General features: G+C 42.3%; 6 protein-coding genes, 1 long non-coding RNA gene and 1 pseudogene across 9 annotated transcripts in view; 4 read left to right on the top strand and 4 right to left on the bottom strand.

The window, feature by feature from the left end:
* Positions 1 to 2,519, bottom strand: part of LOC136356798 (uncharacterized) — a 4,287-nt gene extending 1,768 nt beyond the window's left edge. The window contains exons 1-2 of the mRNA XM_066311237.1: positions 2,040 to 2,519; positions 1 to 1,629 (exon numbers count right to left, since the gene is read on the bottom strand). The exon at positions 1 to 1,629 is cut by the window's left edge and continues 1,768 nt beyond it. Coding sequence (XP_066167334.1) covers positions 1 to 1,629 — 1,629 coding nt within the window. The 5' untranslated portion in view covers positions 2,040 to 2,519. The remainder of the gene's footprint in view (positions 1,630 to 2,039) is intronic.
* Positions 2,520 to 12,777: 10,258 nt separating this feature from the next.
* Positions 12,778 to 17,042, top strand: LOC4340723 (uncharacterized). Of its 2 annotated transcripts, none has more exons than XM_066311802.1 (7): positions 12,778 to 13,158; positions 13,256 to 13,339; positions 13,448 to 13,630; positions 14,178 to 14,348; positions 15,186 to 15,221; positions 15,577 to 15,665; positions 16,058 to 17,042. In XM_066311802.1, exons 1-7 carry the CDS (start codon positions 13,047 to 13,049, stop codon positions 16,760 to 16,762), a joined length of 1,380 nt encoding a protein of 459 aa, XP_066167899.1. In that variant the 5' UTR covers positions 12,778 to 13,046; the 3' UTR covers positions 16,763 to 17,042. The 2 variants fall into 2 exon arrangements, with proteins under 2 accessions (XP_066167899.1, XP_015644426.1); XM_015788940.3 differs by having other exon boundaries at positions 15,186 to 15,395.
* A 990-nt stretch (positions 17,043 to 18,032) lies between these two features.
* On the bottom strand, positions 18,033 to 20,979 carry LOC4340722 (uncharacterized). The gene is made up of 7 exons (XM_015788942.3): positions 20,436 to 20,979; positions 19,809 to 20,050; positions 19,603 to 19,725; positions 19,326 to 19,442; positions 19,056 to 19,238; positions 18,826 to 18,967; positions 18,033 to 18,638 (listed from the first exon to the last, which is right to left on the bottom strand). Exons 1-7 carry the CDS (start codon positions 20,860 to 20,862, stop codon positions 18,577 to 18,579), a joined length of 1,296 nt encoding a protein of 431 aa, XP_015644428.1. The 5' UTR covers positions 20,863 to 20,979; the 3' UTR covers positions 18,033 to 18,576.
* Positions 20,980 to 23,620: 2,641 nt separating this feature from the next.
* On the top strand, positions 23,621 to 24,313 carry LOC112939249 (EID1-like F-box protein 3). Its single transcript, XM_026026016.2, has 3 exons — positions 23,621 to 23,820; positions 23,858 to 23,915; positions 23,990 to 24,313. Exons 1-3 carry the CDS (start codon positions 23,621 to 23,623, stop codon positions 24,311 to 24,313), a joined length of 582 nt encoding a protein of 193 aa, XP_025881801.2.
* A 2,690-nt stretch (positions 24,314 to 27,003) lies between these two features.
* Positions 27,004 to 34,381, top strand: LOC4340720 (aluminum-activated malate transporter 9). 2 transcript variants are annotated; one of them, XM_015787922.3, is made up of 6 exons: positions 27,004 to 27,552; positions 32,357 to 32,494; positions 32,613 to 32,882; positions 33,107 to 33,243; positions 33,323 to 33,469; positions 33,558 to 34,381. In XM_015787922.3, exons 1-6 carry the CDS (start codon positions 27,147 to 27,149, stop codon positions 34,227 to 34,229), a joined length of 1,770 nt encoding a protein of 589 aa, XP_015643408.1. In that variant the 5' UTR covers positions 27,004 to 27,146; the 3' UTR covers positions 34,230 to 34,381. The 2 variants fall into 2 exon arrangements, with proteins under 2 accessions (XP_015643408.1, XP_015643407.1); XM_015787921.3 differs by lacking the exon at positions 27,004 to 27,552 and adding an exon at positions 29,752 to 30,260.
* A 372-nt stretch (positions 34,382 to 34,753) lies between these two features.
* Positions 34,754 to 38,720, bottom strand: LOC4340719 (aspartyl protease APCB1). The gene is made up of 9 exons (XM_015787923.3): positions 38,172 to 38,720; positions 37,371 to 37,488; positions 36,972 to 37,195; positions 36,637 to 36,873; positions 35,950 to 36,103; positions 35,787 to 35,869; positions 35,538 to 35,652; positions 35,316 to 35,388; positions 34,754 to 35,220 (listed from the first exon to the last, which is right to left on the bottom strand). Exons 1-9 carry the CDS (start codon positions 38,639 to 38,641, stop codon positions 35,078 to 35,080), a joined length of 1,617 nt encoding a protein of 538 aa, XP_015643409.1. The 5' UTR covers positions 38,642 to 38,720; the 3' UTR covers positions 34,754 to 35,077.
* Positions 38,721 to 52,410: 13,690 nt separating this feature from the next.
* On the bottom strand, positions 52,411 to 54,905 carry LOC112939385 (uncharacterized). The gene is made up of 3 exons (XR_003243063.2): positions 54,868 to 54,905; positions 53,952 to 54,044; positions 52,411 to 52,609 (listed from the first exon to the last, which is right to left on the bottom strand). It is a non-coding gene; the product is annotated as an uncharacterized lncRNA (long non-coding RNA).
* Positions 54,906 to 55,268: 363 nt separating this feature from the next.
* LOC107278428 (disease resistance protein RGA2-like) lies at positions 55,269 to 59,737 on the top strand (annotated as a pseudogene).
* The last annotated feature ends 10,203 nt before the right edge of the window (positions 59,738 to 69,940 follow it).

Here is a 69,940-nt window from a genome sequence, read left to right as displayed (position 1 = left end):
CTTTTTCCACATCGCCGCGTGACCATCTTCGCTCTCTATATGCTGGCTTCCAGGGCCCTTTCCGAACACTACTTTAAGATCTTTAACCATAGCAAACACTGTTTTCCCGCTGCGATGTTTAGGCTTCGTACGGTGGTCGGCCTTATGTTCGAAGTGCTTGCCTTTCTTCCGTACCGGGTGGTTTGCTGCAAGGAATCGACGATGACCCATGTATACAACCTTCCTACAGTGCTTAAGATACGTACTTTCTGTTTCATCCATACAGTGAGTGCAAGCCTTGTACCCCTTGTTGGACTGTCCGGATAGGTTGCTAAGTGCAGGCCAATCGTTGATGGTTACGAACAGCAGCGCTCGTAGGTTAAACTCCTCCTGTTTGTCCTCGTCCCACACGGGGACACCTTCCTTCTTCCACAACTGTTTAAGATCCTCGACCAGTGGTCTTAGGTACACGTCGATGTCGTTACCAGGTTGCTTGGGGCCTTGAATAATAATCGGCATCATTATGTACTTCCTCTTCATGCATAGCCAGGGGGGGAGGTTGTAGATACACATCGTAACGGGCCAAGTGCTATGGCCGCTGCTCATCTCTCCAAAAGGATTCATGCCATCCGTACTCAAACCAAACCGTATGTTTCGTGCGTCCTTTCCAAATTCTTTAAATTTTCTATCGATGTTTCGCCACTGCGAACCATCGGCGGGGTGTCTCAGCATCCCGTCCTGTTGACGCTCTTCAGCGTGCCATCGCAACATTCTAGCATTCCCCTTGTTCCTGAACAAACGCCTTAGCCGTGGTATTATAGGGAAATACCACATCACCTTAGCAGGAATTCTCTTCTTTGTTAGCTGCCCGTCAACTTCTCCTGGATCGTCCCGTCTAATCTTGTATCGTAGTGCTTTGCAAACAGGGCATGCTTCTAGGTTCTCGTACTCCTCACCGCGATATAGGATACAATCGTTCGGACATGCGTGAATCTTATGAACTTCCAGTCCTAACGGGCAGACTATCTTCTTAGCCTCGTACGTTGTCTCGGGCAATTTGTTTCCCCCCGGAAGAATGTTCTTGACGAGTTTCAATAAATCGCCAAATGCCTTGTCACTAACCCCATTTTTTGCCTTCCATTGCAACAACTCCAGAGTGGTATCCAACTTTTTGTGCCCCTGCTCGCAACCTGGGTACAACGAAGTTCTGTGGTCCTCCAACATCTTGTCTAATTTATGGGCCTCCTTTTCACTTTCGCAGTCCTCCCTGGCGTCCTGCAACATTTGACCAAGATCATCCGCAACGTCGTTACCATCAGCAGCTATTTCCTCCTCGCCCGTTTGATTTCCTTCAAATCCAACAAATTGAGCAAAGTCCGGAATATTGTCGTCTTCCACTTCATCTTCTTCCATTTCAACACCTTGCTCTCCGTGGGATGTCCAACAATTATAGCTTGGCATGAACCCCGACTCAAACAAGTGGAAATGAATAGTCCTGGATGCAGAATACTCCTTCTGATTCTTACACTTATTGCATGGACAACAAATAAAACCCCTTTTCCTGTTAGCTTCGGCCACTCTCAAAAAATAGTGCACGCCGTCAATAAACTCTTTGGACCGCCGGTCAGCGTACATCCATTGCCGATCCATCTACATGAGTCAAAAAAACCGTACACAAATAATTATTCTTACAATAATGACAGTCATACAATAATTATAAGATATCTTTATTCATACAAAAATCATAAAATATTACACCAAATAATTCTTAAAAACTATTTGTTAAGTAATAAACTAATTTTAATGTGTTTTACTTCTTTTAATTTTCATTTTAGTTTGTTTTCTATTATTTAAGATTAACTTTCACTAGAGTTTTCCTTCTCAACTATTTTATAAAACCTTATTTAGCAAATGAACTAAATTTCTATATATTCTTTCTTCCCCACACACATTTTCTCTCTCATCAACTTACAACTACATTTTGGAGACAAAAAAAGTGTGCAAAACATAGGTGCAAATGTAGTATGACAAAAAAAACATTGGAGGATGAAGTTGCAAACCTTTTAGGCACCTCCGATTTGTATGTAATCACCAAAATAAATTCAATAGAAATTTTGGCATGACCTCCCCTCTTTTTTGAAGAAATTTTGAAGCTTGCTCGGGCAGCTGGAGGAGGAAGAAGACATATATATAGGGGTGGGACTTTAGTCCCGGTTGGTAGCACCAACCGGGGCTAAAGATCACCGGGATCTTTAGTCCCGGTTGGTATTACCAACCGGGACTAAAGTTAACATCTTTAGTCCCGGTTGGTGTTATCAACCGGGACTAAAGATACCGGGAGGGCCTGACAGACCCTGACAGCATTCGAACCGGGACTAAAGATCATCTTTAGTCCCGGTTGGTAACACAACCCGGGACTAAAGATCAAATATGCCCGTTACCCTTTTGAACCGGGACTAAAGAACATCTTTAGCCCCGGTTTTTATTGCATCCGGGACTACTGTGGAAATCGGCCGACCGACGAAAGATGGTTTCTCCACCAGTGATATAATGCAAATCACATATATAATAAAAACCTGAAAAACTATCGCGGGATCAAAAAATGAACACCTGAGATTCGTCCACGTTACAATAAATTCATGAGTAAATCTACGAGTAAAGTTTTTACTCGTGATGGCGTGAACGAATTTTAGACGTCCATTTATTGATCCAACGATAGTTTTCAGGTTTCCACGGCATATATAGTTTCCATCATATATATATATATATATATATATATATATATATATATATATATATATATATATATATATATATATATATATATATATATATATATATATATATATATATATATATAACCATATAAAAAATGGATAGTTAGATATCTTACTAGTAATTTTATTATGGAGGTGGATAGTAGAGAAGGTAGTAACTTCATCTAACAACAGCATTATTACATTATAAGAAAGCACTAAAAAATTGAACTCTCCCCTCTCTCATCCCCGGCCTCTCTCTTTTTTTTTGCGAGGCCTCTCTATTTTCTACTCAACCATTGCTCTAGATGTGGACCTTATATATGGGTTTGGATTTTTATTTTATATAATTTTTGAACACACTTCATGAATATTTTTTTTAAAAAAATACTCAAATTGTTTCATCGGTTTTTATATATTTTATTCTATTTTTTGGAGTTTGTTTTTAAAAAATACTTTTATTTATTTTCCATTTCTTTTTTTCAATTTTAATTCTTTTTATATCAAAGTAGATGAGTGGGAAAGGCGCCTACACTTATAATGGATTATAGATGTGATGTGATTGAAAGCCATCTTGCAAAATCGACAAATAATAGTTATCTATCAAACCAATTGCTCATCACAAAATATTAATCAAACACACTTTAATTTTACAACTATCATAGTCATCTTTTGTTAACCCAAAAAGACAAATGCAGAGAATGAGCACGATGGAGCAATAAGTGTTTCTCGTGATCGATGAACCATCAGGTTATTTTAAAAGGTTAATCGCATTTGACATCTCTAAGGTAAGCAGCATTATTATTACAATTTTCACCACCACCTTCAAGCTCATTTTGGGTTAATCGATCGTCACTTCATCAGCCGCATGCACCATGAGTTGAGCAGCTCCACAATACATGATGGTCATTATAGATTCGTATTAACATCATATCATGAAGGTAACGAATAATATAGAACCAATAAACTTGCCGTTACACATTAATTGGTCATTGACAAATCATACACACTCATAGTCTGCAATAGATCTGCTCTAACTACAACCAGTGGGTGAGCCCGAGCAGTTGCCTAGCTAGGATGCCAAGCCTTAAGGCTGTTGATGGCTCTGCCTTTTCTTCTCTAATCATGCTCACTTTTTAACTACATATTGGTCCACATTGTAAGGGAGGATGACATGGAGTGAAACTCTCACTCACTTCTTCCGTACTAGCCAAAAGCCCATGCGTTGCTACGGAAAAACTAAATGAGTTTCTAGTTAAATCAAATTCAGCACATATTTAGTTTAAGTAGGACTTTTATGATTTTCCTTATTGAACAAGTAGGTGATTTCAAAATTTAGGGAGTACCAGCAGTGAAACGGGAGAGGACTCGTTAAAGGGGTTTAAGTAGTATAGATATAGCCTAAACATTTATTGTTTCATGTTATACAAATGGGGCATTTGCAAATTTGCCACCGTTTTTTTTAATATTGCAAGGATGCCACTCGAATGACAGTTCTAATGATATTTTTACAATTTTCTAGTGACAGTTTACAATTTTTTAGTGACAGTTTTGTAATAATGATTCAAAATAGTGGTAAATTTACAATTGCCCTTATACAAATATATCGATCAAGATTCTTCTCCGTCAGGGAGAAGCACCAGTGGAGTAATGGGAGTGTGTTTTCAATAAAATTTTAGTGAAGCACCTAGAGAATTGTCACTTAGCCTTTATTTCTTTAAGTCTGTTACGAAGTAGATTCGTGAGGTGTAAGTGTAGTATGCATGTATAGTGGTATGTGTATGTATGTGTCTTTAATATAATTATAAAAACATATTGGTGCACGTTACACATATATATTTTGTTCAAGATTGCTATATGTCCTACATACATATCGTTCAAGTAGGGCTCTCTTATATTTAGGTTGTGTTCGAACGAGTGGATTGGTGTCGCACGTAAAAGAGAGGTTATTAGTGAGTGATTAAGAGTGTGTTTTGTTCGTGCTCAAAGTTAAATAGGATATGGTTATTAGAATATAATGGTCCTATTATTTTTTTTTGGTGGATATAACCATGCAGTTTCTTGTCAATTGGATGAATAGGAATGGATAAATTGAAAATAAAATCATATTAAGTAATAATAAAATATGTTAATTGTTATAAATGTAGCCATAACCTATACTGATTAACAAGAAAACATATTAATTACTGATAATCAATTACTAATGATCAAGAATAGTAAAGTTGGGTAGTATATTCGTGGAATATTCTCTCTCCGGACCATCTTATCCACCATTGTTTATCAACCAAACACACTCAAAAGTTGAATCACCATCTCCCATTCAGGGATATCCCTTCAACCAAACACACCCTAAGTATTAATTATTATAACTTAAAAATGACTTTGCTTGACTTTTCAAGGAAACTTTTTTATATTTTTTTTTTCACAAAACACATCGTTTAGCTATTTAGAAAATGTGCCAAAAAAGAGAAAATAGGCTAGCCGAGAAGCTGATTCTATTCTTTTCTGATTCGATTTTAGACTTCCATTTACACGTTTCTGAAGCTTCTAAACAATGCATTTCGTGTAATTTTATTTTATTAAAATACTTTTAATAAGCAATTTTTTTAGCCTTGTAGTAGTTAATTCATCGTTTATACCTCAAATAGAAAAAAAAAGATAATCTATCAATCTTTCAATTTCAGCTATCTCAAATGGGGCCTTACTAGCTAGCATCATTTCAGGGAAAAGCCATGCAATATTTTCCACATCATCATCCCATCAAAACATGATCTGTTATTTTCCATTTCTCTGCCTGTTCGATCTAACATACATGTGAATACATGTTGTTCGTCCATTGTTTCAAAGAAACCAGATAAAATCGGTTATAGTTATTTTTTCTTCTAGCATCCCCAACCAATCATTTCACTAATAGTTTGCTAAGCTCACTCCATACTCCATAGGAAAGGTATATGGACACTCCTAAGTGAACACTCCATTTTTTAAAATACATATACTCCCTCCGTTTTTTTAATATATGACGCCATTAAATTTTTAAGATATGTTTAACCATTCGTCTTATTAAAAAAATTATGTAACTATTATTTATTTTACTGTGACTTGATTTACCATCAAATGTTCTTTAAGCATGATTTAAATATTTTTATATTTATAAAAATTTTGAATAAGATGAATGGTCAAACATTGATAAAAAATTAACGGCATCATATAATAAAAAAACAGAGGTGGTATTAAATATAGTGTATCAGTTCTGACTTCTGAGCTTTCTTTGATGTTAAACTATAACAACCATCTCTCCACTTGGGACTCAGCTTCGGTGACATCGTGTAACCATGTCACAGTGTAACATTCGGTGGATCTCAGCCATCCAAATTGAATCCAACGCCTGTTTTGGTTGGGCCCGCTTGCAGGTAAAAAAAAATTCCCCAATCCATCCATCCCGACGGGGGACGGCGCCCCAATCCATCCATCCCGCGTGCGGCTCTCCTCTCGTTCGCCCGCCGACGCGAGCTGGGAGGCGCGCCACTGCCGTGACTCGCCGGCCTCGCCGCGAGTGGGGAGGGCTACGAGCGTCCGCCGTCGTGCCTCGCTGGGCTCGCCGCGAGCGCCACGCGAGGTGTCCGCGCTCGCATCGTCCTCGTCAGGCCGTCGCGGAGACCGAGGACCGCCTCGTCCGTCCGCGTCCGACCGTCCGGATTTGCTAACTCGCGCACACACGTTGCCGGCGAGCATGCCCGGCCAACAAGGCCCACGCGCGCGCGAGATTTTTTTTTTCTCTAACCAATCTCTAACGCCGGTTTTTCCGTTTTTTCTTCCGCGTTTTTTCTTTTGGCGTTTCTTTTCGCTTTTTTTTGCGTTTTTTTTAATCTTTTAGCACACGTGTTTTTTCAAATGTTTTGAGTTGAAAGTTTTTAAATATTGACTTGAAAATTTTTTAATTTGGCCTTGAAATTTTCAAATCTCAAGTGAAATTTTTCGAATCTGAGTTGAAAGTTTTCAAATTTTTCATATCTGGACTTGAAAGTTTTCGAATGTTGAGTTGAAAGTTTTCAAATCTCGACTTGAAAATTTTTAAATCTCAAGTTGAAAGTTTTCAAAATTTTCAAATCCGGATTTGAAAGTTTTCGAATCTTGAGTTGAAAGTTTTCAAATCTCGAGTTGAAAATTTTCAAATCTCAAGTTAAAAGTTTTCAAATTTTTTAAATCTGGACTTGAAAGTTTTCGAATCTCGATTCTCGAGTTGAAAGTTTTCAAATCTCGAATTGAAAGTTTTCGAATCTGAGTTGAAAGTTTTCCAAATTTGACTTTAAAATTTGAAACTTAAATCAAAAGTTTTCAAATCTAACTTAAATTTTTCTCAATTTGCTAGTAAAAATATCTCTCAAAAAATCTTCAGAATCTTTTCTAATTACTACTAGTATCATTAGTATTAAGTGTTAACTAATAGATTAATAGATAATAGATGTAGTTAAACTACTTTAAGGGAGGTGCTCGCAGCTAGGAGGCCCCCCCCCCCCCCCCCCCGGGGCGTCCAGCCGAGGCCCTGCCGTCCCGCCGCGGACAGGGAGGGGTCAGGGGCAGCTCGGCGGCGGCGGCGTCGTGCCACGGCAACGGGACAGCGCCCACGCGGGGCCACCCGGCGAGAGCCACAGGAGGAGCGCGGCGAGGACGACCACGAAGATGAGCGTCGTCTTGGGCGACTTCGTCGACGTTCTCCGCGACCTCCAGGGAGAGGAGAAGATGTCAAACTCCGACATGATCGCTGTTCTTTGGGTAAGTCTCGTCTTCGTCGTAAAGCTCGAGAAGGAAACGTCCATGGCGTTTTCATGGATTGGTTTCTTGTTTTTTCTTTCTTTAGGAGATGATCTTTAGAGGGACGGACACGGTGGCTTGAGCAATGGCAGCCGGCGGCTTCCACGCGCCTCCCTGGCCGCGGCGGGACGGCAGGGTGCCACGCTGCCGCCTCCGCCCGCAGCCGCGCGACACGCTCCTCCAGCTCGGCGCCGCGCCTCGCCGCATTCGAGGCCTCCGCCTCCTTCTCCCTCCGGCAGTCCGGCGCAGCCTCCCCGTCTGCAACAAGCAAGCAAAAGCGACGCCACCACCATAGAAAACGCATAGTCGAACACCACCAGCAGCAAGCAACGAATCAACACGATCGACGACGTCGACGATCCTCACATGATCCTGGAACATACGCGCCATCTCGTTCTTGTACCGGTCGAACTGCGTGGCGAGCTCGTCAGAGAGGAGAGACAACGCGGAGGAGGTGGTCGTCGTCGACACGTGCTCCGACCCGCCGTCGTCGAAGTCGAGGCGGAGCCCCGTCGCCGCCGGCGGCCGCTTGTTGTGCCGCTGCGCCAGGCTCACCACCTTGTGCCCCTGCGCCTGGCGAGGAAGAGGGGAGGAGGCAGATGCTGCTGGTGCTGGAGGTGGGCCGGTGCTGCTTCCCGTTGGATTAGTTTTCAACGCCCCAGATCGCTCCAATGTCACACCGTGACATGCCATAGTAAAGTCACCGAATCCGAATCCCCCATAGAACATAAACGAGTACCTTTACGATACTCTCCACTAGTATTATTCTACTTTCAGTATTATCTCTGTTGAAGTGATCTTAACTATAAATTAATTTATGAGTCCTACCGCTAGTAGAAAAAAATACCAGTAGTTAATGTGATAGTGTAAATAGATATTATTTATTGAATTAGAAAAAATAAATGGCTTACATCTTAAGATAAACATACCTCCATTCAACAAGACTAACAGTTTATGAAAAATGAAAATCAATCCTAATTTTTTTAAAAATATATTATTGAAAAATCTAATCTAGCAATATCTATGCTCACATGCCTAATCCATCTTACTATAAAATCATAACCCACTAATCTTAAAACTCAATATGCAAACATGCCATCTGATCATCCACTAGCAATAATTATATACAAAACTTATACAAGCATGCAACATCAGACTGAGTTTGTATGTTGTAGTTGGGAACTAATCTCGTGCGCACGTAAAACAGAGCGACTCATAGCACACAATTAATTAAGTATTAGCTATTTTTTTAAAAAAAATTGATTAATATGATTTTTTTAAAGCAACTTTCTTATAGAATTTTTTTGCAAAAAAAGTACTATTTAGTAGCGTGCACACGAAAAAACGAGAGGGTGAGATGGGAACACAAACAAACGAACACAGCCCTATAATTTATTGAATTCTACAAATCAACATCCAATCATCTTCTTCAAATTATTTTTCACAATATTTTTAACATATATACATCCATTATTTTTATAATACTTAATATATATCCATCCATATAATCAAAGTGCGGGATATCATATTTCATTTACAATCTTATACAGAGTCTAATAAATTTATTTCTCTCTGAACATAGTTTGACAAACCAGTTTTATTTGTTGTTAATAACTAATATAATTTTTACTTTTAGCTTGATTATTAAAAAATATTAAAAGTAGTAATTTTCGTAGCGAAGCGCGTAAATCACCTAGTATTATAAAATCCTAAGTCTGATTTTTTCTCATTCTCCACAACTAGAGGCGAGGTTTGGCTCCTAATTACAACGTGCAGCTCGTTCGTGCGCTAGGAGGAGGTGGAGTCTCACGCTAGAGTAGGAGTGAAGAGGATTGATTCTATTTGATGTGTTTTTATGTGGTCTACTTTTTTGTTCTGAGAAGTCAAATTAATCTGTAAAAGCATATCTAAGAGTCTCTCCATTTGCTTCTCTAAACCAAAATTTAATCAACTTTAGAAAAAAAAAGTAGCCCTCCAACATTGCCATGAGGCAGGCCATGAGGCATTTGGCCAGCCAACCAGCAATTCTCGTGGTCCACTTCCACTTATGTTGCCCCATCCACCGTCGATGAGAGGGCGGCGAGCCAGACCAAGCACCAACGGCAACGATGACACGGAGGAAGCCCACGATGAGCCCCAGGTCGACGCGGCGGAGAAGGCTGCGGAGCACTTCTTGTAGGGGCACCGGACCTTGCCTATAATAGCCCGCGCTCCAGAACTACGCAACCCAGCCCATCCGACAAGCAAACCCATTTACACATAGCACCTCACTTACACTTTTATATACTCGCTTCGTGTATATTGATTACCGTGAGCGGTATATAGTTGGAGGGAAAAATAACTTATATGGTTTCACTCTTGCTCAACTCGTAAGGTGATACTAATAAAATGCACACAACATTTAATTATGAGTCACATAGGCCACATCCTAATTGAGCTAGGATGTCACAATGCCAAAGCCTACCGCCATCCACCGCCTTCATTACTTATCGTTGTCTACTCAAGCTCCACTCTATTTCCTTCCTTTCCCCACCCTCGTTGCCAATGATGTGATGTGGTGGCCATGGTGTGGGTGGGAAGGGAAAAGATGTATTGGAGAGGAAGAAAATATAAATAAAGATTGACATGTGAAGCCCACAATTGGATTGGAGAGGATAAATAGAGAGGATGTTAAAGTTAAAGGTAAATTTCGCTCTCTAATTTTTTTTAACAAGCTAACTAAATAGACATTTAGAGAGTCATATTTAAAGATGTTGTTAGAGACACTTCATGGAAGGATATTTTCATGCTCTTAGGGCAATAGCAGTGCAGCTACCGTACTTGAGAAGCCAAAGCCTCCAGCTAGACTAGGAACGGTGTAAGAAACACCCTCCATAGTGTATGTGGTATTAAATAGGTTCCTTCACAGTACATGTTACTTATTATAGTGGGTCTCAACCGTCTCTCTCTTCTCACTTTTCATCTCCCCCTCTCATCCCTTTGCCTTTTCCCACCAGCCACCAAGCAAAGGAAGTGAGACACTAGGCGGCCCAAGCGGCGACGCGTTAGGCGGGGAACGGAGAGGCGGCGGGATGGCACCACCTCTCCAGGCGACGACGCCACCAAACTCACCGGATCCGAAGTCGGCTAGCAGCGGGGTGGCACCACCTCTCTGGACGACGGCGCTACTGAGCTCGCTGAACCTCGCAATAACTTTGGCCTAAGCCGCCGCCGAGCTTCACCCCCCTGTCTCGAATCCGCGGTTATGTTTTTGGTTCATGCGAGGTTGAGGTGAGCTCCAACGAGGGCTACGGCGCCGACAAAGGCGAGCTCTGACGAGGTCTGTGGCATACGTGCTTTTGCCTCCCGTCCCAGTCCTTGCATCTTGTGACCATCGGTGGGTGGATCGAGCACCGGAGCTGGAGCTCGGTGGTGCAAGCTGGAGGGAGGGTCGCAAGGGGCTGCCACCGCCGTTGAGCTCCTCGGCTGCGTGCGATGCGGCCTCCTCCCCTGACAGATCTGGCCACTTCCTTCTCATTATCCTCCTCGCCGCCTCTCCTTCGATCCTCTCACTCTTTTACCTGGTGGAGCTAGAGTACGGGACACGAATGTGTGGGTCTAGACCTGCGAAATCTAACGAGGAACCTATGGCAATATTTGGCTCTGCGTTCTTCATGTAGCAATGCAATAGGTAGACATGGAGTGGAATCTCCGACGTGGCTAGCTTGGGCTAAATTCCACTTCAGTGCACTATGAAAATCCTTAGACACCCCTTTGGAAGAAAATTCTATGCGGCAGCGTCGCATGACGCTTCTCGTGTGACACCGTGCGAACTGGCGACGCGTGTCCGGCTGCCGCCCGCGTGAGAGTTTCCTGGCCTGCTAGCTGCTGCTGCTCCCTGCAGACCTGCTAGCTCTCGCGGCGCTGTTGTTGCTCGCACGCAGCGCGCTCCCGCGCCGCCGCCGACGACCTGCTGCATTGTTGCTTCTACTCGCGTGCTCCTGTGGCACCGCGCTGTCACCGACTTGCTGCTCGTGGCTGCGCTCTGACGCTCCGCTGCCTGCCTACCTACCTAGGGATGAAAACGGTCGGAAACGATCGGAAAACAGCCTCAATCATTTCCGTAACCATATTTTTCTTGGAAATGAAATCGGAAACGGTAAATTCGGAAATGAAAACGATATCGGAAATATCGGAAAACCGGAAACGGAACAATACAGACGGAAACATGTCGGTACAGATCGAAAACAGGTAACAAATACGGATACATTAAACTATAAAAACATATATTTAACTTTACATAAGTATGTTATATGTATACATAAATTCAAGCTTATACTATATAAATTATAAATTAACTTCATTTTAGCCATGTACAAAAGTTAGAGATTTGATTGAAGAGTCAGTCAATATGTAAGCTGCGGGTCAAGTATAGACATGCTCTATAAATATCGACATATTTAGAATATGGTAATTACCATATTATAAGAAACGGTAATTTTCACAAGAATACGGTAAATACGGAAACGATCGGTATAACAGTAAAACCATTTCTGTTTTCATTTCCATATTTTTTACCATTTCCATTTTTGTTTCGATCGATTATCATTTCCATATGGCTCGGCCGGTAGAAAGTCGAAAACGAACGCCGGTCGGCCGGTAATTACCGTTACCGTTTTCACCCCTATACCTACCGGCTGCCACAAGGGAGCAGCAGGGCCCTTACAGAAGCAGCAGCAGCCGCTGCCGTCGTCACCATAGCAGATTAGAGCGATGGCTGCCTTTAAGCTGCGGCCTGCGGCTTTGACTCGTCCCAATAGGCGTCGACTCGGCTCCAGCAAAAATCGCGATAGGCATCGGCTCGGCTCAAAGAAAAATCTTGTGCGGTCGGTAGCTGTACATACGTCACCAGTTCGTACGGTGTCGCACGAGAAGTGCCATGCGAAACTGCCGCACAGAATTTTTTTTTCCCACCCCTCCCCCCCCCCCCCCTCTACTCCTACCCCTGAAATCACCCACAGGAAAAACCACTCGGAAACCGTAGCTAAAGCCCGGAAAGGAGGATAGGAAAACCGTGCAAACGGGGCCAGCGAGCAGTAATGACAGCGGCGGCACTGCAGCAGCATTGCCAGCGAGCTCCTCCACTCCACCTCTCTCTCTTGTCTCTTTCACGCTCTCCCTCTCCTCTCTCTCTCTCTCTCTCTCTCGCTCGCTTGCTTTACCCTCTCTCTCTCTCTTCCTCACTCTCACTGTCTCACTGTCTCACTCTCTCTTGCCCACATTTTTTTCCCCCGGAGAGCGACAACTGCAGGGCCCAAAAAGAGGCCGGATTCTTTGGTGTTTTCTGAACCTTCTTTACTTGTCCTCAAATGGCCACCTCTTCCTCCTCCTCCTCGCATTTCCTCCCATAGCTCGCATTCGCATTCGCATCGCACTCACCCTCTCCTGCAAGCAAAGCTAAAGCTTCGGTTTGGTTATTTCCTTTCCTCGCCGCTTTTTTCTTTGCTTCTTGCGGTGGCCATGGCGGTAAGGAGGAGGAGGAGGAGGAGTAGAGCCGCGGCGGTTCTGGTGGCCGCGCTGCTTCTCGCCGCCTCCGCCGCCACCGCCTCCGCGGCGTCGTCTTACCCCGCGAGTAAGCGAGCGAGCAAGCTCTCGGTTTCTTCTTGGTTTTTGGTGTTCTACTGTTTCTTGGCTGAATTCGTGTGTTTTTTTGGGATGGTTGGTGGCAGAGGTGGTGACCGGGTTGCTGTCCAGCACGGCGTCGGCGGTGGTGAAGCAGCTCTGGTCGCTCAAATCGACCGCCACAAGGACGGGTAATTCGTCTGCTCCTCCTCCTTGGAGAAAAGAAATTTCAGTTCTTGTGTGTGCGCTTCTTCCGGTTTCTTGACCGGATTATTGACGGTGGTCGGCGGCGGCGGCAGGGTCGGCGGCGGCGGGGAGGTCGATGGTGAAGTACGAGGGCGGGTACGCGGTGGAGACGGTGTTCGACGGCAGCAAGCTGGGGATCGAGCCGCACGACGTCGAGGTCACCCCCTCCGGCGAGCTCCTCGTGCTCGACTCCATGAACAGCAACGTCTACAGGGTCCAGCTGCCTCTGTCGCGATGTGAGCATTGCTAGCTCTTCTTCCTTCCTTCCTTCCTACTACTAGCTTTTCAGCTCTGACTCACAGTCTTCTTCATGGGATTCTGCTAACTAGTACTACTTTATGATGATTGTCAACTCGATGATGTGAGGCTGTGAGTTTGGTTTGGTTGGTCAGTTTGTGATTGATGATGTTTGCATGCTAGATTTTGGTCCAGGCTAGTTTGTTTGTTGATTGCGAAATGTTTGTTAGTTTCTTGTTTGCAATTATAGGTTATGATGTGATTGTGCTTTGCTACTTGGTCACTTTCACTCCCATTGTTTAGGGAAAGATGACACTGGAGTTGTCCTCTATCTTAGGATTTGACTAAACAGGAACCTGAAAAATCATTGGTGAAATGAAATACATCGTAATTTGTTTGTCCAAATTAGTACAAAAGCTTCACTATCTGATGTTTTTTTTTAAGGCACTGTACGAAAAATCGGTGTCGACATTTTACTTATCAATTGACGCATTTGAGATCACCAGATTCTGATGTATCTTGTAAAAAATGGATCAAACATTACAGATAGCAGACCGAAGCTTGTTGCTGGTTCGCCGGAAGGATTATCCGGCCATGTCGACGGGAGGCTGCGGGAGGCGAAGATGAACCATCCGAAGGGATTTACAGTGGACGATAGGGGAAACATTTATGTTGCAGATGCTATGAATATGGCAATAAGAAAGATCAGTGATACAGGTAAGCTAAAGTGTCTCTTATATGGGGTTGTTGCACATGATACTGTCTGGTCCCCAAGCATCCTATGTTTGCTATTTGGTTTTCATTGTAACTCTTCAGCACTTGTGTCCAAAGGTGCATTTGAAACAAGTTGTCAGAGTGCATGGAAAGGTCATACCCACAGTTTTAAATGCCAAAATGATAGTCTAAGTGGGGTGTGATCCATGGAAGTGTTTGTGGAATCGTGGTTATAAAACTTTCTAATCAGCATTTGTCTTATTTACAATGTCCCCAAGTTTTCAGAAATCATGACATCCTAACAGTTATGTGACTATTGATGTCAGAAAATTGAGTATCACTTGCTTTTGCAAGTTGCAACAGTGGAAGAGATGTCACACATTGAAATGAACCTCAAAGTGGACAGGAAGATTACATGATTGGACTTTATATACTAGAATGATCTCACTCTTGATATATAGTGATGTCTGTAACCCATGACATCATATTTACTCATTGAGATTGGGTATGTTATGAGTGTGTTATAGACTTGTAGTGCACTTATAATGCACTTATGCACATGCAGCCATGCACAAAACATTTTGTATATTTGTAAGGTAGATTTCTTTTTCGTATGAAAATTTATTTATATGCTTGCTTTTAATATCTCTATCCATTTTAAATTCTTCAAGTATACATTTTTTTTCTTTTAATTAATTAATTTATCTGTTCTGAAGGAACTTCATATTTGAGTTTTCCTTCTGATGAACTTTGTTTGGACTTCTGGAAGGGCCTAGCATGCATATTATTCACTTAGTCATGTAAATCAAAATGTCTCTGACAAACCGCTTTTATATGCAGGGGTTACAACCATTGCTGGGGGGAAATCAATGAGAGGTGGGCACCTAGATGGGCCAAGTGATGATGCAAAATTTTCTACTGATTTTGAAATTCGCTACATCAGCAGTAGCTGCTCCCTCTTGGTTATTGATAGAGGAAACCAAGCAATTCGCGAGATTGCACTCCACAATGATGACTGTGAATATCAGTATGAAGCTGGTTTTCCACTAGGTGCATCTACATTACAATAAGCTTTCTATTAGTACTTCTTGACCAGACAATATTGTTGTCCCATTTTCTTTTTAAACAAAAATCGTCTCAGATCTACACATTTAGTCGAATGACCTACATATTATATAGATAAGGGCATGTTAAAACTGTGGACATTAACCATTTGAGTTTGAATTCACAGGCATTGCATTGCTTTTTGCTGCTGGTTTCTTTGGGTACATGCTTGCATTGCTTCAGCGACAGGTTTTAGGGATGGTATCAACAGCAGATGTAAGTGCTTCATTTTGTTGCGTTATTATGCGAACAAAAATATTGTTTACGTTTTTTCGAAGCACAAGAAATGTAAGGCCAAGAACTATAAGAGCACAGTCCACAGTTGTACTATAAACAATGAATACAGACCTCAAGTAGATCATGGTACAGCTTTAAAATGAAATAAGTAGTTCCATTTACTCTGAATAACCATAGGTGCATTGTTTCAAGGACACTGAAAAGGTAACATACAAAATAAAGTAATACAATCAATTTTGTTGTACCTCTAGAGTGTAGACTCTAGACCAATGGTAAAGCAAAGACGAATACCATACATGTTCTCTTGCCCGCTTTGTTTTTATTTCTAATTTCATCGCCACCTTATTTTGTATGGAAATTTGACCATACAGGAACCTCAGACTCCTCCAAGACCCAGCATTGCAAGCATCCCTCCATATCAGAAGCCACTAAAGCCTTCGCTTCGGCCTCCACTGATCCCAACCGAAGATCAAGCTGGGAAACATGAGGCTGAAGAGGGGTTCTTCACCTCAATCGGCAAGCTCATCGGAGGAGCAAAATCATCTGCGGTAGAGATATTCTCACGAAAGAAACGCCCAACCCATCAGTACCATCATCACCTTCAGCAGCAAAGAGCCAACCCTTGGCCGGTGCAAGAAAGTTACGCCATCCCACATGATGAGACACCGCCACCATTGGACATGAGAGCAGCTACTCCTCGGAAGAACTACGCCTTCATGACGAAGGAGCCTGAAAAAGTTCACCATGTCCGCCATGGCCGGCCTTACTTCAACGGCTGGGACATGCAGCATGCCCCTCAGCAACAGCCAGAGCAGCAGATGTACCACCAGCAGCACCTGCAGCAGCACAGGCAGTACTCCGCAGGCCCGCAAACTTTCTACGAGCAGAGCTGCGAGACGACAAACGAGATCGTCTTTGGTGCTGTCCAGGAGGTGGACACCAAGCGGCGAATGGTGGAGATCAAGGCCGTGAACTATGGGGACACATTCTATGAGCAGTACGGGATGCGGTATCGCAACAATTACATCGGCTACAACAACAGCAGCAACGGCAACAACAACAGCTACTACTATTAAACAACCAACCCTTCTGCCCTCAATTTTCCCCCTCTCTCTTTATCCCTGTTTCTTTCCTATATGATTAGATTTACCGCTCGCGTTTTCGCTTCTCCTGACCTCCGCGACGCCTGTAACAAAAGAAAGAAAAAGCGGGGGGGAAGTAGAGGCACTAATCTTCTTCAGTCCTGACCTGTGCAATGCAATGGCAAACACCTGGGGAGGGGTTTTTGTACTACACCCTGATGATGATCAGACACTCTTACACTACCATCCTGTACATATATTTTGTTGTTCACCAGCTCAGCTGTTCCTCAATCCATGTTGGTTGCAGCACCAATCAGTCATGCTGTGATGATCTCTTTGCACTACTGCTGTATCCTGTATGGCTGTATGTTGTGTTGCCGCACCCACCACCTGATGAGCAGCTCAGCTGCATCAGTGGAGCAGGCAGGCAGGCAGCTGCCGAGACCACCTCCACTGTCAAGAAAGCTTTGGGAGTTTAGTGGCTGCATCATGTAGCGTTCGACCTCGACACAGGAAACTTGCGAAAAGCACCGCCCTTTTTTCAGTCGATCTTTGCACATGCCGATGCGCAGCGAGACGAAGCTGAATGGCAGCTTGGTTGCTGTTTGCAAAAAAAAAAAAAAAAAAAAAAAACACACTGCAAACAGCGTTACAGCAACAGTAGCTTCTCACTCACTCACCTTGCCTCGTGACGCCAGTGAATGCACTCACCGATATCACCGTCTCTCCAGTGGAGGAGGACAGCCAGGGGACACAGTCCTATGTGACCGTGGTCAGATCAGAAGTTTTCAGATGTATGTATGTATGTGTGTGTGTGACCAGTTTTACTGCGATGAGGGGTCGGCACACCGCTGACATGTATGTGGACCTGACATGTCGGATCATGGTGAAATGAAATTCAAGAGTGAGGACAAAGCAATGAGGCGATGAAAATAAATCAGATTGTCCATATCTGAAAAAAAAATTGAGAAGTTTGTGAGAGGAGAGGTTTACTATGGCACACAGGTGATGGTAGATGCTGTCGTTGTAGCAATGGATAATGTTTGCAGGGATACGTTGCTGAGAAGCCTTGGAGGGCAGTGGGCACCATTGCTGGAGGACAGAGTCGTACACTTGTGCAGGCTCTGGAGGTGTCTCTGATGTCCATGAAAGATAGACATGTTTCTGGCAGATTGCTGCGAGACAAGCTTGACGATGAACGGTGACATGTTTTCTGATCCTCTGCTGCGAGACAAGCTCGATGACGATGAAAGACGACAGGGCCTGAAGGAAAGACACTCGATACTGCTACTGCCCATTCATTATCATGTGGTTGAATTTACACTCAAAACAAATGTTGTCGATATAAAAAAAAAAACACCCTACTACATCCGTCACAAGAGAGTTCACTTTTCAACACGAATCTGACAGGCACTTGTCCAGATTCGTGTATAAAAGTGAATTAATTCTTTTGAGAACAGGGGTAATACATTATATCTTATCCCACCCGATTAGTCGAATGAAGCCTCGGCATGTTCAAGTCAAGCTATGCATACCAAAATTTTGCTTATCTCCAGCCAACAGGTAGTTAATCCAAGGCACCTTCTTGCTGCTGTCACTACTAAGCCACCTTTATCTTCGTTGAGGCAGCGAACTTTGATTCCTCTGTCATGCTAGCTATTTACTTTTCGTTGAGGCAGCGAACTTTGATTCCTCTGTCATGCTAGCTATTTACTTTCTTATTAGGTAGCAACACTTCAATCATCACTAATAAGAGTTCGCTGAATTATTTATGAAAAAATGGTTCATCTGCTTCTTCAATTTTCATGTCAACTGTCCCCTCTAGATACATCAGGAAATGATCCCAGTATCTGAACCATAAAGCTACCAGCTGAAAAAGAAAAAAAAAACAAGAAAAAAACATATCATCTTCTTGTTTTGAGATCTTCCCCAACGAATGATCCTTCCATTTCTTGGATCATGGCTAATAACTATTTTTTTGGTAGATAACATTTCTAGTCCAGAATGTCAGAGACCATCATGAGTAACAACATAAAAAGATTAGTAGTAAGATGTACCTATGATGAAGATAGCTCCAACAAATCCTGTCATGCCCCATCTCTCACCAAGCATAGCCCATGCAAAAGCTGCACCCCATACAGGTTCCAGACCATAAATTATTGCAGTTTCCGTAGCTGATACATCACGCATAGCAGCCACCTAAGACAATGAAAAGGTCCACACAATTAACACTTCAAAATGTTGTCCTCAACTGAAGAGAATTGATGCAGTGAGGATAAAATGTTACCTCTGCCCATAAACAAAAGGTAGTTGAGAATATGCCTGTGTATAGTATTGACAACCAGGGAAACTGTATCATCACACCAAATAACTTCATCGGTGACTGTAATTGTGAAGTCCACTGGTGCACATTCTTGGCGGAGCATTTAATAAAGAATGAGACTGCAGATACAAATGCTACAACAAGCACCTGGGTTTACATTTCCTATTTAGCACCTCATCTGTAACAGAGTAAAAAAAAATATCATGATATAAATTGCAAAAATGGAGAACAAACCTGGCATCCAACAAGAGCTGGAAAATTCTCTTTCTTCATATTTCGGGAAATATGCTCAGTCCTGAGCATATGAATTGCAAAACCAAAGGCACTAAGGAGGTTCAGAAGATCACCGACCTAATGATATTACCAAGAAAACATCAGTACTCCAGAGGACCGAAGGACCAAATTCTAACAAGAACGATATTTGACAGAGAGGAATATTGTAGTCATAAGTAAAATAGACAAAAAGTGCAGACAAATTTGTTAACCTGTTCATGTGGATAATCTGACTTACACATGGCGGTGAACCACTTAACTCCAGAATACCAACCCCAATAAGGGATAAAAGTGCTCCAATCCATGTATAGGCAGGTATTTCTGCTCCAAGGATCCCATCCAAGAAAGGGACAATGATCACCTGAACATATTTGAGTAAAGAACCATGAAAATCTATATATTCTAGGGAGGACCTTATTGGACTAAGCTTGAGAAACATGTTACCGTGAGGGACGAAATGAAAGCCGTGCGACCAGCATCAGCTGTGACTAAACCAATAGCCTGAGCAAGGTAACCAATGGCTACCCAAATGCCCAGCTCTACTCCTCTAATAAAGACTTGAACATCATTGAGTGCCTTCAACAAGAGCGGTACAAAAGGAATGGCTGAGATAGTGAAGCGCAATACATTGAAAAGATCAGGATCTAACATAGTCTCCGCCTCTTTAACAACAGAAATGTTGCTTGCTGCAATAAATAAAAATCAAACTCAAACATTATTGACAAGAGAATTGTTTCAATACAAAATATGAAAAAAAAATTGGATGAACTGTTTCACTGTAAACCAAACTGTTCACTATACATAGATAAACTATACCAATGAAACAAAGGCCTACCGACCATGAACACTCTCTCGCAACTCAAGCATATCCCAAATGCAAACGTACAAATAGCCTAGCAGCATAGAAGACATCTCAACAGAAAACCACTAGTTCCATGAAGTTTGCAATTAAATAGAAGGATCAAATATTGTTCAAGTACTGTCCATTTCTCTCCGTAATAACATCGAACAGGTGATGTGCAAGCGCGGCAAGTGCGTTTTCACAACGCAGGGTGTACATGACGTGCGTACCGAAGACGATGGTGACCAGATTGAGCAAGACGACGCTCCTCGCCTTCCGGGGCACCAACGAGGCCACCTTCCGCCACGCCGCCCGCGCCCGCCGCCGCGCCGTGGTGCAAGGCGAGGCGGGCGGTTCGTCGGGGACGGGGGCGGCGGATTCCCGCATCCCGGGCGGCACCGACTTCCACCTCCCACTCTCATCGGCCGCCTTCTTCTTCTTCTTCTTCTTCTTCGACGGCGGCGGCGGCGACCGGTTGGAATCCTTCGACGGAGAACCTGAATTGGAGGCGGCGGCCAAAGGCGCGAGGAGGCGCCGCCGTCTCGTCGGCGAGGGCGCCGCCGCTGGGAGGAGGCGGGGGAGGGTGCGGAGGGGAGGGGCTTCTAGAAGGGAAGGACGCCACGGGCGGGGAGGGTTCGGAAGCTTCGAGAGGAACATCTCGCCGGTGGGGAAGGTTCTAGAAGGTTGGAGGCTGCGACCGGCGGCTGGAGGAAAAACGGCGAGGTGGAGGAGGCGAGCGGCCTACGATTGGCCTGTTTGGGTGGGCCGAAATCTAGGCCTATCCACGTGTAAGGTCGAGATTTTAGCTCGAGTACTCGGCCCACGAATGTGTGTGGGCCTCGATTTCGGTCCATCCAAACAAAGATTATGGCTTCTCTTGTGATTTCGGATTTTAGTTTGCGCATGTCCTAAACTTCTAAATTGTATGTTTTATATATAATTTTTTATAGGAATTTTAAAATAGTTTCCTAAATCAACTTCAACTTTGTGTCACTCATTTATACCTTCAAGTAGTTATCACAACATCAGATTATCTATTGATTTCAGCTATCTCAAATAGGACCTATATGGACTACGGAGTGATTAAGATCCCCTAACTTTAGGGGGGGTTAAAGTCAGATGAACAGTATCATGACTTTGGGGTGTTTTCAGCCATCCGATTCACAGCAAACGAACGAGATCAATCTCTAAAGTATGCTACAATACTAAAGAAACAGTAGTGCGGTACAATACAATTGATTGTTTTAAACTGTAGCTATAAAAATAACTGCAAAATCACTTTTTTCTACTGTGGTGTTAGACTCATTTATTGTGCGTCTCTATCTTTAGCGCCCGAAGTAAGAGCAGGTACAATAGCAGGCTATTAGCCAGCTATAAACATATTTTAATAAGATAAACGATGAGAGAGAAGAGCAGCGGGCTACAGATCTGTAGCTAGCTGCAGCACGGACTCCAAGACACACTGTGTGTATGACAGGTGGGACCATATATTAATAGTATAGTAAGCAATTATTATATGAATTGGCTATTAGATTAAATATAGATGAATTGGAGCTAGTAGTGAGCTGTACTATTAGACTTGCTCTAAGTGGATATGGATCCCTATGAAGTGGGATTGAGGTAAGAAATGAGTGGCACAAACTACATTTGCGGTGCAACGTACACTAATGCCCATACGGCAGCCAGAAGGTCACGGCGCTCCCACAAAACATTAAATAGATAAATCAATGTCATAGGAGCATGATAAGAAACTCTGATGTGTATGGCAACCATATAACAACATCAATAAGAGGTGTGGTTACATGGACTGCCATTGCAATCAGGAGTACTAGAGGGTGGTGGACAAACATAATAACGACATTGATAGAAATTAAGAAGGGCATGCATCATCGGAATCATTTCGATAATAACTACCCCCTCCGTCCCTAAATATTTGATGCCATTGACTTTTTTAAACATGTTTGACCGTTCGTCTTATTAAAAACTATTAATTCTTTTCTTATCATTTGATTCATTGTTAAATATACTTTTATGTATACATATAGTTTTACATATTTCACAAAAGTTTTTAATAAGACGAACGGTCAAATATGTTTAAAAAAGTCAACGGCGTCAAATATTTAGGGACGGAGAGAGTATATGGTACCTCGCACGTTGTTACGAGAAAATTATGATAAAAATCAAAGATATGAGTTGTAAAAGTTTCTTACTTTTTTACTATATGATTTTCTTTCATGTGCTTATATATTTTATATCTTGATCAATTATTCAAAGGTTGTAAATGATTAGGTTGTATGGGATGTCTTTTGTAGAGAGGAGATGTAATTTGCACTTTTGATGAATGATCCAAAAGCTAAAAATAATTAAGGTGATGTGGCTCCATAAGAGAGAGAATTAACATTAACTATACTTAGTGGGGATGAACTTTATAGATACATAGGATCCGTTTGATATGTGTTACCAAGAAGGTCAAATTCTTATAGCCTAATATACCTTTTTTAGATTTTAGGAAAATAGTTAATTAAGTTCAGAATTGTATTTCATAACTGAATTCAAATTAAAAGAATACTTTGCAATTCCAACTCTTTCAAACTTTGTTTAGGGTTAGCTCTACAATGTTCTATGTCAGGTTTGTTTCCGCCATATATTTTCCCATATATATACGCCCATCTGAGAAAACATTCTTCAACCCATCCGTGACAAAGAAACCAACCAAAACCACAAAAAAAAAAAAACTTGCGAAATGCCCAGTATTGCACATTTTGCTGTACAACAATTCATCAAAATGCTCACTGCGTGGCAAGTCCAGTGTCAGTGTCTTAGAGCATCCATAATGTTCATACAAAATGAGTAGTAAGAAGTCTTCGTACTACTTTACCTTTAGAGAAAATCCATGAAATGCCATTGACAAACACCCTAATCCAAGAAATGCCATCGACGAACGCGACTTCCAGCAAATGCCATCGTACGAGCCATTTTGTCCCAAAAATGCCATCGCCGTCACTTTCACTCTGTTAGACACCGTTAATTTTGTCAAAATGACCAAATTACCCTCCTCAACAAAGGATAAATCCCCTTCTCTTCCATCCCATCGCCGGCCACTATTCCTCCCCTCCACTTCAATCGCCAGCTCCCGATGGGCGACAGCGGCAAGGCGACGCTCCCAGGCGGTGGCACATCAGTTCCAGGCGTCGACGCGACGGGCGGCGAGGAGGTGGCAGGCGGTGGCGCGGGGCTCCCAGGCGGCGGCGCGGTGGTCCCAGGCGGCGCCTGTGGCAGCGGTCCCAGGCGTCGACGTGACGGGCGGCGAGGAGGTGGAAGGCAGCGGAGCGTCGGTCCCAGGCGGCGGCGCGTCGGCAGCAGGCGTCCGCGCGGTGGTCCCAGGCGTTGACGCGACGGGCGGCGAGGAGGTGGCATGCGGCGGCGCGGTGGTCCCAGGCGGCGGCGCGTCGGCCGCAGGCACGGTGGTCCCAGGCGACGGCGCCTCGGCAGCAGGCATCCGCACGACGGTCCCAGGCATCGACTCATTGGGGGAGGTTGGCCGGTGATGGCGAAGCTGCTCTTCTTCTGCTGCCGCGCGGCCGCCGCCGTGCCGGGCCACTTTGCGAGCACGCGGTGGCCGTCGCTAGTGGCGGATCCACCTCCCGGACAGGTCGGGCGGCCGCCCGTGCTCCGTCGATGTCGTCTTCACTACGAATAGCTGTCAACACCTATCAAAATTAGTCGATCACCGAAAAACGCTATTACTCGCCCGGGCTCAACGATGCCGCTAGCTCCGCCACTGGCCGTCGCTGGCGCAGTGTACGACGACATCGTGGGCGCGTACCGCGGGTTCATGCCGTCGCGGACGCGCGCGTTCCTCGTCATCCACCATGGCCCGCTCGAGCCGCACGTCCGCTGCCCCTACTGCGGCGCCCGCGTCTGGAGCATGACCGCCGCGGGGCTCGCCCGCCTCTCCTCCTCTTCCTCCAGCGACGGCGAGCGAAGCGCCGACTCCGACTCCAACCACAGCGACGACGAGTCATTCGCCGCCGCTGACGTGAGCCTCCCACTTCCTCTGGCTAGCCGCGTGTCAGGCCGGCGCCTTCGAGGCAGGCCGGCCATGTAACGCATCAAGCATTAGCGGTAGTTTTTTTTTTACCGGTGGATTGGGATAGTATTATTTGGAGTGAGGGCAATTTAGTCATTCTTGTAAAATGTTTTGTTCTAACGGTGTGGACTAACGGTGTGATGGCATTTCTGGGAGAAATAGGCTTGTACGATGGCATTTTCAGGAAGTTGCGTTTGTCAATGGCATTTCTAGGATCAAGGTGCTTGTCGATGGCATTTTATGGATTTTCTCTTACCTTTATGGAGGTGGGTAGTTAAGGATGCAGTGACTCCTAGCAATAGCACTTCTACCTGGTAAGAAGCAGTAGATAAAATTAAACTCTCTCCTCTCTCACACTCTCTTTTTTAACCATTGCTTTAGATATGGTTCATCCTACCTTACTATCTACACATTGCGATTTGTAATAACTAGCAACAATTATAACCTGTTTTGTAGGTCACACCTTATTACACACTGGATGAATATATAGTGATGATGTCCTTAAGGAAATTAGCATGGTTTATTTGGATTTCTAAGGATTATAATTCTTAGAAGTGTCATTCGATTGTAAAAATGAGTATGCACTACTGAAGAAACCATCTTTGGTCGGTCGACCCAAATCCACAATAGTCCTAGTTTCATTGAAAACCGGGACTAAAAAGCATTTTTAGTCCCGGTTTATAGGTGTAAGGGGACGATGTGATCTTTAAAAATCCTAACTTTAGTCCCGGTTGTTGTTCCTAACCGGGATTAAAAATCTATATACCGTATATAATCCCTTACTCTTATCCTCAAAAATTTCTATCTCTTATTCCTCCTCTCTCTCTCACACACTCTTACCCTCTCTATTCCTCTTCTCTTCTCTCGGTAACTTCTCTTCTCTTCTCTCGAAGTCTCGGTAGAGCCAGCGAGGCCGGCGGAGGGGTGTGGCGGCGGGGGCCCGAGCGTGGACGGCGGTGGCCCGCGGTGGGAGGCGTTGGCAGCCGCCCGCGGCAAGAGGCGGCGGCGGCAGGAGCTAGCGGCGGCCGGTTTCTTCCTTTTTTTTTCTTTTTTTTCCTTTTTTAAAGAATCTGTGATTCGTTGGATCTGTGATGTATTTGTATTTGATCTGTGATGTATTTGTGATGTAAGTTTTTTTAGAATTTGTGATGTGAATATTATGATTTGTGATGTTGTTACTTTGATCTAGGATGTAGGGGCATCTTGATTTAGAATTTGTGATGACTAGCCGTCAACCCGTGCGTTGCACGGGTCATATTTGATATTAATTTGTTATCATGTAAAACTTGAATGGGTTAACAGATTAATTATTCATATATATGTATATAACAAATATGAGAGTTTTTAATACTATGTTGAATATCCTGGTCATTTTCTTAGTTCATATATAATTTGGGCAATTAACAATATTAAAATGAGAATCTAAAATATACATAATTCAGAAATTTAGAATATATTATTAGATTTTTAAAAAATATAAATAAATGGTCATATATTTCTAGCTATTGCGGAAGCTTTTGAAAATATAAAATGTCTGATTTGTATAGATCTAATCGTCAAACCGTGCATCATACTGCTAATATTCATAGTATTTTAACAATAAAATTTTTTTATCTTCGTTAGCTTGCTAACTGTGGTTTTGGTCAAAAGATCTACACATGCTAATTTTAAATTTTGAATTTCAGAAATAAGTGGATATTGATACTGTAAAGATCTGTAAAGACAATAGGAAAAACATGAAAGATACATGGTAAAGCCTATTGGTTGCTTATAGAGAACATGGGAGAAATAAACTTAATAGCAAACGAATATACCTTGCAAACTCCCTCAAGATTATGCTATCAAGATCACGAAAGCTGAGATTAATTTATACATAGTTTTAGATGAGGAACCTGTAAAAAAAAATCAAATCTTGCTTTAAAACGGAGTTGTAGTAGCTGCAGATCAACTTGAATCAAATCTTGATAGATAAAGTAATACCAGAACATGAGAATTGAGCAGGGTCTGGTTGACAGAGTTCTTCGGGTGCAGGGTCAAGGAGATCGACGTATAAGATACTGATCTGATCGCCGGCGGAGTCGAATGCGGCAGCAGAGATCGATACGACGACAAGGGGACAATATATAGATGCCTAACGTACATTGGATGGAGGCCCAGATAAGTCGTTGGGCTTTTAAAATTCCACGGTTACAATATGTAATCTATGGTCACGATTTGATGATCTAGCTAATCAACGGTTAGATTATTCTGATTAACGTGAGAGCTCCAAAAAAAAAGTATCCAATTAGTATAGGTATAGATTTTGTGATTTTGGTGGGATTGGTGTGAAATCAATATTCAAGCAATAATGAAAAAAGAAAGAAAAGAGAGACGTGGCGCTACCCTCTTTAGTGAACTAAAATTCCTCTCTTTACTCCCGGTTGGTGTTACTAACCAGGACTAAAGAGATTATTTGAACCGGGATCTGGATTCATAAGGGTTCCAAACCGGGAGTAAAGAGCATTTCTCCACCAGTGATATGAAAATCAAAAGAAATTTTTCTTTCCCTCCAAGTTATAGAGAGAGCATAAGAAAATTTCCATCCACTCGAACCCCTTGAAAAAATTATATAGATTGATGTGTGCATTTCTTACCATTCCTTCATTTTCTTATTCCTAATTCCCTATGAATTAAAATTCCTCTAAACTGAACCAGCCCAACAACTAGACTAATCAAGCTCAGAGGAGCCTGCGGCGCGTGCACGCAATCCCACCAGATTCCGTCCACCTGGGCGAATCCCCGGCAAGCTGCGCGATCACCTTCGCGCCGCGAGCGACCGCGAGCACGCGCGCGACTTTCGAGCCCGCCGGCCATGGCCTCCGCCAGGGCCCCGCCGCCGGCGCAGCTGGGGTCGCTGTGGTCGGCGCTGGAGGACCAGCGCGGCGGGGCGCACGAGGAGGAGTTGGTCCCGTTCCTGCTGTCGTCGTCGTCGTCGGCGTCGTGGGGGGGCCTGCCGGGAGCGCGGGAGAGGGAGAAGGAGGGACTTCTCCGGCGAGCCGGCGCGGCGGTGGAGCGCGGGTGGGGCGCCGCGCGCGCCGCGGCGGAGGAGCTGTGGGCGCTGGCGCGGGCCGACCCGCGGAAGGCCGTGTTCGCGGCGAAGGTCGGCCTGGCGCTCGCCCTCATCTCGCTGCTGGTGTTCGTCCGGGAGCCCCGCGACATCGTCAGCCACTCCGTCTGGGCCATCCTCACCGTCGTCGTCGTCTTCGAGTTCAGCATCGGTACGTACGTACAGTACAGAGCTTTGGGACCGATTTCTTCTTCTGCTTCATCTTCTTTGGGTTTCTTCGCAGTAAAAGTGGATATGCTTTTCGATGGTTTTTGTGCTGGTCCTACTGTTCACTAGCCTTTTAGGTTTGTTCTAAATTAGACATTTTCAAAATTTGATATCAAGTTAATAGAAAAATATAGTATCATTTTTAACACAAAATAGATATAGTGGATGGAATAAATGTAATTTTGGTGTTATAGTTTTTATAGTTTTTGTTATGTTTTTGCTCGCTCAGCCTCCTTGTTGAAATTTTGATATTAAGGAAGCCATAATTTGCAATAGGAGCTCTAAGGAGCTAGGCTTAGTGATGTGCTTTCTGTGGTCATTTCAATGACTCAATTGGTTGGCTCGACTGATCTCACCACTTCTCCTAGGACCGCAATGACAATCATAATTAAATTTGAACAAAAATTAACTTACGATAAAATAACTTATAATATGAAATAGGAGTATTCATCTGCAGAAATGTTTTCACTGTCTTAAAATGCTTAACGAACCACTATATTTTCGAAGCAACTCCTTCGACATAAAGTTAGAAGAACACAAGTCCCTAACTGTCACCATTGACCGTTGGCCTAGGCAGTGGCTTGGCTGTCGCCATTTGCCATCTCGCGATGCTACTTGATGTCACACACTGTGAAGCTAAGGTAGCCCTAGTTGTTCCTTCTTAGGATACACTTCTATTCTGGACGTTTAACTATTTGTTACTTTCAACCAAACAAGTACAATCTCATTAACAATATACTCTCTCACAAAGTGACAGATTATTTGCCACTCACGATCCTCTGAAGTGGCAAAGGTTAAAAAAAAATATCTCTTCCTCGTCTCAACTCTCAACCTATATATCTTCCCACTCCTACCTTACGTTAGAATCCAATCTTAGTTTGTCGTCTAGGAAGAAGGTTTTGGTTGACTAAAATGAGAAATGCCATGGTTATTGTAGTTGGTGGGCACAGGTTAAACATTGGGAGTTCAACGAATTAGTGTACAGAGAAGAGGCATATGGAGGTTGAACATGTTACAAGAAACCAATGATAATATCAGTTGCCTAAAAAAAAGCTATAAAAAAGAAAAAAAAATGAGGAGATGAAGATAAGGGTAAATTTATCCTAGTAAGTTGATTAGTACAACCTATAGTTATTAATGCTAATCTACTCATGAAACATTGGTGGTGTTATACTGGAGTTGTGCTGTGCACGACTTCATTTAATAAGTGTTCAAATCCTTATACCTATTAATATGATATATACATGTTGATACGTTTTAAATTGAATTTTAGTGGGGATAGGAATTTGTCAAGTCTTTACGTGTTAAGGAACGAATTCATCCTGAGGTATGTCGTGTGTGCGCAGGCCTTTTTTTTTTTCCGTGTAATGAAAACAAAAACACTAATATACTCGGCTCAGGAGCTGACTGTTAATTCTAGTGGTACTTGAACAGCGATATGGTTTTGTCTGACCAAACACCAGAGTAATTAAAAGCGACTTATACTTTAGATATATAAAAATAAAAAATATAGTACTCCCTCTGTCCCTAAATATTTGACGTTATTGACTTTTTTAAACATGATTGACCGTTTGTCTTATTTAAATACTTTTGTGAAATATGTAAAACTATATGTATAAAAAAAATAATAAATACTTAAAATTTTTAAATAAGACGTACGATCAAATACAAAGGGAGTAGTAGACATGGAAGTCATGATCCATGGAAAAACAAGTCCTGAACGGATTCGGTTCCAGTGCAGTGGCCACTGTGACTGCAAGTTAAGCAGTCGCAGGAGCATCATTGGATTTAAAACAGATGGCTCATATGCCTCTTAGTACTGTAGCATTTTTTATATGAAAATTGTACGGTTCTGATTTTATTGTAGTAAACAATTTGGACCATTGGATCAATAAATATAGGGCTTAGATTGTGTGCAGTCACAATACCAACTGCTTTGGATCTCAATTCGTCCTGAACCCATTCGCTACGAAAAAAAAAAAAAGAAAACCGGCAAAATCTCCGTGTGCCACGGCCATACTCCTCGATACAACTGCTCTACGGGCAGAGACAAGCCAGTGTGCGCGCGAGCCGCGGCAACCGCCAGCTTTCCGGGACACGCACACTACTCCACTAGTACACTAGTGCCCCCCCGGCCCCACACGAGATTGAGATTCCATCGTCAGCCACCGACCGAATCCTTCGCCGCGGGAACCTTCTAGAGCGTTCCGGATCCACCGGCCATGGCGGCCGCGGGGAGCGCGGGGTCCTCGCCGCCGCCGCCGCCGGGGCAGCTGGGGACGCTGTGGTCGACGCTGGAGGACCAGCGCGGCGGGGCGCGGGAGGTGCCCCTGCTGTCGTCGGCGTGGGGCCTGCCGGGCGGCGGGAGGGGCGGGGACGGGGGCGGGGGCGGGGAAGGGGGTGGGTGGAAGGAGGGCTTGGTCCGGCGTGCCGGCGCCGCGGCGGCGCGCGTGTGGGGCGCCGTGCGCGGCGCGGCGGAGGAGCTGTGGGCGTTCGCGCGGGCCGACCCGCGGAAGGCCGTGTTCGCGGCCAAGGTCGGCCTGGCGCTGGCGCTCATCTCGCTGCTGGTGTTCCTCCGTGAGCCCCGCGACATCGTCAGCCACTCCGTCTGGGCCATCCTCACCGTCGTCGTCGTCTTCGAGTTCAGCATCGGTATTCCTTACTCTCTGGTTTTTTTTTCTTCGCTCTCTTCGTGGTTCTAGGCACTAAAGATCGATCGATCGATCGATGGTTTTCGATGTACTTTGTGCTACTTCTCCTTCTTCATTCCTTTGTAGAGATTTCGCAAAAAAGAGAAAAAGTTGATCAGATTTACAGATCAGAAGTTGCATCTGCAAATCAAGACTCACAAATCGTGTCACCCAAACTAATTTGTCTGTGTAGTACTAGTGTGTAGAGCAAGAGCATTGAGGATGAGATATTCTATTTCCAAGGGAAATGGGGGAACCTGTCTTCCATTTTGGTTCATCTGTTGACCTTCTGTTATTATTCTTGTAAGTAGAACGTGCAACCGAACAAGGAGAATTATAGAAAACCTGTGATAGAATAAGATTTGATGATTAAAGAGTTCCTGCTTGTTCACTTGCAGATACTAACTACGATTAAGTATTCATGTGCTGGGATGTTTACCCCGTTTTAAAGTGGTTATGGTCCACCACGTCTTAGAACGTGTGCCTGTGGCCTCTCTGAAACGTCCTAAATTTATCCATTAGTGCTGGAAAGTACCACTAAATTTTGTTGCTAGATAGTATATGTTGTTTGGACCCACTTTGTTCTACAACCAACTGTAGAATTAAATGAAATAGGGGACACATTGACTAAAGAAGTGGATGTTGTTTGAGTAGGACAAAAAATATAGCATTGACCACAGTTGCTGCTGAACGCCTGCACTGGAGACAACTTCTATTTTCTGTAATATTGTTTTAATGCCGAAATATTAAATACAATTAATAATGCTTTGCTCATAATTCTACTGTTGGCTTGCAAGTTTGCATTTTATTCCTTTTTGAGTCAACAGGACGCTATTTGGACCACACTCTATTACTGCATATTCATAAAACTTTATAATAATAACATTATTATTCTTATAAAAATAATGTTTGCATCATTTTCATATATCCAAACCATACATTGTAAGCAATAGTTTTGCCCAAAATTAACTTGATTTTACTGTAGCGCATGTCTTTTCTGATTAGAGGGAGTATTTTCGTATCTACAATTCACATAATAAACATTTTATAATTATAAAATGATATATTCCTTTGTGTGTAAAACTGAAAAAAAATAAAGAGTAAATTGCACGTTGGGCTACAGTTTCTTACCAAGGTTTTAATTTGGGCCACCCATTATGCTATGTTTTCACTTTGGACTTGATAATATTTCATTTGGTTTCATCTTGAACCACCTCCACTATTCATCTCTTTCATCTCCTCCTAAACTATGGCTAGCTGCTAGGATCCAGAAGAGCTGCAATGCGCTCGGCTCTGCTGGTGTTGAGTGGCTCAAGCTCAAATTCCGGAGGAACCTTGCGCACACTGCCACGCTTTAAGCTCCTCCCATGCTGCACTGTGGCCTAGCTTGAGCTCAAGCTCCACCCACAGCTAGGGTGGCACGAGCTCCATCCGTTGGCACCTCTGATGCTCAAGCTCCACCGGCGTTGCGCTGCGCTCGAGTCAATTGCCGAGCACCAGTACGCTTTGCAACACGCTAAGGAAGGAGTGCCTTTCTGAGAGGGTGATGGTTTGGCAAGATAGTTGCTTTGAGATTGAGCTGTTTCATTGAGTAGCGTCTTAGCCTCGATTATATGACTCTTGAGGTCTGATTGTGATGGGTTATTTGCATGATTTTCTTTGGATTGGCATGCATTCTTTGGCAAGCACCCAATCAGAGGCTTGAGCTTGCATCATAGTTTTTTCTTTGTGTTTGTATCATAATTTGTACGTTCCTCCGTGCACACTTCGTGCTCACATGGATGCTGAGCTCAAGCCACTCAGGGCTGGCAGAGCTCGAGCGCGTGCAGCGTCTTTGGGTATTGGCTGGCCGGAGTTCAGGGAGGAGCAAGAAGGGATGGAAGAGATAAACAGTGGGGGTAGTCCAATATGCAATGGAAGGGAATTATTTAGTCCAAAGCGAAAACATGAATTAAGGGGTGGTCCAAACTGAAACTCTGGCGCTAAAACATGGCTCAAAGTGCAATTTACTCAAAAATAAATTGTCACCCTTGAATAATGTGGTTCGTGTTAATACAGGTGCAACATTTAGCAAAGGTTTTAATAGGGGATTGGGTACCCTTACCGCTGGAGGGCTTGCGCTAGCAGTCGCCGAATTGTCCAAACACCTGGGAAAGCTGGAGGAAGTAATTCTTATAATTAGCATATTTATTGTTGGTGAGTATTGCATCTGTTGCCTGTGGCTGTTGTCTATCATTTCCTGGTGCTGGCTGTAGTGTTGACTTGTGAGTATATCTAACTTGTAGTATGTTGCTTTGATGTTTTTCATTGTTAGCTTTTTTCACAACCTTGACGAAACTGCATCCAAAAATGAAGGCCTATGAGTATGGGTTCCGCGTATTCTTGTTGACATTCTGCTATGTCATGGTTTCTGGGTACAACACAGGGAAGTTCACTGATACGGCTGTGAGTAGATTTATATTAATTGCTATTGGTGCTGCTGTCAGTCTAGGAATCAATGTAGGTATTTACCCAATATGGGCTGGACAAGATTTGCACAATTTGGTTGCAAAAAACTTCATTGGTGTTGCAAAATCCTTGGAAGGTATGAAACTCCAACCCCGCAAACCAACCATCTATAGTATTTTTTTTCCATGTTGCGTTATTTGACTTTATGTTGAAATGCGTGGTAAAAGAATATTGTTTGTGGCTTTGTGCTAGCACTGCAATTGCTATAGAGCATAGATACATCTGATGTTTATGCATTTCTTGCCAAATTATGATATCAAGTATTGTATGCTTGATACCGTTTTTGGCTGTTCATTCTAGGTTGCGTTGATGGATATTTGAAATGCATGGAGTATGAAAGGATTCCTTCGAAAATACTTGTATATCAAGCATCTGATGATCCTCTATATAGTGGCTATAGGGCAGCAGTTGAGGCATCAGCACAAGAGGAAACTCTGGTTTGATCTTGCTCTAAATTTAAGAGTTCTACTTAGATTTCTTGAGTGGTCAATTGATCACATTCTTATCTGTTTGCAGTTGGGTTTTGCTATATGGGAGCCACCCCATGGCGCTTACAAAATGATGAAGTACCCCTGGAGGAATTTCACCAAAGTTGGTGGGGCATTGAGGCATTGCTCCTTTGCAGTCATGGCATTGCATGGCTGTATTCTTTCCGAAATTCAGGTTTTCTCATAAAATTTCTATAGCACACTTTAGACTTCTGCTTTTATTATTTTTATAAACAAAAATATATATCGGATTTTGATCTTAGGCACCACCAGAAAGCAGAAAGGTTTTTAGTGCAGAAATTCAGAGAGTTGGTATAGAAGGTGCAAAAGTGTTGCGCGAGCTTGGAGACAAAGTCAAGACAATGACCAAATTGAGCTCTTCAGATATTCTAGCAGAAGTCCACTTGGCTGCTGAACAGTTGCAAAAAAGGATTGATGAGAAGTCGTACCTTCTTGTGAATACTGAAAGATGGGACACTAGCAAGCAAGCCGAAGGTATCAAAGAAGTTCTGAATGGCACTGGCATTATGGGAAAGGAAAACAAGATCGAAGTGAAGGAGCCTACAATTGTTGAACAAACTACAGCGCATCATTCAAAAAGCTTTGCTGTTAATTCATTTCTGAGCAGACATGATTCATCATCAACTGTAGATTTCAAGTTACTGTCTTGGCCTGCTCGAAGATCATTCCATCCAAATCTGCCACTTGAAGACGAGGAAACAAAAACATATGAAAGTGCAAGTGCTCTGTCCTTGGCCACATTTGCCTCCCTTCTAATCGAGTTTGTTGCCCGACTACAGAACGTTGTTAATGCATTTCAAGAGTTGAGTGATAAGGCTAACTTCAAAGAGCCTGTGCAGGAGCCTGTTGCAGTTAGTACTAGTGATGGCGGCTTTCTCCATAAAATATGCAAATTCGTCGGAATCAAGAGTTAACATCGCAAATGACCCTACTAGTTTCATCTGAAACCTTGTTATTCTTTTTTTTTTTTCAATACAGTTTTGTTTAAGAATTACGAACCACGAAATGTGTATAAATTCTACACTTGTGTATATGCAATGAGAATATTGCGAGCTTTATTTTTGAATGGAGCTCCAGTTTGCTACCACTAAAGTGATCCATCATGGTAAAAATGGCCATTGTACTACTAATGTGTTTAATCAACCTGCTAATAATTTGTTGCTCCTGGCTATAGATGCATGGGCCGCTCAAGTACATTTGGTACAGTGTTTCTTGACCTACTCCACTGAGGAAGTTATAGTGTGTTCACAAGTCCTCTTCATCCTTTTGTTGTACTTCGCCCAAAGTTGAGATCTTTTTTTTCACTTATTGATTGCTCTATTGCCCTTTGCTAAGTTTTGCTGTTGCCTGCAATATATTGTTGTGTGTTTTTTATGCTCCCTATGTACCATTCTCACTATATTCCATCAGATAGCAATCACAATATAAACAGGAGTTATGAACGAGAAATGCCATGGCTTCACTGATATATGCTTCACCACTTAGTCTTACAAGTGGATGAGATATACTCTTTACAGGTGGTTGAGATATATTCTACAAAATACATATACATAATTCTGCTTCTTTGTGTATACAGAAGAGACAAATTACTAAGTACAACATACTTACTGGCTATCTCTACTTACATCTTCTTTTTACCCTATGTCCTGTTTAATTACTTTCACTGATATTGATTATGGCAGCTTTGAACGTAGAATTTGCACGTCCAAAAGTAAAGCATGGTCAGTCGAGCTGGTGGTAAATTTCAATTTCTATGTGACATTTACAAAAGTTGATTTTGCAGCACTCTTTTAAAGAGGAAAGGAAATCCACTTTGTTTCTGTGGCTTGGCACAGTCTGACTGAACCCATCCTATCTGCTTCTCATCATTGTTATATACAACTAGCTTTCCTCGAAGGGAAACATCTGAAAAAATAAACAGCAAGCAAATGCAAGTTTAGAAACTACAGTGAGTGAATTCGGCAACAGAAATGTACCAAAGGAAAATGTCAGATGGATACCTCCGATTACTATCGCTGAGTCATGACCAATCTCTGTTCCATCCAACACTCCTAGGCAGATATTGTTCTTATCCTGTAAAAAGATTCCAGAGAAAAACATGATGAATGACTTATGGTATGGCTTTGCTCTCCTTGTTGAAAATTTTCGAGGGAATATTGCTGTAGATGTCCAAAATTTAATTGGACGTTTGATAAATATGAAAGTTGATCATGGAAACTTACACTGATGATTAAGTAGTCCTCAGGGGGGATAACGAATGTCCTTGGCAAGATGAACAATCTTTTTTTGAATACCAGACTCAAGGGTTTGAACAGGTGTTTCACATCATCCATAGACCTGAAAAATGCAGAGGATTGTTTAAGAACTGTGTGTTTATTTATCTGGAACTGGACATTGGAAATTTGCCCTCTTTAGCACATGAGTAGTTTCAACACTTATTTTATTTTGGACGTATAGTTTCAACACGTTACCTCACTGGAAAATTGGGTTTCATGCAGAACGGTAGTGTTCGATCCGACTCATCTTGTAAAAGGCTTGGAGAGAGACTTTTAAGCTGTTAAAAATTGCAAGTAAACATGAGTAAGATGAGATTGAACTGGCTCCATATGTAAGGGAATTAATAGAGGCACTCACTGAAGCAATCAGGTTTGTGTAGTCGTCGTGTGGTAAATACGTATATGAGCTCCCACTGTCAAATATCACTTGAGTTAACTTCCCTGCCTTTCGTCGCACATTAAGCTGCTGATCTCCATAGTTCACTTTCTGGACTTCTGTGCTGTATAGGTTCCTGACAGAATGAAAAGGGACAAGTTTCAGTTACATAGATCATATCAATGCTAAAAGGAAATACCAGCCTCGTATGGCATCATTTCTTTATTTTTGCTGGAACTTATGCTAATTTTCTGACATCTGAACATATAGGCTCGCCCCATCTTTTACAGCAAAAAGATTAGGTGAATTATAAGAGTGATAATATGCAGAGCATTTTGCCAGTTTCATGACATTTCTTTTTTTTTTTTGTGATAAGTTTCATGACATTTCTTGGAAGTATGATCGAATCATCAATGCGATTACTATTACTAGTGTAAAAAAAATAAATCTATATCTAGCATCAGTGCAAAACTGCAAAAAGTTAAAAATATTATATCAAAGAGCAGTTGGGCAAAATTTCCCCTGTACTTTCAGTCTTGAGGGTGACAAGAGTTGGTTAGGATTTCTCAAGATCTTTTGCAGACAGAGCATATTATATCTAGTAAAAATGATGCATAGTATCCAAGGGAAAAGTAATGAAACTTTCACAAACAAAAGGATGGGACTTACTCTGGACCATTTCTGATAGGCATCCATGTCATTCCCCATCTAGGAACGTAATCGTCACCAAGAAACATATATCCACCATTGCTGGGATCTGCCGCGATGCAATGGCCAAAAACATTGGAAATTATCCCTTGGCTGGCTAGCTGGGTAGGAAGGCTTATTGCTGCATTGCTCAAGCCCAGGATCCCATCAGTGTTTGCTGGCGACGACAAAAGATTTCCTTGCTGATCATATCCACACCTGCAGATGGTACACAGATGGCAGATGGTTACCATTCAGAAAAGAGCATCCCATCTTCACAAATTTCAGAGAATTAGTTATCGGAAATCAAGTCATACCCAAATACGAAGTCCAAATTTTCCCTTTCACCGTCTGCAGTGATCAGTTGCATGTTGTCCCTTGCAAGGATTCCCATAGAGGAGCTCCGATCGGCATAAGTGATCTCATAGTCACATTGCTTGCTAGTGTCACCATAGTTCTGGTTGCCCTGCAGTTCTTGACAATATGAATCTCTCGGAGGAACCACATTTGGTTTCTCAGGCTTATACAGAGGATGAGGTCCCTGCAACAACGTTGGATGATCATTACACAAACACACAATGAAATTGGGAAATTTAGACTCATAATAAGATGGTGAAATAAGATATCCATGCTAACTTAAACTCATTCTAATAAAGCTAAAAAGCCAAATTAAAAACAGGACAAAAAAAAAGAAAGTGATTGAATTTGGAGCATACCTTTGCACAGTTTGTGCAGGGTGCATCACACTGTATCCATGTCAAGTCGCTTCCGGTATCAACATCAAGAAAATAAGGTCTTGGAGGATTCCCAATGTACATAGAAGTGTAATATTGCCTGCAGATTAAAAGCAGAATACCCAGAAGGGCACCAATTCCATGTTAGTATTTGCAATTCACTGCATTCTGGTAGGTAACATCAATGAACATGAACTGCCAAAGATTAAACATATCATACAAAGAGAAAGAAGAATATGAACATCAAACGTTGACCCATGAGCCAGCACATTAGAAGCCTTCCTACTTCAACTTAAACTAATCACAAATAAATACTAGTATAAACAGACAATTTGTATAGTCAAGACTTATATGCAATTTGATATGACAGTCAAAACATCCCAATCAAAGTGACAGGACAGAGATGTAGGAAAGCAGGAATGTTTCCAAATTTATTTAAAAATTTCAACTGTTTCATGTGAAATCATTGTTGTAAAAGAACAGGTAATAAATCAAACCATCAACTTTTTCCAAGAAACTCGAGTCACCGTAGTTCTACCTTTTCCAAAGCCCAAGCAGGTTAAACCAAAAAAAAATCCACCTCAAATCAAACTCAAAAGAATCCGAAATTCTACCTAAAGCAAGAATAGATGAATAACCCCGCCCAATAAAAAGGAATCATGACCAACCAGCATCCGATCGCGAAAAAGAACTCCAGTAATTTGTTCTTCGGAAGAGAGAAAGGATCAAAACTCTACTGTTTCATACGAAATGGAATCGAGTTCTTGCACCGGCTGCACGCACCCGTCGGGGAACACATTGCCTCTGATCGGGAGCAGCGCCGACGAATTCTCCCTCGCCTCCGCGCCGGCGCCGTCCGGCTTGACGCTACCGGCCGACTCCCCCGCCGCGCCGCCCCCGCTGGACTTCGGGTACAGCGGCAGCAAGAACGACGACCTCCCCTCCTCCCGCGAGAACGCCGCCGGGTCGTGGTACAGGCAGTAGTGCCCCGCCACCGCGAGCGCCGCGACCACCAGCAGCGCCCCGGCCACGCGCCACAGCGACGCCACCCGCCGCTCCCTCCACCTCACCTCCTCCTCCTCCTCCTCCCCCTCCTCCTCCTCTTCCTCCACCCCGAACCCCGCCTCGTCCCCGAAGGCGGGGGCGGCGGCGGCGGCGAGACGCCACCCCTTCTTGCCGCTGTCGTCGTCGTGGTCCGGGGCGACCGCGATCACCACCACGCCATGGGCGCGCGGCGAGGAGGCGTGCTCCATCTCCGGCGAGGCGGTGGACTCGGACTCCGACTCCGACGAAGTCGAAGAGATGATCGAAAGGTTTGGGAGTCGCGGCGGCGAGGATGAGGGGGGTGGATTTGGTATATTTACGGGCGCGGGTTTGGGCTTTTTTTCGCGAATGGGCCCCGCCCGGTTTGACTTCTGCGATAGGGATGCCCCTCAAAAGGTAGAAAAATACTCAAAGAAATACTCCTAACTCCGTTTCTAAATATAAGTGATATATATATACTACTCAATCCCTTTTAGATTGGAAGATGTTTTAACTTTGACCAAAGTCAAACTACTCTAAATTTAACTAACTTTGTAGAAAAAATTAGTAATATTTATAACACTAGCATAGTTTCATTAAATCTATAATTGAATAAATTTTCATAATATATTTGTCTTGGGTTAAAAATATTACTATTTTTTTTACAAAATTAGTCAAACTTAGATTAGTTTAAATTTGACCAAAATCAAAACGTCTTGTAACCTGAAACGGAGGGAGTATTTCTTTTAGCTGGAGAATAGGTGAAACTATCCCTCTTCAAAATTTTAACCAGTCGGATTTTTATAAAAAAAAATATTTTCAAATATTTTAGACAAGCATATTACCAAATTATATTGCATCTTAAATATATAAAAGTATTGCGAAGTGGTGCTATACTTTTTGGCGCAAAAAAAAACTCAAATACTTCACATCCCTTTTTATATAAGGGAAACTTTCTTTTACTGAAATAAATAATAAGTGAAACTATTTATCTTTAGATTTTAGCCACTCGTATTTTTTAGACTGATGCCACTTATTTTTCTAAACAAGGTTTTCAAATATTCAAAACAATATTATTCTCAAATTATAAAAGCTTGAACCTTTGTTTATCGTAATACAACCATGTAAGAAATTTTTAGTGGTGAAAACGAAAAATTGTCCAGCCAAATACATGTCATCTTCACATCTTCTACTAGTTTGATCCACCTTTGGTGTTTAATGTTTTCACAAAAGGAGTAAGATACTACGTCGCACAATTTTGGAATCAGTTGTTGGAAATAATTTATTCTATTTTGGATGGCATAATACTTTCAGACTTTCATTATAGAATTTACTATATGATCATTTTTTTTATATTTCAGCTGGCTATCATTTGAAGGGATGGGTGAATTTATCCCATGACATTAATCCCCCCCCTCCCCCTAAATTTTTATAACTTATCGGCTGTGTCTTTTATATACCACAGATATGAATCAGTTTTCATCATTATTAAAAAAAATCAAGACAATTATTTTAAAACAATATTTAGCGCGGAGATTCGTGCTGGGTCGTCCACGTATGCAGCATGGGTGTCGCTGTGGGGGGTTTGGTGATTGCTGGTCGTTGTCGTTTCGTGGCCGGTTGCAGTTTGTAGCCAAGGGTGGTGGCATCTGATATCTGGCCACACACTTTGGTTATGGAATGCTGGGTTTGCTGCTGGTGTGGTGATCAACCGGTGGGTGATTGGTTTGGGGGTGTACACACCTACACATCACCTAGTAATATATTTGGTCCCTTTGAAAATGAAACTTTTTTATTGCCTTCCAACCTTTCACCACCCAGCTGTAATGTGGATTGACGTGTCTGGTGAGTTGTTCTGAGGGACATAATAAAATGCTTGACCCGGATTTTTAAAATGGAATTTGTTCTTTTCTTAACGTTGGTTTAAAGATACGTCAATTTATAAGGTAATCTTCTCGCATTCTCTGAAAAAAAATACATGTATTGAATTTGTTAAGATTGATAATTGTCATGTATTTATAGTTAGAGAAGCATATAGTCCGATCGCTTATTAGAGGGTTTTTTTTTTCTTATATGGGTTATGAGCTAGCATGTGTTGTTTGTTTTTCTCAATGACTGTCATGATCAGTGGGGGAAAAAAGCTTGGTCGGCTTTTTTATCGAGCTTTCTTCAAATTACTTTTATATAATTTATTATATTTTACCTTATCAGTTCAGCATATATTTATTCTTAACGAGCTAAGGAGAGCCATTGTAAAAACTACTTTCATTCAAAATTGAATAATTTTTATCCAAATCAATCAGGGCAATTTTAAACTGTTCCACTGAGCCAGCTAAATGAGCTCCCCCCACCCCTAGGATTAAGATGTTCACCGATTTATTAGATAGTTAGCTTTGTTTCCTAGGAGTACTTGTGATCATCCATCATATACTTTTTTTTATTATTGTTTTCTGGCTATATGTACAAAGTCCGGAGGTGTAAATTAATTCTCCATTCTTAAAAGCAAATTTAAGTTTTGTTTGCCATGCATGATGCATGTACCTTCTCCTGCCCTATTTTGTCCCACATTTGTTGTGTGCTGGAATTTGGTTTTGCTGTTATTATGCCACTTGAGTTTGAATGAATATAGGCTGGCCGTCTTGCCTCCTGCTCCTCTTATTCCCATCAAATAAATTAGTATTTGTTATATTCCACCATCTTTGTCTCTATTATACCCCGTTTGTCATTTTTTTTCAACAATTAATTAGTAGTACTCTCAATTTGTACCAGCTATGACCATAAAATGCACGATATAATTGCCATCATCTTTACAATTGCATTCTCGCAAGAACACAACGCAAGTACTTTCCAACCAAAACGGTAAACAACCACACACCTACAAGAAAACTAAATGGCATGTGTACTGAATAAATGCTATAAAAGCTGGAGGTAATCTCTTTATTTAAAAAAAAGTACTGTAGCGCTATTTGAGTTGTCTTGCTTTATGTAAAAGGACAGATAGGGCCACTTTGGATTGATGCCAAAATGTGCCATGTTAATATTTTGGTAGTTTAAATAGTAAATATGATTGTTTGGTTTGAAGCCAAATGAATGGTAATGCCTATGCTTAATTTATCCATAACATAAAATTTGGCTATCAATTGGTATCAATCCAAACACATCAATAAAAATTCTACCCTACTAAATTATTGGTAGTACCAAAACATACGTAGGTTTTAGCATTACCAATGTTTTGGTACGGCACTAAACCAAACAAGCCCATAAATGATTTGATATTCAAGTTTTCTGGAAATTAATTTGCTGTCAATTCGATCTGACTTTTTGTGAATAACATTATATGGATGGCATTTTCATTTTCTTTGAAATTCTTTTCCGTCTTTTTCATCTATCTCTTTTTTTTCCTCCCTTTCACATTATATATGGACACATGAGCTCTCTTCAAGCAGAATTTAATTGGAAAATTACGACATGAAAAAAAGCATTTTTCTTTCTCCAAATTAAGATGACACGGAAAAACTTGCTACTCTCTCATGACTAGCTCGTTGTTCTCTTATTATTATGATGTCTCTGCCTGTCCTTATCATTTGTGTCTCGTGGCGGCTTGTATCTTGGCCGTAATTGGGTTTGTGGCATGAGAGTTGGTAGCACAGGGTTGCGTGATGATGGCGTTTTGTCAGTTTTAAGCATGTAATTTATTCACAAATGGTGGAATTGATATATAATATGTCCATTTTATTGGCGAGCATATATGCATAGCCCTGTGCGTGGCTGTGGATTTGTGATGCATTGAATATATCCAGGATTATTTCAGAATACATCGTCGAAATTTCGGAAATTTTAGGGAGAGGGGGGGATTCAGAAATCTACTAATATTTTTCAAGTTTTGGACAAATTTTGATAAATTTGAATTTTTTTTGTTAAAATGAAAAAACATTCTTTTTTTTTTTTGGATGGTATAGAACATCCTCCCGGGATCCACCGAGGATTTCAAATGTTCTAATTTTTTTTCGAGAAGGCGGAAATTTTGTTCTAATTGTTAATCAATCGGCTTGTAATCGTACATTATTTCGGGTTGAGAGTCAATGTCAGAGAGAAATTCAACAAAAGTTTGCTATATTGGATTCCTTTGTTATTCCTTTTATTAAAAACTAGTCACCTAAAGCGAGTTGAACGCATAATCCAAAACGGGCTTGATTGCATGATTAGATGGTCTTCCTTGATGACATCGGTAGAGCAGAAGAAGCCAATGCAAATAATTAAAAGCTAACCTTTAGTTTCTAAGATAACTAAGCTAAATAAGCTTTTTGTAGAGGTCTCTATAGCCGCCTAGCTAGCGCGTTTGCCTGAGATTTGCATCCTAAGCAAGATGCAATCAACACATATCATTGTTAATTTACTAAAATTTGTAGTTGCTCTATCTGACGGATATGTGTATAGTTAGCTATAGGCTTAGCTGACGGCGTTCTTAGCTGCTAGCTCTTGTCCTAGCTACCATTGTGTAGTTCTCCAGTTTAATTTCATCCATGATCCACATAATCTATTGACCGTCGTCTAATAACTATGACACAGCACCTTTTAGGCTTTTGGCCGTTTTTATACATCTACCTTTTCATAAGTTGATAAAAATATTTGGGGAATACACCTGATCTATCGATCATTTTTTTACTGCTGACGGTAAGGAGTCGCCTGACCATGCAGTCGGAAGCAATTTTTTTAGCCGTGTCAATCCATGGTTTTGTATATCACTAAATTACTGATAATTTAGTAACGGGCATGTGTTACTCTGTGGGTATCTCTTGACCCGCCTTAGTCTCTGTTTTTTTATGGGTTGAAAACTAATTTCCGGTAAGTAAAACGGAGTGACTTATTAGCACCTAATTAAATAAGTATTAGCTATTTTTTCAAAAGATTAATATGATATTTTTTTTAAAAAAATACATCGTTTACAGTTTGAAAAAACGTATACACGGAAAATGAGAGAAATGAGTTGGGAAAGTAAACAACCAAACTCAGCCTTTAGTTGAGTTAAACAAAGTGTGTGACCAATAAATGTCAAAGTCAGTTTTACTCCCTCCGTCCCAAAAAAAAAAGATAAACCCTGGTTTCCGTGTCCAACGTTTGACCGTCCGTCTTATTTGAAAAAATTATAAAAAAATTAAAAAGATAAGTCACGCATAAAGTATTAATCATGTTTTATCATCTAACAACAATGAAAATACTTATTATAAAAAAATTTCATATAATACGGACAGTCAAACGTTGACACGAAAACCCAGGGTTTGTCTTTTTTTGGGACAGGGGAGTACTCACTATCAGTGGTAAGAATCTCGTGCATTTATGGTTGTCAAAATCTTGATTTTATTGTGTGACTATGATTTTACGATCCAACTCGATTGTAGCCATGTAGGATTGTTTCTATGATTCTAGTCAATAGAATCTACATGATTTTACGATTCAATAGTTAAGATCCTATCGTAAGCTTTCCGATCCGATTTAGAATCTGCGATTTTAACAACCTTGCATACATCATTGCACATTTTTTATCTAAGAATAATTATTTGCACTCCAAATTGAGATCCTATAGTGCATTTATTTAGATCCTGCAGTACATTTTGTCTAAACAATATCCGAAAGTTGCAACGCACAAACACGATGCTAGCTGAACTATAAGATCCTCGGACAGGATGCCTGCTGACAAAACGGTAGGATACAACCACCAGAGAAAAGATACCGAGACAGTGACGATTCAGCATCAAACTCCACTGCCCATCTCTCTTTTTTTGTTTGAACGATCCACTGCCCATTTCCAAATTGAGATTCTCTAACTTACTCCCTCTGATCCAAAATACCCTCTGTTCCAAAATATAAAGTATTTTAGTCGGATGTGACACATTCTAATATTATGAATGTGGACTAAGAACCTGTCCAGATTTGTAGTATTAGGATATGTCCCATTCAGCCCAAATCTCTTATATTTTGGTACGTTGAGAGTAAATCATATGACACACATATATGTTCTCTTTGCTATGAACCCACATACTCCTTCCGTTTCACAATGCAAGTCATTCTAGCATTTTCCACGTTCATATTGATGCTAATCTGCAATGTAAGTACCAGTGACTTAAAGTCGCATGTCTTAAGGTAGAGGATAGCTGCAATCTGCAAGCATGTATCCATGGCGGCTGCAGCGTCGGTTTCACCGTCGTTGCCTCTCCCCTTTGAGTGTTCCAGAATCAACTCGATTAGGAGACGCATGAACACAACAAAAGCACACCAAAAAAAAAGTCACTCAAATGCTGACGCTTAAACCTCTCTCACACCTAATAAAGCTCAGCAGATCATAAAAAGTGTTCTGAAGATTTTTGATCTGCACATTCGATTCAAGAAAATAAAAATAAGTTGGTTGAAAAAAAGTTTGTGCTGATTTTTTGGGTGTCTGGCAGTGGCACCAAGCGGTAGCTACCTGCCTGCTGATTCAGAATCGTTGTTGTGCAGTCAGTTTCAGTTTTTGTTTCAGTTTCAGTGTCTGCTTTTCCCCTCTTTTCCCAGTGCATTATTTGAGGTCCTGCGTGATTTGCATCATGGAGTCTAATTGCCTCCCTTAAGGTTAACCGCACTAGAAAATGTGTGATTTTGATGTAATCTAATACTAGTAGTAATCTAGTATCACTGTATCTTTGTCAGTCAAGGAATTATTCCTGGTACATGCTTCTCTGCTAGAGTAGTATTACAGGAACTGACTGAGATTGCTGAAGAATTCTATGGGACTACTCAAACCAGCATCGATGTCAGTAGTTGTGCAACTGTAGATAACCAAGGATGCTACATTGCTGCTGTTATCCATCTGTGTCAAAAAAGAAACAAACAAAAAGAGAACAATCATTCAGAGATGCAGTGGTCTATAGACTTATTTTTTTCAGAGTGCAGTGCCTGAATATGTTTTTAAATGAAATTGGGTAACCATAAACAAGGTTTTGTTCGTCCTACATGCATTGGAGAATTGTTGAGATACAAGACAACATGACTCAATCATTCAAGGAAGAAAACGCTGTCTCGTTGCCTGTTTTCAGGCTTGCGTAATTGGAAGGCGACAATTGCAGTTATTTATTCAGAAGACTTTGGCTGTTAATGGATGTTGACACCTTCTTCAGAGTTGAGACAGGTAGAACAGCAATCTGCTCATGGCCTGAACGTCGAGTATGTCGGTAGCTATGGACCTATGGTTTTGACTTCATACTTCTCAACCAAACAAGATTTGTATAGTGTCAAATGCCAAAGATACCAGATACATCTTTATCACTTTATGTAGAGGCTGGATTGATTTTCATTGTCGAAAAAAAGAAGAATGAATGTAATATTCAAAGTACTGTGAAGTTATCATAAGAATCATATGCGCGCTCTCTCTCTTCTATAATGAAAGATTTATTGAACTCAGCTAATTACATCAAAGTGAAACAACCCTACCAAGAACAATCCCAACCTACAAATCATCCTCTAAATATTCAGTACCAAATGATTTATAGTACCTTAGCAAGGAGCTTGTAAAATGCTCTGATTGCAAGGAAAAACATATGTTGATTTGGGTAATGGGACCAAACAGTAGATTTATACCTGCCGACTCCTACGAATTTGTTGTGAGGTCAGCCTCAGGTTTCAGTGCCTGCCTGCCTTTTCTGTAAGTGCACCTGCATTTGTGTGATATGATGTCAGAGTGTGGCATATGAACTATTGAAGTTGTTGAGATGATTCCGGGAGAAAAAGAAAAAAAATGGAAAATGAAGTTGTTGACATGAATGTCAAAATCTTTAGCTGCAGAAAATGTTACTGCCAGAAGTCAAGAGCAAGATCAAATTCAACGTTTCGCGACCGGCACTTTTTCTAGACAACAAAATATTTATATATCCCAGCCTCTACATCATGTGATGCACGCAACCGTTTCGAGACCGACATAGGTGTACTCCACCATTTTGGAGATGAAAAGGTTTGTAAAAACCGAATAAGTGTGCTACTAAGAATATATGGTTCTTATCTCCTAGAGCAGGTAGCCAGCAAATGTCTCTGCATTTCTAAATTGGTACTTGAGGAAGATTCGAGACAGTCCTATATTCTAACTCTGTGTGACATTATTAGGAACATCTATGTAAAGTTGTGAACGGAAGCTAGGAAGTTTCATGCTCACTTTTGGTGAAGGCAGCGAGTGAAGCGCTAGCTTAGCACTTACTGTTCTTTCAGCATATATACATCAGTCAGAGATGTCAGATGATTATGATCCAAGGTTCCAAAAGGAAGAGATGGTAATGATCTGATTGCAACTTGCCCAGAAGCTAAAGCAAAAGTGACAGCTTCAATTACGCTGAAAGAAAGACGCCCCTGGCAATGTGGCCACTGCAACATGTCATTTTATATGTTGACACGGTCTTCGACTTGCAAATTTGACCGTTAATTTCGGTAGTAAAATAGTTGCAAACCCCGGCAAACAAAAAAAAAGTTTATTGTACTTGAGAAAGTACCTCAATATATATAAATTTTATTCTAAAAATTTTCTTATCTTGAAATACCTAATACTTGGAGTTACCAAGTTTTACTTAAAAACAATATGATACCTTCCGTTACATTCAGAATGTAAAAATACCCCCGATAAAGTTATATGGGGAACTACTAATATGATTTTTTATTCATAAAATCTAGATGTTTAAAAACAATTCTGATATTTAAACGGCTTCGGTTGCAGAAAATTATATGAACCACCGTATCTCAGTAGAAGAGTGGCTGGCAGCATACAATTGGTCAGTGAGAAAGCCGGTAGAATCTGTTTTTAGTTCCAACTCATCACTCATCTTGTCAAGATAAGGTAGGTACCACCATTCAAAGTTATCATGCATGGTTTGGTCCATAGCCAAAAAAATACAATTACAAGAGCAGGTAGCTAGAGATTAGAGCCGAACTTAATATACTAATCGATGACGTATATCTAGAGATTTCTTAAATTCAGATTAGGAAACATATGCTAGATTATAGCAATACACTATATATATATGTCCTGTTTGCAATGTGGATAAGTGCAAAATTAAGATACACAGTAGTTACTTCAAATTAAATTCAAAAAACTACTCCTAAATCCTAATAACCAAATAGGGAACATATTAAAGCATCATATATGCTCCCATCATGGCAGGAAGCAGAAAAGGACTATATGCATTTTCAGTATTTCACCTCTCCTTGCTCGTTTTCAGACAACGTATGCAGAAGGCGACAAGTGCATATAGTCGCTCTATTTTATATTAAGTTGTTGTGATTTTTTTCTAATCAAACTTTTAAAGTTGATTAAATTTATAGAAAAATATAGTAGCACTTTCAATAAAAAAGCCAAACATATCACAATAATATATTCAATGTTACTAATTTAGTGTTATAGATAAAATCTTAGTCAAATATAAAGAAAATTGACTAGAAAAAAATCAAAATGACTTATAATATGAAACGGATGGAATATTAATACTCCTTCCGTCCGAAAATATAAAGACTTAGAATCGGATGAAATATTTTCTATTACTATAAATCTGAATATGTATTTTCTATAAAATGTCTTATATGATTTTAGACTTTTATATTTTGGAATAGAAGCAGTAACAAGCAGAGAAAATAACTCCTGCCTTTTCAGCAAGCAGATAAAAGGAGGTAAGGTTGACGCAGATGTGTGCGTGCCCTGAACGAGCCGAGGTCCAAAGCTAGCAGCACACGGCTTGAGCTGTCGTGAAAGCGGCCACTGCATCGCTATTTCGCTACGAGTAGTAGCGAGTGAGTACAATTTGCGTTGAAGAAATGGCCGGGTCGTCGTCTGTGTGCTGCCGGCTCACCAACCCTGATGATTCCTACTCTATCAATATACGAGAAGCTGTTACCTTCCTTTTAAAAGAAGAAAAAACCTGCTGATTGTTCATATCGTTCCTAGCTAGTTAGCTAGCTAGCTGCAACTTGCAGCAGATTGCAATCCTTTTGGACTGCTTGGTAGTAGTATGGACCATGGCCTTGAGTTGATTGCTGATATGGGAGTAGTATGGTCTCTTTTTGTTTTTTCTTTGTTGATAGATGATGGATGAAACCGAGTTTATGATAATTATTTAAGGAGAGAATTAAATATTAGAAAGCAAGTTAAAATGCTGATTTAAAAAAGTTCTCTAAGAAATGCCAAAGGATAAGTTTTTCTAAAAGAATCGTACAATTTAGGAGCTTGGAAAGTGTGTTTCTGCGATAATCTATATCATGTAAGCTAAAGAAAAGGGGTATGGGTATGAGGTTTTTGAAGAAATAGAACTAGGACTGCACTGTTAGACGGTTACAAGTTTTAGACTTTTTAAGAAGGATGGGTGGCAAATATCCTTGTGGCACAGGATATGGGAGATAAATCACATGCTACAGCAAATTTTCTTTTTTTCCCCTCTTTTTGGTTTAGAAAGACTAAGCAATCATGAGGTGGAAAAAAACTAGTTGCAAGGGCTGCGTGTACCAAATAAAACAAAGAACATAATTTATCCGTGTTTTGCCATGTTTTTGAAGTACCTAAAACAAGTTGGTATTGGGGGCAAAAATAAAGAATTTACTCATCGGGATTTCGTAGTATAACAAAAACTCATAGTTTCTAAAATTTCATCAATCCTATAAGGCCAAAATACCTGGGATTCCCTCGTGCTAATGCGCATCTAAATTTACAACTTACAAGATGGGTGTTGTTACAGGATTACACAAGTAACACGACTCTTGCTTTTGTTCAGCTCAAGAGAATCCCTAGTTTGTCATTGTTGTATTTGTCCAGACCTCCAGAAAAAGGAGAGAATCAGAGGCAGCCAAAAACATTGTGACTTTGTGGGGGGTTTTTGAAGAGGGAAAAATGTTACTTCCTCCGTTTCACAATGTAAGTCATTCTAGCATTTCCCATATTTATATTGATGTTAATGAATTTAGATAGAGTATGTTCTTTGAGTTAGTTCATCGTACACAAGAACGGGCCTATGTTGTGTTCTTCTAATCTGTGTCAAACCTATCAAAATTAGTTATGATGTGCAATTTTGGTTTTGGGTCATACGCACTATCAAATTCATGCTTTGCAAATTTATGTACATGATTGCATCCATATAGTAAGTTCATGTAACGCCCATACAATTTGCTTTAAAAAAGGATTTTCTCATCGTATACAGAGATAAACGACCAACCAGAAAGAATATCCAGCGCATGCAGGTGCCTTTGAGCCTCACCCGTAATCTCCACTTGCTACTAAAGCGACCATCAAAATAACTACAAATAATTAATAAATTCTCATATGTACGCTGGGGAGGAATTAAGAAATTAAAGCCCACAATTATTTGTAACAGCGTGAGATTAAGCCCACAACTGCTTGATCTTAGCCAGAAAATAGGCCATCTAAACATTTAAGATGGAATGATATTTTCATGGAACAAGTCTATTTTGCCTCTCTCATTCTATTGATCCTAATTGAATCACAATTCTCAACCAAAAAACCAGATATAACGCTTCTCCATCTTCGGAAGCCTGTGCAAATTGACTCCCTCTTCCTCTCTTTCACCTTCCAGAAGGGGTAGAGCCTAGGAGGGCAACGGCGGTGGCGAGCTAGATCTGGGGAGGGCAGCAGTGGTGGTGAGCCAAAGACGAGGAAGACGGTCCCCCGAAGCAGTTGAGCTTTCCAATGGGTTGCCTCCTCCCATTGAGTCCACTCATCTTTGGTCATGCTCGTCGGAGGCGAATCGGTGCAGCGTGTCCGCGACGTGGTGCAGCGCGTAGTCGCCACTGTCCTAATTGCACGACAATAGGTCGAGGTCGAGCAGGCATGACATGGATGATAGCAAGGTGATATGAAGATGCCACCATGGAAGCACCACCATGCGTCCACGGATTAGATTCAGATTTCGATGGACGTGTTGCTGGGGATCGTGGCGTGGTCGGACGTCGTCACCATTGTCTATTGCGTCGCCACCTCCAAGCTCCTCCGCCGCCACATCATCCATTTGGCGTGTCTACAGAAAACCAAATTGCAGCATGCCCTCGTGCCTCCTCGGCTTCCTGCACAAGTGAGGAGGGTGCGGACAGCCGCTCACCTTCACGCTTGACCACCGAGCAACACTCACTGCAAGTCCTTTGCCAGTAGCCACCTAACACCCTTCCTATCATGCGACGCAGCCAGTTGCCTAGCCCGATACAAACCCCTAACAACGCACGGCTCCGGCTCGCCTCTACCACCGCCTTCCTTAGGTCTGGCTCACCATTGTCACCACCCTCCCGACGTCTACTGTTGATGGAAGGTGAGAGAGAGGAAGAGGGAAGAGAGGAAAGAGAGAACAGGGAGAGGTGAGCAAAAGGATGATATAAGGAGAAAGTCATTGGCATGTATGTCCCACCTAGGCACCTACTGACTTAACAAGTCAACTGTGATCAACCTACTACGTCCACAGAAACTGCTCTCCGCTCTGGTTTTTGAAGAGGAGAAGGCATTATACGCGGTTTTGAAATTGAGGGAGACGATTCAATAAGCAGTTAAGAGATGAGGGAGGCACCTAACACCCTTCCTATCATGCCAATTTTAGTCAGGCAAATAGACTCATTCCTATTTTAGTCCACGTGCCAACAGATGGTCAAATATGAGCCAAATTTTGGCCTACAGTCAATAGTAGCTGCAAGGAAATTTGGCCCACAACTAATTTTGAATGAACCGCACGAAGCCCACTCGAGAAATTAGACCGAATCGGGCCAGCTTATGCGCACCTTTGGACCAATGTACACATATTTGGGCCGAATGTATCCATTACCATTTACTGTACCAAGTAATAGACGCGTGCAACAAAAAACTATTTACAGAGTTTTCACATAACACATGTTTCAACATTACTGATCCAAATGACAGACATCTCAAAAAAAAAAAAGAAGAAGAAGAGGAGGCGGCCAAAAAAAACCCTTCATCCCAAAATAAACCAATTCCTCTTGGAGGAAGAGAAAACCTATGTTTGAACAATTAACACTAAGATTCATACATGTACCTCTGATGTACCTCTGAGGTGCCAAATGACGTTCACATCATTTGGTCACCACTTCACTTGCCAGTCCTGTCTCATCATCTTCCACCGTACGCTGACGATCAAAAGTGCATAACCAGTTGTGGATGTATGCACAGTTGCACACAGCCATGATCAAACAAAACACAGAACACCATCATCGGGGGATCAGTCCAGCCAGAACATCTAGCATAATATTTAAATGCCTAAGTTAAATGTTCATAGGCATGCTACGCTTGGTTCTGTTTCGACAGTTAGCACACACATGGCTTTGAGAATAAGAAAGTTCGAATTCTTGTGAAAATTTGGCATAGTAGTGGAAATAGTACATCTGCCAGACGATGTGGTAGTATTTAGTAAATCCTAAATTATTCGGCACTAGGCAAACATGTTTTAAATTTCTAGCCCGTACAGGTGCATGGGTTGATAACTACTAGCAATTACACCATAAAACAATAATACTAACGTACAATACAGGTCACAAGCTGACCTGAAACAAGCGGGTCATGTTAATTTTTTTCCCAAGAAAACAGTCAATGGTAGTCATGTGTTCATAAGATAAAAATCTTAGGAGGATCAAAAGCTACTTATAATTTATCGAGGACATAGTAGGTGTTCCATGTAGTCATACTCATATTACATAGAATATATACTGTGAACAAGATCATGATTCAAATAAGGAGAATGAAGATCCCAAAATATATCGCACTCTTAATGTGAATTCGATAGTTTTATACTGCACGTATCCAATTGAAAAAGGTGTCACGAAGAGGAAAATACAAAAGATAGATCTATTGTTAGCTTCCTTAAGGAATGGACATGGTACGTAACAAACTATAACAGCAAGCAATAAATAGTAATGCAGTATTAGGCTCTACTCAAAGCACCAGTAATGATCGTGTTTAAACATGATGTTTAAAAAAGACTATCGATCCCCATGAACACAAAATTAGTATTCATTCCTTAAGAAATCATTACTACATTAATTGTCAACATTGAATTTACTGTTCAAGATAAAAAAAAAAAAAACTGATTGAACTTCCTAGCTTAGTTGCAGTTCTGACAGACGGAGGCAGCAAGCTTGAGGCAACAACTGCACAACTTGCAAGAAAGTCATAGTATGATGACCCATTGATTCTGCAAAGAGTTAAATCACAGGTCAATAACGAAGCTAATGCTTTTTCAAGTCAATTATATTTTTTCAGGCAATAGCAAAATCATGTAAGAACTGTATGAAACAAAAGTGTAAAGATAAATACGTTCAGGTCAGGAATGAATCGTTTTATATGTAAATGAAATATTCTGCAATGGAAAGTGAAGCAGCTTCTCTTCCATAATATTAGTAAGTTAGTGAGAAAGAATACATGTATAAGAAATCAAATTGTGACAATTTTTCTCAGAATGTTAAATCAACTCCGTCCTGTGTTTATTGATAAATATGGACAGGAGCTTGCTGGCCTAAATGCAAGAGATCTCTGGAATTTAGAGAACCAACTCAAAATGAGCGTATGTGATGTCAATAGTCACATCTCAGATGAAGGTCACCTTAGCATGTGCTTCATTAATATCTGCAACTTTGTTTTAATTCCATTTAGATTGAAGCAATCAATCTTCTGCCATAGGACCACCTTTGACACAAGGAATTGAAGAACTAAGTAGGAAGGTTCAACCTGCTGATGGTGCGCTTTGACCATACCAACATAATTTTATATAATGAGACTGCCCGCTGCCTTGGGTGTACCTATCAATGGAAAAGGGGCTCTATGCAGTCCTTAACATGGAAACTTATTCACAAGAAAAGTTTTGAGCTCTTGAGAGGAGGAATATACTCCCTCTGATCTTGAACAGAGCCAACCCCAACATAGCTCCAGAAAAGGAGAAAGTCATCTTTTCCTTAATTTAGAAGATATACCATTCCACTCACAAAGGCAATGGTATAGCAATAAGCCATGCTTTGCTTGCAGCAAAACTACATCTGCTTAATGCAGATATGCTGCAAGCTGGGTTCTGTACACAATTATCTTGTTTATCCATCAGACCATGAAACATTTACACACAAAGAGGTTCACTTATCTATCACAGCATACTGAAATATGATAGCCTGAAAAGTTGGAAACTTATGGTGGCAAAAAACAGGGTCATTTTCTGAATATTAACAACAGACATCATATAGTATGTATTAGACTGCTAGTACAGCACAACATATATCTGGAAAGGTGATTATAAGCAGAATAGCATATCACTGTTACTTCTATGCAAACTTTCCATCTCCATTTGCAGGACAGATGCCCATTTATCTTAAGTTACAAAAAGATACTCTTTAACCAGAGTTCACATATGACAATGTATGGTTGTTCATTGGTGAGTTGTTGTTAAAGACAACATCAATGATCATGTAAGTTCATTTTATTTAAAAAAAATAAAACTATTCACTGTCGCAAAATCATGGGAAAATAAACTGGGAATAAAAAAATCTTACATCCATTGTAATAACATGTGTTTCTTGTGACTTGTGATTCCCTTGCAAGTAATGCAGTTGTAACCTCATGCTTGGTGCCACCATATGCAATAACTGGTTGAAAACATTGCAATGATCAGAATATGCAAAGCAATAGTTGTAAACAAGGCACCTCGATTGAAATCACTCGTTAATGCCCTATGAGCTATTTTAGAGATGGTGAATGCACAATTTTCAAAATATGACAACAACAACAAAGATAAACATCACATAAGGGGACGTCAGTCTAAACCTTTAACAACTTAGTTTGGCTTAAACACAGTACAATTCACCAACGTTACAAAGAAAAACTAGTCTTGCAACTAGGCTGAATGGTTCTTTATTTTCCTTTCAGCCTAATAGACTACAAATTAAATGTTCAGTTTAACCAAACAACATCTCATGACCTCCTGTGTGTATCCTAATCCTCAAATAAGCAACCAAGTAATTAACTCACACTGTCACACGGGCTACTCCACAGTTTCCAACTGCATTGCACAACAAGCGCATTCCATTGATCCAGGTTAGCAAGACTTCGGCACACAAACATCACCCCTACCGCCCTCCTAGAATTAGATTAAACCATAGAAGCTTCTTGCTACGGAAACTGTTGGAAGCCGTTCATCTAATGCATATAAAGCCCCTCCTTCTATGAACTCGTCGTCGACCTATCCATGAAATCTCCACCGAAACAAGCCTATCGTCACAAAGCACAGCGAACTCAAATCCATCTCTAATGGCGGATCCACATTTGACACTCACGGAGAAACTTCATACCACCACAAGAACTAGAAGGTTCTAGAAGCAAAACCGCGACGCGCCCGCAGAGGCAAATTAAGCCAACCGCAGCGAGATAGAAAGGAAAAAGGAGGGTAAGGTTCCAGAAGCTTCCACTCACCTCGATGGCTTCGCACCTCCGCCGGCAGCTCGGTCGGTGGCGTGGGGGGGCGGGGGAGGTGGCGCTTAAAATGAGGGGCAGGAGAAGGATCCAGAAGCGGCGGCGGGTTCCACTGGAAGGATCTAGAAGTCTCGAGACGGCGCAATATAATACGCGAGCGAATCGGAAGGTGGGGGAGGCGAGGCGAGGCGAGTGGAATTGGAATTTCGACGAGAGGGAGAGGGAGAGATTAGTGGGGTCGTTAGCTGTGTTAGTGTTAAGTATATTTATTAATTGATTGATTAATTAATTCGGGGTGTTAGGGAGAGCTCGTGGCTGTCAAGGTGGCCACGTCACCTTGTGGAGTTGGTGGATTCTACAGGAAGTCCATAACCGAGGAGGTCCATTGACTTGACCTAGTTGCTCCTACTTCTCCACCCCATAATCTCCTTGTGATCTCAATCGATACGCTCGTTCGATCTCATCGAAGTAGCGAGGGCAAGATCAAATCCGGAGAAGTAATCGAGGACTACGGCAGCAGCGATGGACGCCGTGGAAACGATCATCTCAACCGGGATCAACATCCATGAAGCGACCCAGCTGAGCAATGAACTGTCCCGCCTCCAGGCCACCTTGCCCAAGGCTCGCTTCCTCATCAATCGCGGCGAGTGGGGCAGGTTCAAGAACAAGGACATGGCGCTCCTTCTGTCACAGCTCAAGGACACCACCTACGACGCCGAGGATCTTCTCCGCGAGTCCGATGATCAGGCGCTGCGGCAAAAGATGGAGGATGCTGACCGGAACTGGTTCGGTAAACGCTATTCTTCCATTCTAAATCTTGCAAAAATTTTGATCCGTGGTAGCAAAACAAAAATAAAGGAGGCCCGAGAGAAGCTCGACAAGGCTGTGGCTGATTTAGAAGGAGTGCTTAATTCAGTGGGTGTTAGTATCGAGGCAGTTCAACACATGCCAGAGACAAGTTCAGTCATATGTGTGTCTCAGGTGTTTGGCCGTGACAAAGAACGAGATCTAGTGATTGAGAAGCTGGGTGTGTGTTCGATGATTGGATGTGACAGTCAACGAGATCATGTGATTGAGTTACTGGGTGTGCCACTGATCACCAGAAGTGGTGTTGCACGAGCACGGGCTAAAGGAAAGAGAGCAGCAGCCCCGGTCATTGGCAACACATCAGCATCATCCAGAGCGAAGCAACTGAAAAGAGATACTAGGGCAAGACCCAGACTTGCTGAGGCCAAATGCATCGACAATGTTCCCGTCTTGCCGATTTTTGGCATTGGTGGGGTGGGGAAGACTACCCTGGCTCAGTTCATCTACAATGATCCAAGGGTGCAAGCTCACTTTGGCAATAGGAGGGTATGGGTCTGTGTTTCAGACCTCTTTGACAAGAAAAGAGTAACAAACGAGATCATTGAGTCTTTCAATAGGGAAGAGTATAAGCCACTTTGCGGTTTAGATGCTCTTCAGGTGGAATTGATGGAGCAGCTGGAGAGGCAAAAGTTCCTTTTGGTGTTGGATGACATTTGGCAAGAAGCTATTGACGAGTGGGAGTCATTTTATACACCATTCAAGAACGGACCTAAAGGCAGTATGATCTTAGTAACTACAAGATTTACAACTGTTGTTGATCGTGTTGCCACCAACAATTGTAAGCCTATCCAACTCGAAGGCTTGGATAGAGATATATTTTGGGAGTTCTTTAGCAAGTGTGCATTCGGAGAAGAGTGTCCAGAATCATATCCTCAATTACAAGATATTGGTCGGAGCATTGCCTCTAGGTTATGTGGGTCTCCTTTAGTTGCCAAAACTACTGGACGTTTGTTGAATATGAAGCTGACTGTGCAACATTGGGAGACTGTTCAGAACAGTGAATTGTGGGAGCTGCCACATCGAGACAATGAGATATTACCGGCCCTCCAGCTGAGCTACTTATATCTCCCACAAGAACTTAAGAGATGCTTTGCATTTTGCTCCATGTTTCCAAAAGATTATAGCTTTGAACGAGATGAGATCGTTGACATTTGGGTGGCCGAGGGCTTTGTTGCGTCAGGAGGAATCATGCGTCTTGAAGATATGGGAATTAGGTATTTGGATGATTTGAGGAGCAGGTTTCTTTTTCAAACCGATCCCATGTACCCTGATCAAACTAGATATGTAATGCATGACTTGATCCATGATATGGCACAATCCGTTTATGTGGATGAATGCCTCTTGATGCAAGATTTGAGGTCTCGGAATGAGAGGAGAATGCTACATGTAGTTCGCCATATGTCCGTGAAGGTGGCTGATGAATCCCTGAAGAACGGAATGAGAGGCATTCAGGATTTGAACAAATTGCATTCACTTAGGTTTGGAATCAAACTCAATGTTGAGATTACCTGGTTCAATCAGCTCTCCAACATCCTATATTTGAGCCTAAAGGGTTGTAAGCTGGTCAAGCTACCTGAGAGCATAGGCGAGTTGAACAGTCTCCGTTATCTTGATATTTCTCGTAGCGGTGTACAAGAATTGCCGAAGAAATTCTGTAGCCTTTACAGCCTACAGGTTGTTGATGCAAGTCGTTCTAGTCTGAAAGCAATTAGTCTGGATGTCATAAAGCTAATCAACTTGCGTCGTCTAGCATTGCCAGTGAGTTGCTCTCCAAAGTTATCAGAGATAAGTAGGCTTGGAAATTTGTCTCGTCTATGGAACTTAAAACATTTTAGAGTTGGAAAAGGGGATGGGCGAAAAATTGGTGAGCTGAGGGGCATGAATCAGCTCAGTGGAACGCTAACTATCAGTTTATTTGTAATGTTAAGAATGATAAAGAAGCCGCTGAGGCTAGCCTTGTTGAAAAACAATACCTCCAGGAACTAGTTCTACTCTGGCGAGGGCATGGCAAAGAGATAGGGAAGAGCAGTGAGAATGGAGTGGTCGAAGCCTTGCGTCCTCCACCAAGAATTGTACGCCTTAAAGTCCAAGGTTTTGGGGGTGATAGCTTTTCTCCTAGTTGGTTTAGACCAGAATGCCTGTTGAATTTAAGGAGTCTGGAGCTTTCCAAGTGTGATGGCTTGAAAAATCTATCGATCGCATCGTTACCTTCTCTCGAACGGCTAATGCTAGAAGCAAATTTACGGATGGAAGCAGTAACAATTCTTGGTGGTTCAACTGGTGGTGAAAAGACGAAGCATACAAGCAGCAGTAGCAGCAACTGCACTGCATGCCTTAGAGGACTCACTACTATACGTCTTGTCAACTGTTATCAGCTACAGAATCTTGATGGGTGCTTGTCCCCGGAATACTTGCCATCCATCGAGTGCACAGAGATCAACAAATCCAGCCATCTAGGACTGTCAATACATGTCGATAGTTTCGTGGGATTCGAACACCTACAAGAGATGAAAATATGGCGCTGCAAATTGGTGTGTCCGCAAGGAATGGTTTTGCCACCCTCACTCCGACGACTCTCTATTGTGAATTGCCGTAAGCTTGATTTCCCGGCCTACCTACAGAGCCTCACCTCTCTCGACATCCTGCATTTTCGTGCCTGTAACAACATGGAGTCCATTCCGCTAGGCACAAATCTTCGGGTCAAATGCCTGATTCTCAAGTCGTGCTCGGAGCTGTCATCCATCGGTGGATCGCGCGCTCTTTCATCCATGCAGGTCGTGAGCATATCGGACGGCCCGAAGCTGCACGAAGTAGAGCAGCCCTTTACAAAGGGCCTGCTGACTAAGGAGGAGAAGGTGGAACTGTTGAAATTTACTGGTTCCATGTATGAATTAATGTAACATAGCAGCTGATTCCTAAAGACTTCCGTGGTATTTTTCTTCATGCTACGACACCCACAGCCTTTTGTTTGTAATTGAGCGTTGGCTGGTTTGGGTGAGCCATCGATGTGTGCCTTGAGATTGAAACGGCCAAGAACAAAGAGAAGTTTACACCATGTATAGAGTTGGAGTGTGAGGGGGGATGTGGTTTTTGATGTTAGAAATGAGTGCGAAAGCGGGAGTAGGTTTGGGGTCAGCCATGGCAGGATCTGCCGCGGTGGAAGAGCAGATGATAGCTGGATCAGTGGGTATCTCATACCATGAAGACATTTTCTTCTGTTCAGCGGGTAGCCCGGTACCAAATCTCAGCCCTTCATTCTGTCCAATCGGACAATTGGCAAGGTGCGGTACCGCCAGATACATATTTGCCCATGAGGTGGTACCGACAGTGTTGAGAGGGGTGGAAAGATAATACTATATTTGTAGGTACTACTTGAATCCCCTCTGTCCGATGAGTGGTAACGGCGATGGTTGGTCCATGGGCGAACGTGGCAGCGACCGTGATGACGAGGTGGTGTTGGCGGCAGCGGCAGCTGGTGCGTGGGTGACCATGGCGGCTGCGGTGTGTGGTGTCGAGGTGGTCATGGAGTCGTCAGAGCCGGCGATATGGCGGCAGCGGCAGGGGCTTTGGCGGTTGCAGTGACGAGGTGGTCATGGAGCGAGGTGCTACTGGGCATGGTGTCGAGGTGGTCGTGGAGTCGTCGGAGCCGACGATGTGGCGGCGACGGCGGGGACTTTGGCAGCTGTAGCGGCGAGGTGGTCCTGGAGTCGTCAATGCTGTGGCTGGGGCGTTGGCGACTTGGCAGCCATGGCGGTGTAGTGGCGGTGCTCCAGTTGTCCTCCGAAGCTGTAGGACTCTCCGTTTGCTGTTGCAGCGATGCCGGTGGTCGAGGAGATTGCCGATGTGCAGTGGTGTTACATAAGTTTTTCGTTGAAGTTTCATTCCAAGCATATGTCATTTTTAGTGGTAATTTAGTATAGGTAAATTTTCTTTTATTTTAGTCATGCATGTCAATATAACAGTCCTGTTTTTTTAGGAGGATGAGTAATGCGACACTCTGATTTGAGTAGATCCAGAGTGGCATCCAAGAGTATAAAAGACGTTCGAGCAGTTTTGGCACTTGCTGGAACGTGCCAATTGGGTAGGCTACGTATTGAGTGGACCTGTTATGTTGAAAAAACAAAGGCGGAACAAGAGAGGACGAAGCTAAAGCAGGAAATGGCTGAAAGACGACCGTCTTTTAGAAGAAGTTGTCCAAGCAGAAAAAGGAGACTGATGATATTAGAAATTGGTTTAGAATTAATTGGGTCATTGGAACAATAGTTCTAGTTGTGCTCCTTCTCATGAAATTATTTGAATCATATTGGAATCTTATTTCTAGATATCATTTAGCCATGCTAACTCACAATATATTCCCCAACTTACAATATCAATATCCATTTTTAACTCGATGCATAAAGTTGCCATCGCAACAGGAGACAAGTTTGTTGATTTCGGCTGCTGGCTGCTCATCTCATGCTCCTCAGGGCCAAGCCTGATTGTACTATGTGGTACCATAAGCCTTGCAAGATAGGTTCTAGGTTCGCTAGAAAACAAATTTGTTAACCTTCAAACAAGTTCAGGTGCACATATCCAAATTTTCCAGAACAAACACACAAACAGACATAAAGATGACAGAAGATCATGCTCTGTCCAAAATAAGCTCAAATTTTCCCATTCAACAACAAAATGTGTCCATCATAAGCTTGTGCTCTTTTCACAGATTCAATACAAGAAGCATGGTTGATTGAGTAGTTCATTCCAAAATAACTAGACCATACAAAAGCACTGCACCAGCATAAGTGTCTACAGGACACACGCTCATAAGTCTCATAGTCTGATAGAGGCAAACAATATATAATTGACTGTCCAACAACACAACTTCCCACACATGGAAATCAAACATTAAAATTCTACTTCCACAAGTGCAAAGAACTCCTGATTCAACTTCCACCGGTGCAAAGAAACACTTCTTAGGTCTCATACATCGTCTTCTACTTTGCTGAAAATAAATTAAATTCACTTCATAAGTCTCATACATCTGATAGAAATCATCGTTTTGTACTCCTCTTGTTCTTCTAAGTTGTCTCACATTTCATCACCCATACCAAATCTATCAAAATAAAGACACACAAAATACTCATAAATCATCTAAAATCAAACAAACTACTATGAGATTTGGTATGATTTCTGAGTATTTTGTGTGCTAGAAAATCACATACATCTTGAGCACCACTTGGGAGGAAACCCTAAACTGGTTAGGGGCCTAGGCAGTGCCGACGGCAGCTCCATTGCTCATGCACCAAGGGAGGGAGAGCAGCAGGGCAGGTACTTGCTGGAGCCATCGAGGGGGGATAAGGGACTCGGACTGCCGTGCTGATGGCATCATTGATCCTGCGCTGAGGGATGGGGATTGTTGGGTGAGGGAGAAAAAAAGCGCCAAGGAGATTGGGCCCTGCGCGATGGGCTCGTGACGTTTCCCGATCCTACCCCCTCACGATGGACGGATGGATTTGATTCAACACCCGTCGGTATTACGTGCTGGACGGAAGCACCGCTCTACCATGAAAGAGTGAAAGCAACAATGATAATTCATGTTTTGGTGGTTTTTGAACTTTTTCGTTCCGGTGAAAAACATCGCACCCATGTGTGTGCTAATATCGGTCAATATTGACATTAAATGACAAAAGTTAGCCGCACGAGTCACAAAGAGATTTTTCAAAACGAACACACCCAACCCACTTCAATATGTCCAAAACTCATATTTATGTGATTTTTGAAATTTTTCTTTCTAGTGAAAAAGGTAGCACCCACATAAGCTAGTATCGGTCAATATTGGCATTAGTGTTGTACTTACAGGTTGTTTGTCAATGGTAGAAGCTAGGAGTTGTTACAACAGAACTAGTAACAACTAGAGCTAAACTAGTGCCTGATAGATTACAGCGACGTGCCAGATAGAGTGCAGTGACCGCCAGAGGAGTCCGGCTCAGGTGCAGGGAGCACTCGTTCTACTCTTATCTTACGGCTTTGTTTGGTTACTTTCTATATATAGAAAAAAGGATTGAAGAGAAACGAAGGAATTACTTCCATGTTCCGTGCATCAACTATGGTCATTGTTGGCGACGGCGTTTCATGCCTTCTTTGTCGGGCAGCCGTCCTTCCTTTGCACGAACCAACTCGGTGGGCCAATCAAATGCAAGCTCTTTCTTTGATTGGCATTAATTGAAACACCGCTGCTGGACGGCTAACAGGATGATCCTTCTTCGCATGGACAGCCGTATCTACCCTATAATTCATCAACTCACTCTTACACCTATCTACCCTATAATTCATCAACTCACTCTTACACCTACATTACTCATTCATCAAATCCAACGGTCCAGATCATCCAACGCGTCAGATCAAACGAACCAGAGCTCTCCCACCTCCCACCGCGCACCACTCACACCTCTTGCGGAATCACCGTATTCCCCATCCCACAGAAACCGCATCCGCCATCATCGCCGTCCTTTCATGATATCGAGTCCACCGTCGTCCACCTCCGCATTCTGCCCCTCCCTCTCCCCGCGTCGCGCCGACTCCAAACCCTAGCATCCTCCGCCCCGCAGATCCCTCTATCGCCGACCGCTCCCTCCGCCAGCATCCCCACCCATCGCGGCCCTTCCATCCCGCATCCATTCCTCCGGCTTCCCCCTACCCTGCTCACCCGCCGACGGCAGCATCTCCACCTGCGCCGCCGCCAAGTCGACGGGAGCCGCCGACCTCGCCGCACAGCGCCGCGCCCACCTGCGCCGCCGCCGAATCGACGGGATCCGCCGACCTCGCCGCACCCCCATCCTGTCAGCCGTCGGGTCACCCGCGTGTTTGTCACGGCGGCGGCAACACCTCGGATAGCAAGAGTAGGGGTGGATGTCGAGCTGGCTCGGCTCGGTCTGGCTCGTTAGGATAACGAGCTAGCTCGGCTCGGCTCGTTATCCTAACGAGCTAGAAACCCAGCTCGGCTCGGCTCGTTTGAAAGCTCGAGCCAGCTCGTTAGGCTCGTGAGCTTTGGGGACAAGAGAGAAAGCGAACAAGGGGAGGAGCCGAGGAGGGGCGCCGGGGAGGAGCGGCGCGGCCAGCGGCATCCACGACGGTGTCGGCGCCGGGGAGGACCGGCGCGGGCGGCGGCGTCCACGGTTGGTTGCGTCAGCGCCGGGGAGGAGAGGCGCGAGCGGCGGCGTCCACGGCCAGCCGCGTCGGCGCCGGGGAGGAGAGGCGCGGGCGGTGGCGGCGGCGGCGGGAAGGAGCGGCGCGGGCGGCGGCGTCCATGGCCGGCGGCGTCAGCGCCGGGGAGGAGAGGCGGGGGCGGCGGCGTCGGCGCCGGGGAGGAGCGGCGCGAGCGGCGGCGTCCACGGCCGGCCGCGTCGGCGCCGGGGAGGAGAGGCGCGGGCGGTGGCGGCGGCGGCGGGAAGGAGCGGCGCGGGCGGCGGCGTCCATGGCCGGCGGCGTCGGCGCCGGGGAGGAGAGGCGGGGGCGGCGGCGTCGGCGCCGGGGAGGATAGGCACGGGCGAGCGGCAGCCATGAGGCCGGCGGTGGCTTGGGTGGGGATTGAGGATGGGGACAAGCCAGAAGGGGATTGACTCTAGGGTTTTCACAAGGTGATGGGCTAGGTGATGGGCTGTTGGGCTGGGCTAGGCGCCTGGGCCTCATCTGCTCTGGCTCGTTAAGGCTCGCGAGCGGCTCGCGAGCCAGCTCGAGCTGGCTCGTTATCTCAAACGAGCCGAGCCGAGCCGAGCCGAGCCTGTCACGAGCCGAGCGAGCTAACGAGCCACGAGCTTCCTGTCCACCCCTAAGCAAGAGGTTCAGACCAGGAGAACTTGGGCTGCACCAAGGAGCGGCCCGTTTGACTCCGTCAGCCCAGCAAGCGTTTCCCTGTGAGTGAGTGGACTCAGTAGAGATTGGCTGGGTCCACAGATAGAGAGAGAGGCTTTTTGGCACATTGCTATAAAGCCGGCAGCGAGAGAGAGAGAGATTACGTACTTTTGTAATACACAAACAGAAATCAATTCAAATCTCTCTGCTGCTTCTATCGTCTTCCTCCTCTGTTCGTTCTTTCCCTTTTGCTCTTCTCTCTCGAATCCAATTCTCTCCTCAAATCTATCTCCGATTCCGATTAGCTAGCAATTCCTCGGGAAGAAGTTAGGATCGTGACAGTGTTCCCCGTCAACTGTGGTCGCACCGGCGGATTCCGCTGCCGTGGCTGCGATTGCGATGGCATGGAGGCAAAATACCATACGGGTGTGCAGATGCGGGCATGGCGGCATGCAGCTGACCCTGGCTGGTAAGGAGTTCTTGCTCTCGTTCTCTGCCACAGTCAATCTATTTTTTGATATATGTAAGTTTTATTTGTTCTAGAGAGGGCACAACAGCTGCAGTTAACCCTGATAGCATGATGCTTGGTTTTACCCTGTACTCTTACCTTCAAATACAGCTATACTGCCTGCGAATCCAAAGTTCCTCTGATTACTGTGGCCAACCTTGGAAATACATGCCATTTTGTGTATAATGTATTTGCTGAAACTGAGTGTGATTCAATTATATCCATCTACTATCGGAATCACCATTAGCTGGGATCATGTGAAGCCACATCATCAGAAATATAGCAGCCGTTGGATTGTTGTGCATCTTAAATGTCAGCCGTCGATACAATAAAAATGCTTTACTGATTACTTTAACTGCTGTCTCACCATGGCATCACCTCCATGGCAACCCTGACCCTTATCAACTATTTTCCCCCATTGCTTTATAGAATCAACAGTAGCCTAAATTGCATGGCCTAACCTTTCTATTTATATGTGCTACGAGTCAATCCAAGTAAGGTATAAAATTTTAATTATCGTTGTCCAATTCTGGTTCTGCCTTGAATTTTGGGAGAAAGGTACTACCGATGTGCTGACCATGTCTTCTCTACATTGTAGATGAGATCATTATGGTAGTGTCCAGACTCGTGAAATTACAAGTGAAAATATCCAAACTGAATGAAGTTTGTTTTGCTATAAGTGTTCATGCTGATTTAGGAGGTCAGCGGTATTTTTTTTTTTGCTCTCGCTGAATTGGTTTTCATTTAGGTGGATACTGTGCTAAATTTATTCCATAGCAAAATTCTACCTTTTGTATGCTTGCAACAGATTACTACAAATTGGATCATTGATATATTAATTTATATTTGCAGACTGATCTTTTGTCTGCTCACCAGCTTCACAATTGATTGATCAAGATCAGCGGGATGCCTCACCCGGCCCCCGTAGTCCATCAATCCTGCCCACAGGCAAGGTAAGTTGCTCTCAATATTGTTCCTCCATTGATCGCATATATTAATAAGCTAATTCTACAACAGCCATCTACATTTCTAGATGTCAACCATCTGTAGTGTGTATTCTTATCTTTAGTGCTATTTGTTGTAACCAAGCCAAAAGGCATGGTGTCTATTTTATTCATGTTACCTTCAAAATCCTAGGCCATATTCAGTTACATGTATGTTTTCAGATTGAACAAATTTGACCAAACATCAGTACATATAGACTACTTGAGAATGGCATGCTCATGTTCCTATAATTTTCAACTGCCATCCCTAAGAGAAAATACAACTTTTCTTGTCACAACTGTTCAGTAATTTGCAGCAATACTGTAACAGCGAAGAGAATGGACAAAATGGATCGATGGTATCAGCGGTACTAAAGCTGTGTAGTAATAAACTATTTTTTTTGGTTAAGTCCATAGTAAATGAATCTAATCTTCCTAACTATTCATTTTTTCTCACCTAGACTGAAGAATGCATTTCTCTTTTACCTATGTGTATTCAGAAATATATATGAGGTGAGATATGCAGATATGCTTCTTCTGCTTTAGAAATTTGTGGAATACAAATAATGAAATATGGCAGGTTAAACTATCCGTGCATATACAGTATGTCATCAAGCCTTAGATTTTTTTCGAGATTATCAGAAAATGTTCTTGGAGAACAAGATTACTAGAAAATGGAAGTGTCATAAACATGTCTACTTGTTTTCTTTTGTCAAACAGACCGCTTTTTTGGATTTTATTTTAAAACTTTGTGATGGTTAATAAATCTTGTTTTTTTTTGACCCATCAAGCTGGAGAACCTGATGGTTAGTTCCTGATTCCATTCAACAGGGAGTCTGGCCTGCTGCATCGGTCACTGACACAGCATGCGGTTTGCCTTCCTCACACCCAAGCTCCTCCAATCTCCTTAGGATTTCCTCTTTCTTTTTGTTTTCTTCTGTGTTTTCTCCTATCCTCCTATGGGTTGTTGTGGAATCAGGGGGGCCTATGGCTGTAAGGCCCTGTTTGATTCAGCTTAGGATTATTATAATCTAGCTTATAGGAGTAAACTGAAACAAACAAATAGATTATTATAGCAGATTATTATAATCTATAAGCCAGATTATTATAATCTAATAAGCTGCTTTAAAGGAGCTTTTTTTAGATTATTGAGTGGCTAAAGACCCACTACCCTTACATATTTGAGAAAAATTACCCATCTATGCCATCAACCGAATAGATAGCTGAGGGCATTATAGACTTTAGCCTTTCAAACCCAATAATCCATGCCTCCAATAATCCAGACAAACAAACAACTCACAGCTTATTTTATATCAGCTTATTATAATCTAGCTTATAGCAATCTGGTTTAATAATTTAGATTATAATAATCATAAGCTGAAACAAACAGGGCCTAAGTCTGATGTTCACGTGATTTTGTAACAGGTAGCTTCTGGTGTCTAAATTTGGACTATCTCACAACTGATTTGCACTAGGAGCTAAGCGGAGTTGAATTTTTCATTTCATTCCTACCCCCCGAAGGTAGAAACTGTGGCATGGAAGATGTGTACCTTTGACCAAAGAAAGAGGTAGACCTATAGGGAAAAGCACTAGGAATATTGTGTATAAAGATGTCTTGGACTGGTTAACAACGCTAGGTACCTAGGCTAATATGTATGGCATGTAAAAAAGGTGCATTTCAATATTTGTGATATAGAGGATAATAAAATGCTAATCAGAATGTTACTTACCGTTGTCCTTTGGTTTTTACAGCATGCCGCAACCATTTGGGTGGGATATTGCGTGATTGGAACTGACATACTACCTTGTGCTACATCATGATTTTTTTAGTAAAATAAATGCATGTGCAGGAAGGTGACTAGCTAAGACAACAAAATTTGCTGTATCCATTGACGTACAAATAGAATGTGGCGCATAAGACTTTCTTAAGTATATCGCAAATATTCAAAGTTAGGATTAGTTGATTAGTTGCATAGTATATTCTATATTGTATCAAATGTTTTATTTTTGTACTTGTTTATGCCCGCAACAAGGTAATGGAATAACTCTCGATTATTCCTTTTTGGGTAGACTTATATTGCCCTCATATCTTTACGTTGAGATATTGTATATTGAAATGATAATATATAATTTTTGATGGTTATGAATTATTATTTTCACGCAATATGATATTGTTGTTCTTTGTCTAAATATATTTATATATGATATATGACTTGAATCAAATTAAAGCTCAATTGGACAGATTATATGAACATTATTCACTAACATGACAAATTTTCATAGTATTTTCTTTTTCAAAAATATAATGGCTCCGTAGCGTTAGCACAGGTATATTACTAGTTGTGGATAATTCTTCTCCTCGAACGTCCGAAGCAAGGAGAAAAATCGGACAGCATCCTCTGACACACATACACATATCCAAGCCTATATCTCTATCTCTAACCATATAACATGCACCTTTAACGATATTTAAAATGAATTTTCTCTTAAATTACTTATTTAATCTATAATCCGATCACACCGTTGTATTCGTTGTAATTAAATCTTTACAACAAGATGTCGCATGATTATATTTTGATAAAAAATAATCATATGTTTCAATACGTTAACACTTTTTGTTTCATACATGATAGGGACATGTTTCAATATGTGTCTTTAGCGTGTTTCACAAAATTCACAAAACTAACTGTTACTACTATTTCTCCTCTCTCTCTCTCTCCACCTCATGTATGCATGCATGCATTTTAGCTAGTTTCAAAACGATTTTTCTCTTAAACTAATTATCTAATCTACGATCCGATCACACCGTTGTATTCTTTGTAATTAAATCTTTACAACAAGATATCACATGATTATATTTTGATGAAAGAAAAACATATGTTTCAATCCATTAACATTGGTTGTTTCATATGTGATAGCGATATGTTTCAACTTGTATTTTTATCATGTTTCATAAACTTTTTAAAATATTTCAGTTGCTGATTTTTTTTGTTTCACCCTACATATAACTTAACTTTATGTTTCACTTATTAGTTAACTGAAATATTTGACTGACTGATACTTTTTTCATGCTGCATACGTAGGCGGTCCTCAACTCCGGTGACAAGTTCGCCGGCGTTCAGGGTCACGACACACAGGTGCCAGACGAGCGTCGGAGAAGAAGCTCCGTGAAAAAAAAAGGGACAACACGCCCTATGCTTCACCATCTCCATCTCCTCAGGCGAATATGATGTCCTCCTCCACCGCTCGCCATAGTCACCATCTTGTATGCGTGTGGAGCAGGTGCAGGATGTGGGAGATGCCCTGGATCAGCGGCAAAGACGAGGTGCTCGATGATGAAGCAGTGCAGCGGTCTCCGGGCTCCGACTGCTCCGGCAGTCACCGGCGGAGGTCGGAGACGGAAACGATGCAGAGAAGCTCGTGGCAGAGCGACGCTAGATCCGGACCGGTGAGAGGGATTCCTACCGGCGCAAATGTGTGCTGTGCTGGCGCCACCGGCGGGCGGCGGCGAGGCCTCCTCCTCCGACCAGCACAAGAAGCTTTGGAAAAAAAGATGTCTATTCATGTGTTGGGGCCAACACCAACCAATCCACTAGCCCTTCCTCTGCATTAGTGCTTTTTTTTTTAACAAAACTTTTGGCGACTTACATATTTTAAACCATATATTATTATTTTTAAATCCGCTTGAACCATCACACTTCACTCAAAATATATATGACAAAATGAGTCTAATATTGAATATGTTTAAACATCCAAAAGTAATTTACTTAAACCCCATAAAAGTTGGATTAAATTTTAGATACTCATGGTACGCTTTTCAAACTGCTAAACGGTGCGTTTCGTGCAAAAACTTTCTATATGAAAGTTGTTCTAAAATATCATATTAATCTATTTTTTAAGTTTGGAATAATTAAAAATCAATTAATCACATGTTATTACAACCTTGTTTTGCGTGAAACACTTAATCTTCAGGCCTGTTTGGAGGAGCTTTAGATTCTAAGAAGCAGCTGTTTGGTAGCCAACTTCTAAGAATCTGGAAAAGCTCTAAAACACAGCTTCTTCTTAGTTCATTTTTCAGAAGCTGTATCTATACAGATTCTCAGAAGCTGTGTATTGTTTGGGGCAGCTTCTAGCAGAAGCAGCTTTTGGGAAAACTTGTAGCTGGGACAAGCTCTCCCAAACAGGGCCTTCATCTTCATCTTCAGCACATTCAAACACCACCTAAGTTTACAATAGAAGTAACTTTTCTATGCAACGAAAGTAAACATAGTTGATGATGTTGAAATAAGAAACTGTGTGAAGTAAAATGTATAGAAGACAGTAAAGAAAAGTGTAGAATATTCACGAGTAAATAAAATTATTTTCTATATTTTTGAGGTAATCACTATATTATTTTTTTAAAAAAATAGTTATTTTCATCGTATAGGAAGTAGAGAATAGAAGGAAACCTTGACGATTAGAACTATACAGTAAGGGAAAAATAACTCCAAAAATAATTACATTATTTTTTTCGCGGGAACGGGTAGGGAGCTCCTGCAATTTCACAATAGAAGAAGAAGAAGAGAGTTATCCAACTTATAAAGAAAACTGGACCCAAAATCCTTACTACGGCCCGGTTAATTTATGAAAAACCGGCGAAAACCCCGGCATTGACGGAGTGAACCTAAAATTTAAGTACAACCGTCCAGCAAGGGAAAAGCACCTAAAACGAAGACTTCGAGAAGAACACGTCGACAGAACGGCGACATCACCCGATCCTAACGAATCTATGGTTTTCACCCAGAGAAATCCCTTGATATGGAGTTGAACAAGGGCTCCAATAGCAATGCCCTCGAGAAGGTGAACGGCGCCAAGGGCATCATGCTGCTAGGATTGGCAAGCCGAG

Source organism: Oryza sativa, chromosome 6, assembly GCF_034140825.1.
Source record: "Oryza sativa Japonica Group chromosome 6, ASM3414082v1".
Classification (NCBI taxonomy): Eukaryota; Viridiplantae; Streptophyta; class Magnoliopsida; order Poales; family Poaceae; genus Oryza; species Oryza sativa.
This window is presented reverse-complemented; position numbering and strand designations above follow the sequence as displayed.

Excerpts from the sequence above, each read along its gene's own strand:
- LOC4340723 (XM_015788940.3), top strand. The coding sequence starts at position 13,047 with ATGGCGGTAAGGAGGAGGAGGAGGAGGAGTAGAGCCGCGGCGGTTCTG. Across the intron at positions 13,159-13,255 it reads GGCGTCGTCTTACCCCGCGA|AGGTGGTGACCGGGTTGCTG; the intron begins GTAAGCGAGCGA and ends GGTTGGTGGCAG. Across the intron at positions 14,349-15,185 it reads AAGAAAGATCAGTGATACAG|GGGTTACAACCATTGCTGGG; the intron begins GTAAGCTAAAGT and ends TTTTATATGCAG.
- LOC4340722 (XM_015788942.3), bottom strand. The coding sequence starts at position 20,862 with ATGTTCCTCTCGAAGCTTCCGAACCCTCCCCGCCCGTGGCGTCCTTCC. Across the intron at positions 19,726-19,808 it reads CTTTCATTTCGTCCCTCACG|GTGATCATTGTCCCTTTCTT; the intron begins GTAACATGTTTC and ends AAATATGTTCAG. Across the intron at positions 19,239-19,325 it reads CAGCTCTTGTTGGATGCCAG|GTGCTTGTTGTAGCATTTGT; the intron begins GTTTGTTCTCCA and ends ATGTAAACCCAG.
- LOC112939249 (XM_026026016.2), top strand. The coding sequence starts at position 23,621 with ATGCGGCGGCGCGGTGGTCCCAGGCGGCGGCGCGTCGGCCGCAGGCAC. Across the intron at positions 23,821-23,857 it reads GGCCACTTTGCGAGCACGCG|GTCGGGCGGCCGCCCGTGCT; the intron begins GTGGCCGTCGCT and ends CCTCCCGGACAG. Across the intron at positions 23,916-23,989 it reads CTACGAATAGCTGTCAACAC|GCCGTCGCTGGCGCAGTGTA; the intron begins CTATCAAAATTA and ends GCTCCGCCACTG.
- LOC4340720 (XM_015787921.3), top strand. The coding sequence starts at position 29,831 with ATGGCGGCCGCGGGGAGCGCGGGGTCCTCGCCGCCGCCGCCGCCGGGG. Across the intron at positions 32,495-32,612 it reads AATTAGCATATTTATTGTTG|CTTTTTTCACAACCTTGACG; the intron begins GTGAGTATTGCA and ends TTTCATTGTTAG. Across the intron at positions 33,470-33,557 it reads GTATTCTTTCCGAAATTCAG|GCACCACCAGAAAGCAGAAA; the intron begins GTTTTCTCATAA and ends TTTTGATCTTAG.
- LOC4340719 (XM_015787923.3), bottom strand. The coding sequence starts at position 38,641 with ATGGAGCACGCCTCCTCGCCGCGCGCCCATGGCGTGGTGGTGATCGCG. Across the intron at positions 37,489-38,171 it reads GGCAATGTGTTCCCCGACGG|GCAATATTACACTTCTATGT; the intron begins GTGCGTGCAGCC and ends TTTAATCTGCAG. Across the intron at positions 35,389-35,537 it reads AGGACTACTTAATCATCAGT|GATAAGAACAATATCTGCCT; the intron begins GTAAGTTTCCAT and ends ATCTTTTTACAG.